This window comes from Lagopus leucura, unplaced genomic scaffold (assembly GCF_019238085.1).
Source record: "Lagopus leucura isolate 7727_CA_CO unplaced genomic scaffold, USGS_WTPT01 Super-Scaffold_760, whole genome shotgun sequence".
In the NCBI taxonomy this organism is placed as follows: domain Eukaryota; kingdom Metazoa; phylum Chordata; class Aves; order Galliformes; family Phasianidae; genus Lagopus; species Lagopus leucura.
The window spans coordinates 9,431,016-9,503,104 of NW_024962257.1; the positions used below are offsets into that span (position 1 = coordinate 9,431,016).

At 40.2% G+C, this 72,089-nt stretch overlaps 2 long non-coding RNA genes across 2 annotated transcripts; one reads left to right on the forward strand and one right to left on the reverse strand.

The window, feature by feature from the left end:
• Window positions 1–8,948: 8,948 nt before the first annotated feature.
• LOC122176157 lies at window positions 8,949–40,999 on the reverse strand. The gene is made up of 6 exons (XR_006177639.1): window positions 40,871–40,999; window positions 35,154–35,212; window positions 32,255–32,454; window positions 31,164–31,273; window positions 29,550–29,649; window positions 8,949–11,480 (listed from the first exon to the last, which is right to left on the reverse strand). It is a non-coding gene; the product is annotated as an uncharacterized LOC122176157 (long non-coding RNA).
• On the forward strand, window positions 20,778–30,701 carry LOC122176158. The gene is made up of 3 exons (XR_006177640.1): window positions 20,778–20,859; window positions 22,996–23,157; window positions 30,654–30,701. It is a non-coding gene; the product is annotated as an uncharacterized LOC122176158 (long non-coding RNA).
• Window positions 41,000–72,089: the final 31,090 nt, after the last annotated feature.

Sequence of the window (72,089 nt, forward strand, 5' to 3'; positions counted from 1 at the left end):
GTTCCTTCTGAGCTTGACTCTTGCTCTTGGATGGGCGTAAATTGGTGCATGAACTACAAGGAGTCATAGCCTTTTCTATTATTTTCTTTATGACAGACAATCTGTGGCTGTTTGCCTAACCAGACTGATGCTGAGGGCTGATTGATGAGCATATTCCTTGTACAGAGTAGCTGGAACCACTAGTAGTAGATTCAGTGTTGAAACTATCTGTTCTACAGTAGCTGCTTCAAATGATCCACATCATAGAATCATGGAATGGATGATCTTCAAGATCCCATTCTCCCTTCCATGGGCAGGGTTGCCTCCCACTGGGTCAGGTACCCAGGGCCCCATCCAACCTGCTGAAGAATTGTTCCAAACAAGGGTTAGATAATGTATTTTCCTCAGGAAAAATTCAGTTTGGATTGCGGGGATAGTCTTTCTTCAAGTGAAAATGTAAACATTTGGTGTATATTATTGTGGAAAAGAATTACAGGTCATTCACTGGAAAGAAGACTAGAAAAAATGGCAATTGGGAATGTCTGTGTGCAGCTGATTTTGGTTTGGGAAGGCCCTAGTCAAGAATGGAGGCACCTCCAAAATGTGTCATTTTGTATTCTGTATTTCACTTTTTTAGTCTATCAAAACCCAAAGTCCTATTGAAAGTTGCTAAAATATAAGTCTGACAGTTTCCTATGAGCTGCATGTCATGCAGGTCTCCAGAGAGGTGGAAAATGTCTCTGAAAACCTTCCATTGATAGATGGATTTATAGGCAACGTACTAACATAGTGTGAAAGCCTGAAAACATCAGCCATCAAGTGAGATCCAGGTGACTGGTGAGAAATTGTAACTGCAGCCTGCCTTGAACATGCAGGAGCACAATGAAGATGTGTGGAAACATTAAAGAAACTTGAAGCAGAGGAACAGTGAAGAGCAGAAAAAAGATTTCTATACTCTTTAATACCTGAGAATTTAAATCCTGAGTGCTTTCGTAAACTCAATAGCATTTATGGAATGGATCAATTGAATTTTTTCTAGTGCCTGTATTTATTTTAGATTTGGATTTTGATCATGTTATGTGTAAAGGATTATCCTGGATGAAATGACACTAGAGAGAAGAAGAGTGTGAAGGAAATTACATTTTGGTTCTATGTGTTAAATATGCTAGCATGAAATGGTTTGATAGGTCCTAGCTTTTGTTAGTTTAGATATTCAGTTCTAATAAAAAACTTACTGATATAAAAGACTATGACCAGTTCTTTAGAAAATACATAGGCTGTAAAAGGACAAAAACTGTTAGTGGGTCAAATTAGAAAACAAATAATTTATAGGGAAGAACAAAAATACTATGGATACCCTGCTGCTGTTTACTGATTACGGGTAACTCAATCTGTGATTCTATACACAATGGAACAGGTTGCCCAAGGAGGTTGTGGATGCCCTGATGCATTCAATGCCAGGTTGGATGTGGCTCTGGGCAACCTGGTCTGCTGGTTGGAGAACCTGCAGATAGCACAGGGGTTGAAACTGGATGATTTTCCACGTCCTTTTCAACCCAGGCTGTTCTATGACTCTGTGAAAAACAGACAAACGTAATGAGGCTAGGCTGAACTTAAGTGTGGAGGGTTCAAGTTATGCAGGAAAACTGTCTTCTTTGATGCTAGGTGAAATATTTGGTAGGCAAAGCCAAAACAGTGTGCATATTGGGAAGAAAGTTTTAAAATGCTTTTGCATAGGGAAACGTTCAAAATTATTGCAGACCTTAACGAAATCCATCATACTATTGTGGATCACTTGGATATGATGTTTCTTGAATAAACAACAGAAGGAAGGCAACAAAAATCTAAAACAAGAAATCAAAGGAGGAGGCTGTGCTAGACATAGAAGGGAGGAGGGATTGAAAATTGCTAGTTAAGGCTGCAAATGAGCAACTCGGTATGTTTATTCAAAACACTCATCTGTGATGTCAGCAGAAACATATAACCAAAAAAGAAAATGCATATTAATTTTCATTCAAATTCAATGTCTGTCTAAGAAACAGAAAGTCACAGCCACTAACTCATACTACTACCATGGGATTTTGAGAAGGATTGGCTTTTATTGCAAAGGCTGCAATTGTTTCATGCGTTAATTGGATGTATACATAGGAGATGGTGGGTTGGAGTCATCTTCACTTAAATCAGCCAAATCTGAGTTAAAATGTTTTTTGGTTTTTGGGTTTTTTTTTGCTATTTAAATCAATATCTGTATCAGTGGTGTTCTTTCAAATGGTTTTTGTTCCTGCTGTGGGTTTGTGTATGTTTTTGCTTTTTTTCCCTTCCATGTTATGCTCACCGTCCAGAACAGAGCTGTTTCTTTGTAGTGCTCTTTGCTGGTTATGACTCGAAATACACTTTTGGGCTGTATGAACTCCCGATTTCTTTTGGAATGGAAAGTCAGATGCTTCTGTTGATGTTTTTACTTGAAGGAAAGTGTGCTGGATAGTGATTACAGGCTATAGGCCAGTTTGGGACTGAATGAGATGCTATTCCTTTTGGCTGTTCAGTACTGTTATTGGGACCTCCAGTAAAGAGGTTTTGCATATGTGCAGATCTTTGTCTTCTACTTGATAACTTCCACATTTCTCTTTGTTTAAATATATATTTTTCTACTGTTCACTATCCTTTTGTTCTTCTGAGTTGGAACAGTAATTTAAAAAGTCTTCTGTTGCTGGGAGCTGAACCAGATGTTGTCTGCTGTATTGGCTCAGTGTGTGGTCCGAGTAGCATTCTGCTGCATTTGCCTTAAGAACAGGTAAAAGGAAGTGACATGAGTGTAAAAAGATGAAGCTTTTGTAAGGGCAGCCTTTCTTCTGCTTGACAGTCCTGTTCCCTGAGATTTTCAGGGAAATCATGCTTTTCCTGAAGCTCTACCCCAGTGTTACCTGACTGTGCTCTACTTAAGTACTTCTGTATCATGCTATGAATTTGAGCTCTAAAGATTATCAAAAGCTCAGAGAGTAGAGCTCTTTGGCTGCAGATTTTGCCAGCATTCCAAGGAGCAGTAGTTAGAGACCTAGCAAATTTGTTTAATAGCTCTTAAAACAATCTCTCCTTTGGCAGCTTCCTCTGGAAATAGGTTCTTCTTAGTTGTCTTTAAATATTTCTGGGGTCAGACTATGGTAAATACTCAGCAGCATATGTCTTATGCCAGAGCCACAGATACAATGTGATTCAACATGAACCCAGTGAACACTAGTCAATGTAATCAGCACAAGCTGCGCATTGCAATTTCATAACAGCCTGTGCGTGCTGAAGGGGCTGCAGCCCCTCCATGTGAAGCAGGTGGCACCTCCAGCCAGTCCTGCTCACTTGTCCCAAACAATCAACTTATCTATGCAAAGGCACTGGTGCTCCAGCTAAAGTTCCTGCATTAATTATGTCCGCCTGAACTTACAAGCTTTTAGAGCTATTTTGAACATAAATTTTGCAAGCTTGCAAGTCAGCCAGGGGTTGTTATTTTTCCTAAGGTACCCAACTTGCAATTAAGTTAAGCTGCCAGATCCTGATATTATCGAAACTATCATTAAATATATGGATTTGGGATGAAGGAGTGAATGGCATTTCTATGTTATTGAATAAGTACCAGTGTGATTATACTTCAAGTCACTTGCTGTGCTGGAGAGCTTCTACCCAATCCTCTTAACACTACGTCATTCAAGTGTATCCTTGCCAAGGAGTACAAGAAACATGGTTCTTCAATATCTCTCCACTGTATTCCTTGAAAAGTTTAAGGATGGACCAAGGTGCGTTGTACACATTTAAAACCAGTATTTGGTTTACTATCCTATTATCAGCCTCCCCCCCATAAGGTTTGTGTTCCAGACCCTTCTCAGCCTCATTGCTTCAGGGCATCAATGTCTTTCTTGTAACAAGGCACCAAAAACTGAACACAGTACTCAATGAGGGCCTCACCAGTGCTGAGTACAGAGGAACAATCACCTTCCTGCTGCTCATGGCCACGTTATTTTTTTTATGCCAGGCAGGATGCTGTTGGCTGTCTTGACTGCCTGGGCACACTGCTGGCTCGTGTTCAGCCAACTGATGACTAAATCTTGTCAGAACTTTTCTCCATGCAGCTTCCCAGCCACTCTGCCCCATGGCATTGCCTGGGGTTGCAGTTACAAAGTGCAGCATCCAGCACCTGATCTTGCTGAATCTCATATAGCTGGCCTCAGTTCATCAGTCCACCTCATCCACTGTTTAGATATTATGAATAGCTAATGATGGTGTATGTGGGGCTGTGACAGAGCAGTACAATATTAAACAAACAAAAAAGCAATAACATATTGCAAATCATATGTTAGAATATACTATCTCTTGCAGCAGTGTCTTAATGTGCTTAGAGAATGGTTCAGGTCTGTTTTCTTCCTCAACAAAGTAAAATATAGAATCTAGGAAATCTGAACAAAGTACTTGGGGAGAGGTGGAACAGACCTCCATGTGCTCAAATCTGTGTTTGAGAGCACTTCCCTGGTAGCTGACTGCTTTTCTGTGAGCCTCTGCACATTTCTTTCCAGTTCTCATACTTCATTCTGTTTTTGCATGTCTTTCAGCATTTAGAAATAACTGTGCCTGAGCTTTTGTATTGGTAGCCACTTGAAGGCACAGTTATCTAAGCAGCAGTCTGTAACTTAAAGCTTATGTACCTTTTTGTTAGGTATTACTGATGCAGTAGGAAGTGTAGCTTTTATTCACCAAGAATTAGTGTGAATAATTAACATGTAGTCCATCAGTACGGAAAAATGAATGAATATCTATTTGATATGAGTCTTGATGGATTATTTCATTGATGGTTTAATCTGTCTGGTTTCTGCTTAATCTCTTTTATTGGCTCAGCTAGCATCTGAGCAGAATTTAAAACATGCTCATTACTAAAACACATAAATATTTGAATATTCTGATGTTTTAATCTTATCTTTCATAGGGATTCTGTTTTAAAAAGTATCTTCTGAAATCAAGCCACAGCAGACTTCCTGATTACTCAAAACATAATTTCTTACCAAAATAAATTATAATAGATTGTTAAACTGAGCAGGAAAGAGTTGCTTTTAGTAGAAACCTCCTATCTCAAGTTTTCTTTAGAGCAGTCTTGGAAGATAAAATCTGGAAAATGAGCCAGCCTGGAACAGCATCAGGAAATGACTGCCCAGGGACCTGTAGACTAAATAATGATGATGTCTATTATAAAACACCTAACTAAAAAGAGAGCCCCAGTGAAGCCCTTGCAACATAGTACCTCTCAGTGTATGTCCCAGTGTACAGAGTGAGATCTGCATGCATTTATCTCTTTTTTTAGGAAGGTGATGTCATTATCAGGCACTTTGCTTTCAGACACCTTTGCTTTTATAAAGGCCAGCCCTTACAAATTGGGTCATGGAGTTTATGCTGCAGGGGGTTACTTCTGAGGCAAAACCCAGCAATGGCTCTTTCATCTTGAATGGCTTCTCTCCATTCTCATGCCTCGCTCCCAATATAGATCAGATTCTTAAAAGCAGAAGCTTGACTTCCGAAAATTCTCAGCCCTCCCATCTCCTACTGAGAGAGGGAAGCGGTTACTATGGATTCTCTGCACAAGAACAGATGTATTCCAGCATGCTGGGTACTAACCATGCTGCTCTCTGTGTGCCTCAGGTTTTTTCAAATCCAGAATGTATCTGGTCATGGACAGCGTGGGTAAGGCTGCCCTGGCTTTGGATTCCTCCTGTTTCTCCTTTGCCTACCAGTATAGTGGATAGGTGAAAAAGGTGTGAATTCTCTTAGTGCTTTCAGGCTCCAACAACTCCTTTCCTCCTCTCCTAGCACTTGGCCATGTGTCAGATTGATAAATGACCTCAAGGCAGAGTAATGCATTCAGACAGTGTGAAAGCTACATTTGGGGCTGGTTCTACACCCAGTGTATAAAGAGTTATTGATACGTGTTTGTGAATTAAGGGGGCTGAGAGACCAAGGCAATATGCAGCAAGAGGGAAGGCACTCTCAGTGATTATGCCATCTACAAATTAGCACTGTATTGCAGTCTGTTAGAGGGAAGTGAATGTCAGATTGTAAGCAGGAGTTTGAGAAGCAGTTTCTGCCAACTTTGGGGAAATCTGAGTGTGGATCTAAGTGTTGTAGTTTGAACTCCCTTCTATATGCAATGTTAGCCAGTGAATCATTAAAACATTTTGACGTTCTGCCCATGCAATCTTATTCACTTCAGCTCATTTCTAGCACTTGATTCTATGCTCTGGTATATTAAACCTGAAAAGAATGATGGGGGAGTGGGAATAGTTTCTGGATCATTTCCTCCATCACTAACTTCTATGAAGGCTCTAAATAGAAACGAAGCATACATTGCAGAAGCACATAAAATGTCAGTCCTATAGTGCTGTCATTCATGAGAAACTCAGTGATGGTATGGTAGTCATGTTTCTAAAACTGCAGTCATTTTGGCATTTCTCTAATTTTCATCTTTGTAGAAAACAGTGGCACTCCTAGAATCACCCTACCCAATTCAGTGAGACCTGCTATGAAATGCATTAATAGGCTTCCTCTACTGAGTCACATCTCTTGAAAGACTTTTAAAAGTAGTTTTCTATAATGTATATTGTGTAGTATATTTACCCTGTGTGTTAACATCACAAGGTCTTACAGAGTAAAAAGACAGCCCAGAACTCAGTTTCATCTATATTTATACTCTACAAAAGAAAATCTTTTGCACATCTGAGCTGCCTGGTAAGTGGGTCTCTTATTCTGTTCTCCATTATTTCTTTTGATTCGAGTTTCACTTCTGTGTTTTCTAAAGCATCACAGTTCATTTCTTTGATAGAAGTATGTGTAAAAAAAAATATATCCATTTGCAAGGACAAAGTAAGTAAGGACACTTACTTTGTAGGTGTCTTTATGAATCTATAAATGCCCTCTGTGGGGTGAAAAATATTAGAATAAAGTTCTGAATGGCTTAAGACTGGAGGTTGGGCATAGAGTGGGTTGTTGGTGTCATATCTCTAGAGGATCAATGAACTATTTTATAATAATACAAAATACTGCAATCGGAGCACACCTGTCCTGTGCTCTAAGCTGCTCAAGAAGCACAATGAAGACAACTTCTCTGCAGTCAGCATGTTCACAGGTTGGGCCCTCAGTCACTGATATTGGCAGACCGTGGTGGCAGCTGACTTGCATGTTGATCACAGAGGAGATCTGCATCTTGTTCACATTGTTGCTGCAAAGGTAGATGGAAATATTGTTTGTTCTAGCTTTTTTTTTTTTTTTTTTAGGGAAATGTTTTGTTGCCTGTTAAAGGCAGTTACTAATAAGCCTATCTGCAGATGCTATAAGAGAAAGACTAAACACAATATTTCACTGTGCCATCTCTAAGACCAAGGCTCATGGACTCAGGATACCAGCCCCCCAGGCTGCATGGGTAGCAGGCAGTGCAGGTTGCTGTGCAGTCTCCTTCTGTGACTCCCATTCTATTCCACCAGTAATGTTTGCCTGTGCTTGAGAGATACACATTGACCTTGGCTATTTACCTGCTACCAAATCTGTATGTCTACAGGAAGGCTGAGGCAGAGCATGTGTATGAATCCATATCTCCTGATTTTTAAACTACTCTTAATTAGATACTATTTAATTTATTAGCAATCACCTTTAACTTTTTAAACAGCAATCTCTTTCACATGTGATTTTTTTTCTTTTCATTTTTGCTGCAACATGAACAGGATGGGATGTGCTTAGCACAACATCTGAGTGTATAGAAACACAGTAATGTTTGAAAAATATTATAGAAGAGAACAAGATTCAGAAGATTTAGCTGCAGTGAGAGAGCACGTCACCTTCCTACCTGATTCTTGGTCTCCTAGGCTTACCCACAGACCAGGCACAAACAAAAGTAGCACCTTCTTTGCTAGTTAAGACATATTTCTGTGCTAAAATCCCTTCCACATTAATACTCTGGCACTGTGTTGGCCTCATACTTTCGGAGGCTTGGACAGAATAGCCATAATTTCAATGAAATGTCAAAGAGGAGAATAAAAGCAGTTGGAAATGAATGTTGGTTTCTTTATCCTCCTGGGATTGTGGATGTATTTAAAACAAAAGGGAGTTCAGTGTTCCTTTCTGGCCACTGACAAGATTATCCTTCCAGAATGCTCCATTCAGCAAAGCACTCAGGCTTTGAGCACACAATGTGGTGAGTTGTCAGCTTTTCATCACAGCCAGCTCAGTTAATCTTCCTAGCTGCTCTGATCAGACCTCCCTAATGCATATTCCCAGACCCTGTGGCTTCCTGTCTTGCTTCCCTGTTTCACAGACCTTGTTCTCACCCTAAAAAATGTGAGCACCCTGTGTACCCTGTGGTACTACATTCCACCAAGGACATCTTCAGTGGACAATCACCACGTTCACTTGCACTGTTGTCTGTCCTTGTTCTTGTTGATCATCTCACTGTCCTTTCTCATAATTTATTTTGAATGTATGGTACAGTTTAAAGCCTGCAAACAAGCTGGTTGTGCAGACTTTAATCCTTAAGTGATGGCTGTGTATTGTCCTTTGGGATGGGTGAACTACTTGACTTATCTAACTGGAGGCATGGAAGTTCTGTATGCAGACACAGCTGTGAATATATCGTATGGATTCACATCTCATCTGATTCGGGATAGTTCATGCCCAGGTATTGCATCAAAACCAAGAGTATGATGTTTTAGAAAAGGAAACTCCCACTGGACAGAGAACCTGTACAGATATAATTTGTCATATGCATTTTATTTGCATGTTAATCCTTGTGGATGCTTTGTATCAGAACAGATTGGAAGGACTGATTTATTCTCTATTAACAAACTGAAGTATGTTTGCAGAGCAAGGGGTATTAAAATATCTTAAAGTTTCAATACATCAAATACTTCAAAATTGCAAAATATTTTACTCTTTCAGTCTTTTTTGGTCTTCAGTTCTCTCAGCTGTAATGTGTAAGAACAGTGACAATCACAATGAAGGGCTGCTTTCAAAAACATTTTTACAGCTTTTCTAAGGGTCAAAACTTGGTTTTTCACAAAATGGTACTCACATTCACAAATTTATTTCCAGAAAATTAACTTTATCTTTTACTATGAACATCACTTTAAGTCTTACAAAGCACTGCAATACTTACAACACTTTTCCTTTCCAATAAAGTTGATTTCATGTCACCTTTATTTATTGGCTGGCCTTGTCTTTGCTTGTTGTGTATTTGTTTTACAGAAGGTGCTGCTGGCATTTACTGTATCCTCTTAATTATTACGTCCACCAGTTAGCAGGTTGAGTTGTATTATTAATTTCAGGTTGTAACTTGATTGAAGTGGTACAAGTTAAAAATAGATTCTTTTTGTCTAAGGGACAAGACCTGAAAAAGATAAAGTAAAATGCCTTGAGTACTTATTGGAATGCTGGATTAAAATTAATTCTGAGGTTCATGAATAAAGCAACTGTACCTATTAATTTGCTCTCTCTTAAGAGACAATAACTATACAAGTAAATCTCTAAAGGTTCCTTGAAATAGTTGCCCACAGTCATTTCCAGGCGCTACTTCCGTGAAGTCTCAGCAGAGTTCTGTCCTACTTAAGAGAGGTTCAAGCTCTTTGAGGCAGGGTGACTTCCAACTTCTGCCCTTAGGAATCTACATTTGATTTTGTTGGAAATATGCTGTGGGGACAAGAGCCAAAGCAGCTGTGACACATATTCATTAGTAAAGTCTTTTATAACCCTTTTCTTAAGTCATCTCTGCATTTCCAAACGTGTTGCTGCTGTGAGCAACTTTGTGAGAATGAATTCAAAGCCAGTAACCAATGCCTTGGATAAGTTCAGCTGAGGTTCAGCCTTATAAATTTCAGAATGCCCCATTTACCAACTGGTCAGTTTGACTTAAACGTTTTCTAAATGCAGCCTTAGAGAGCTTGAAAGAGCAGGAGAGGAGGAGGAGTTGTTTCAGCTTAAAGTATTTTTAATTATCATTAAGAATTTGTCAGAACAATTGAGATGTACAGATTCTTCTGTTTTCTCCTGATTTAGTTGTCTTTTTTTTTCCAAAAGAATAAATTGAAGTCACCTTCATTAATGTGTCCTCAAGTCTGTGTATGAAATGCTCCCTGCTAGGCCTCATTTGTAGCTTCCATATCTCTTCATTGCAGCAAGGTGCTATATAAGCTAGCAAAGCTGAATGCTTTAAGCCATGATTATGTGGAATTCCGTGTGTAACAAAGTTGCTTGGGAGGCAAAATAAAACCTACTTGGTATACAATTGCTGAGCTCCCTGTGCAGCTTTAGCCCGTTGTGGGTGCTAGAGCTGTTTCAAAATCAGCTTCTGATTGTCTATAATCCACTGCTGCCACATTGCAGTGCACATCAGATACTTGAAAGCTACTGCTCTTGTTCTTCACTCTGCAGAATGAAACTCCAAAGGAGTGCAAAGCTCTGTTGTGCAACTGAAGAAGTGGCTAAATGATTATGTAGTGTAGGCATAAAAATATCACTGTGCTATTTGTTATTCGATCTATCTCATGCACTGGAAACACTGAGATATTTCTATGGCTGGGATGTGACCAAGAGTTCCTTTTACCATTACAGATGCAACAGATGTACACAGCTTCACTTCTGGTACCCTTTTCTTGCTCATCTGGCTACTGCCAAAGCAGCTGTCATCCAGGAGCCCTGGACCTGCAATGCGGAGGTAAGTATCACTGCCTTCAATTTTACAGATCAGAAAACTGAAACACAAAAATGTAAAACAAATTGCTTTTCTTGTGATGCTGTCATTTATAAAGTTCAGCTCTGGTCCATACAAGTTTATCTATTTGACCCTAGTGCTTTCCTGTCCTTTTGGGGAGCATTTCTTTGATCACTGTCAGTGTTTATTCTGTGACAGAGCCTTTAGGTTTGCACAAAGGGGAGAAAAAACAACGGATGTTTAAGCACAGGCATGTAGCTCATTTCAGTGACAAGGCAGTAGTGCAGAGAGTTCAGCTCACCCTGGAAGATGGTCTAATCCCTTTTAGGTTTGTCACTGACAAATACATGATTACCAATCCCATTGCAGATGTCTTCTAAGTTATTATTTTTCTTAAAGGTGCAACATGTCCCAGTGCTTTCTGTTAGAACTGTAAATACTTTTGTTTCTTTCTTGAAGACCCAGTGGATTTTTTTTCTTAGACATTTCTGAAGCCATTTGATTCTGGGAGGCCATTCCAGCACGTATAATTTTCCCAAAACCTTTTTCTTGGTCACTTTGCAAAAAACAGTGTTTCTAAATCTCTCAGAGACACTGCTCATGCCCTATCTCTGCAAGAGGGTTGGAACTAGGTGATCTTTAAGCTCTCTTCCAGTCCAATTCCTTTCTTGATTCTACGATCTTGTACAATTGCAAATATTCCTGTAGAACGCTTAATTCTCTGCGGTCTTCCAACTTAGATTTCATCAAAGCGAGTAGAAAAATTGATGTTAAGTTCCTGTTACAGATAAAAGTGAAAAACATAAGGTTTTTAAAAAGAACATATGGATACAAATGTACATATTTAAACAAACATGTTCCAATCAGCTCAGATTTCTCTTTTCTTTCTCTTGTGATCAAAATGTGATAAGACACAGAGGATAGTGAAGTCCCTACAGCGCCAGATCTGAGTCTTGCAAAGGATGTTAGGAAAATTTCCAGTGATTTCTCTAAGTCTCAAACCAGATCATTGTTGTCAGGAAAACATCAGTGAACAATATGGACTCACTGTGTGCAAAACTCCTGTATATAGTTTCAGATGCTGAACATTTTCAATGCCATTTCAATTCTATTTTGAATATGGACTACTTCTGCTAAATGACTCATTATAACCTAGGCAAAATAACCTTAACAAAATACAAGAAACCTACAAGCAGGACAGTGAATTTGTAGAGATGAGAATATAAACAGAGATGTTGCCATGGAAATGAATGTTGATTTTTATACCATTTTTTTTCTGATCCAGTTCTCAGAGAATAAATAGGAGATTTGCTCAGTTTTAAAGGGAATGATGCTAGTCAGCTTATACACCAGTTTATGAGATCTTCCTGTCAATGTGTAGGGAAGTAATTCAGTTACTAAGTACCTTAGTGTCTCTAGAGTTACAGCAGCTATGTAAGATGAGAATCTGTTCCTGCAGTGTCTTTAATATCTAACATTCAGATAATTCAAGATTTTAGCACTGGAATATCCAAATCTCATGCAGATGAATAGTGCTCTGATTGCAAATGACTTTTGTGGTGTTCACGTGCTGCTTGTCTGTGGAGAGGGATCATTTTTGTACCTTGAGAAAGAATAGCCAGTTCTCTGAGGTATCTTCTCATGATGCCACAAGTGCATTGCAATACCTAGTTAATGGCAGCTTTGTATTGATAATGGGCTTCTACGAATCATGAGGAGCATCAAAAAGAAAACATTTTCTTATCTATATGTTCAGATGCTTTCTAATTGCTCATGTGTATTTTAAATAACTTTGCAATTCCTTGTATTGCATTATTCAGGTTTCTCAGTGTCTCATACAAAAGTGATTGAAATGCAGCCAAAAAATTTGCACACTATTATGGGGAATACTTTGTACTGCACATTTTTTAGCTTGTTAATAAAGGGTAAGAATGTGCACGGGTACATTGCATGCCCTCACTTTTATTTTCTACTTTCAAATGTAGCTATTTTTTCATCTGTAATAGGTTGTAGATGTACCAACTTCTCAATAATAGTAGAACTGAGGGGAAAAATACAGAACATTAAAACAAGAAAAAATATTGAATATTTGCTGGTGAAGCAGATTGTGTTAGAAACTATCATACAAATTCCAGTGAGAGATGAGGACTTCCTGGATCTCACATTCTCAACACAGTCTGTAGGATGCACTGTTGCCTGTACTGCACAGTCCTGGGGATGTTCTACAGCTACTGACAGTTACATTTGAAGTGCTGGAAGATGTAAAGGAAAATTACTTTATAAGAAATATGAAGTCCTAACTACAAGTTCAATATATTTGCGTAAATGTGACCTAAAACACTCCTCTCACACTTGCACTGTTCAACTTAATATTTAAGCTAAAATATTCATCATTTTCTTGTGGAAGAAGAACATGAATGGAAAGAAAAGAACATACGATAGGTGCCATCTGTTCTCTCTTTATCTCCCCTTGCTCTCCCCTCTCCCATATTTTTTCTTTTAATATATATTTTTTTTCTCTATATACATATTTTTCATATTTATTTATTTATTTTTACATATATATATATGTAAAATGTTCAATATATATATGTATATATATTGAAATTCTATATTGGAATTGCTAACTGTGGTTGCCTGCCAGGCCTCTTTCGGGGAAAAAATGAGACTGAAGGGTAGCAGGACTGTTGGGAGTCTGGTTGCCTAAGGAGCTAGGGATGAAATCTTCTGCGCTAGATGATCACAACTCTTCTTTGGCTATTCAGTCATGAGACAGCAAAGGCTTTCAAGGATCAACAACAGATTTATGGTGAAGCAAAGGCAAGAAAAGATGCAGGAGGATGTTTCCAAATGAATTTCTTCAGCCAGTGCTGCTAGAAAAGATAAATTTGCAAAATCTCAGGCTCTCAATAGGTCATCCAGCCTTCCTCCTCCTCCAAACAGAATATCTGCTGTGGTCTTGACAGTTGTTTGTCTAGCCAGTATTCAAAGATCACCATTGATGGTGATTATTTTGCCTCCAGGCAAAATAATGCCTCCTTCCATGTCCCTTTTTATGAGATATTTTTCTTTGTATGTGTCTTGAATATTTTTTGTAGCTACTATTTGGTCTATTCTCTGTGGACATCAAAAGAAGAAGATTTTTTCTTCTTTCATAAAAAGTTTGCAAGTCAGCACACCTGATGGGAGTTGTTTTTTTGTGTTTTTTTTTTTTTTTTGTTTGTTTGTTTGTATCTTGCATTTTTCAATGCGTGTTGTGTACCAATAACTGCAGTAATGGGAGTTCAGATCTGAAAACAGTGCCTGACTCTACTGATCAAAGTTCAGTTGTGGATGTTAGAAGACCTAAAAATGTGAAGTTCAGACTGGAGTTTAGATGGTGTATTCTGGCTGGGGTCCAGCGTGGCTAAAAATCCATGTTGATGTAGAGACAGCAGCCATAACAAGCTGGGCTGATGGGCTGCCAGCCAGGCTGTTGTAAAGTACTGGAAGAAACCTGTTTCATGTGTCAGATATAAACTGCGTAACAGAGCCAGGGACAAAATGCATCCCAACATTAATGTCCAGGATTACCAGCTGCTCACACAGCTTGTCTGGGGGCCAGGCATCTCCCAGAATGCCAAGAAATATCTGGTAGCTGTCATATACAGATCTATTCTGTGAGGCACAAAGAAATTGCATCGAGGCCTTCAGAACATCAGAAAATGCTACAAAACACTCTCGGAAGTCAAAAACACTCTTGGGAGGTAATCTTGTCCTCTTAGGACAGCAGCCATGATGCTGGTTCCCATTCCAGCTTTTGCCACTCAAGAGTGGATGCAAAATACAGAAGCATATTGTCTGCTGTCACAACTCATCTGTGAAGCAGATGTTTCTTTTGGGGGAATTATTCATGCTAAAGATCACACTTCAAAGTAAACAATAATTGTCATTTGTTGCCTGTTTAAAAAAAAAAAAATAAATGAAAGCTGGAAATCAAACTAATGAGTACATTTCCTCAAGGGAACAGACAGAACAGGGAATATGATGCTTTTGCAGAAGTTCTGATACATAGGTTGCTCTGAAAGAAATGCCTCTTTATTTCTGTGGAAACTATAGTGGATACAAAGAGTACAGTAACACTGATAGAGCACATTTTCAGCTACAAAACACTTTTTCAATATAGTCACCACCATTAGCTGTGTATTTTTGCCAACTATGAACAGGAGTCTGCATGCTGTGCACAAAAAGTTCTGCACAAGCAGATGTGACCCACTGTTTCACAGCTGTTACAGTGGCATCACTGCTAAGAAAATGTCTGTGTGGTCTGTCTTTCATCAGTCTGAACAGGTGGAATTCAGAAGGCACCAATTCCAGCTACGTGCTGGGACAGTCCACCCAAGATTGGCAATATGTTCCATGGTCTTCAAACTGGTAGGGGGCCTGTTGTTACTGTATTGTGAGAGAAAGGTTGTCTTCTTCTCTGGCCTGTCTTTAGAAGTTTGAGCCCCCAGTTCAGTAAGCACCGTGATGAAGCAGGTCAGGATCTGCAGTCTGGGTTAGCTTTGTAAACCCAGTTCTCAATGTAATGTGTCTCAACTTACACAGGCCAAGAAGTCTGCAGAGAGAGTAAGCTGCAGTGGGTTTTCTGATGGGCCACTGCTTTACAGCCTACTAGTTAAGACTCCATTTCAGGATGCTAATATGACTTTACATAAACCAAAAGCAGCTGTGTTTCAACTCACTATACGGTTTATCCCACAGGACAGTTCTCAGCTACCTTGATTCAAGTACAGGATGAATCGTGGCCTCTGAGTGTACACGAATAACCTGGGAAACCAGACTTGTCATATGGTTCTGGGACTCAGAGACTGTGTTTCTACTAAGTTAAATGGTGCCAAGGAATGTTCTCAGGAACTGACCCAAGCTGTCTGTGTAGCTGCACTGCCAGAATGATCCTTTTGCCATAGAGCTGCAGACCTCTATTTTGATATTTGAGATTTTGGATTTCCTTAACGATGGATAACAAAATTATTTCATCAGCTCGATTCTGACCTTTTCTAACTGACCACATGTCATATTTTAAAGCACGAGAGATGCCTATTTTGCCTTTGTACCAGCTCCACAAAGAACGCTATATAGGAATTCAGCAGAAAATTTCCACCTATTTACTGTTACTTAAACCTAAGAAGTTATTTCAAAAAATGAGGAAAAATACTGTGATTTCTACTATTTGTCTCTTCTTGGAAATTCCATGGATCATTTATCAATGAACCAAAGACTAATTTAAAAACTTCTGAGGGTATTCTGAAGATAGGCTTCTTCAAGGCTTCTCATCATCAGTTCAGAAGCATATGGCCAGGCCTAGTGCAATTACTTGTATGAACTTTGAGAGTGATTGTTTAATGCCATAACCTTCATTATGTTATGCTAAAAACGTTCCCTGCAAGTTTGCATCCCAAAGATGATGCTGTTTTGGTTGGACTAGCTTGAGAAAAAATGCTGTGGTTGAGCTCTTGGGATGAGTGTTTTACTTGGAAGGTAGGAAGAAAATGTTGATGTTCTCTGGATTTGTGTGTGCTATAGCTGACAATTCAAGACATGCTGTGGTAGTTTTATTCCTTAGCTCCTAACAGAAGCCTGTCTCCCTGTGCTGATTCCAGATTTATGAGCACGGTGTGTAAATTGTTACAGAACAGAGTGCTGGATAATTAAACAGCTGCTTAGCACAGAGCTCCTTCATTCTTTAATAAGCAGATGTTTTGTCTTGTTGCTGATTTCAAACATCCCATGGTAACATGCTATATGCATAACATTACTCATATTTTTAATATTTTGGTGTGTTCCTAACCAAAGATCAAAGCTCCGTGCCCCATTATGTGAGGTTCTGCACAGGCAGTTGGCACAGAAGAGATCCTAAATGAGTGCCAATCAGCGCGTCTCAACTGAGTGCAAGGGAACAACAGCAGTTCACGCTGGCTGACATTTCCCTTGCAGATGTCAGACGAGATGCCATGATTTCCATACCAATGGCAGTGGGTGGGAGGATGAAGTAACAGGAGGAGCAGAAATGAGCAGGGATGCAGAAGTCGGAGCTTGCCATTTGCCTTTTTCCTGCAGCTGAACAATAGCAATCTGAGTTATTCATCTCCATCCACCCCTCTTAACAGCAGGATTCCCTTCTGATGATATCGTGTGGCCTTTTGAGTGTGTTAGCAGAGGAACTAGATTCTTTTTTTGTATTTACCTTCTGTGTTATCAGACACAATAAGCAATTCCCAAAAGGCAGATGAGGTGAATAAAACAAAGCATCAGGTTAAATGATGTATCAATTTAGGAAGATGTTTGTGCACCGTGATTTTACGTTTTGTACTGTGCTGGATTTAAGAGTGACATGTGTGCAGAGCCATGGAAAGCAGGTGCAGCCCCGAGGTACGAGACCTTCTGTCCTGCCCTGCTTGTGGTCTCCCTTTCTGCTGCTGAAGTTGCTTCCTGGGACAGCGTGTTCAGCAGCTGATAAGAGCACGTGAATAGAAAGAGAAATATTATAAATATCAGGAAGTGGCAGCCAGATTGTTCCAAGGTTGTGTATTGTGTGCTAGTGAAGCAAGATAGCCTGACTCTGTTATCAGTGCTGTCCATCAAACACTGATTTCTGTATCTGTATCTTCCACATATAAACATTTCTATTTGTGAGCTTCACTGGGAGGAATTCAGACAATGTTGATAATTGTGGACTTTCTGATCTTCAGGAGGAATAAATGTGCCCTGTTAGGGAATGCACTGCTCCTATCCCTAACCTGTGTTATACACATTTATACATAATCTCAGTATAACTATAATGGGAATAAAATTTATGCTTTAATTCATGTTTGTTCACTGGTTGGGAAAAAAATGTCCATGAACTGCGAGGTAGCAGATCTGCTTATTCCATAGATAAACTGTTGTTGTATGTGGCCCACATCCTGCATTTTTATATATCATTCCAATTCCTCAGCTGTTTCAAATTCATCTACCTCTCTGAAAGTGAATGAAGCAGCTGTGCCAAATTCAGAGCCTGGCTGAGTCTGGATTAATGTCTGGAGGTGCTGAATTTCCCAAGGCTGGCGCTTCAGCCATTAACTGATGCAGAAGAAACAACTGCCTTAGAATGTCTCTCTCCCTTTCACATAAAGGCAGAATTCTGAAATTATTGTGTAACATGCCCTTCTTCCCATTACACGATCCTCATTCTGTTCACCATTATTTTTAATAGACCAATTTTCTCTCTTGCTTTTCATCCACTGAGTCTTTACTATTATTATCATCAAAGTGTCTGTGGGCTGCCAGCATTTGATATTTCATTTCACTGATTTAATTATGTCTGCAGCCTGTTCTGGGGCTGTTTATTTTTATAGATCTCCAAATCCTCTTTTTTATCAAATTGTTTACATCTGAATCCATTTGTTCACTGTTTATATGTCACTTTGCAATTGTATCCTCTTCTACTTCGCATTTGTTCCTGAGGTGTGTCTTAATTCCATCAAATTTTATGAGTTTGTGGGCAGACAACTAAGAGGAGAAGATCTTCCTAACTAGGGGTGAAAGGAAGTTCTGGACACAGCTAACACCATCTGCTTTTTCACCCCTGCTTCCTGCAGGCATATGTGAGTTTGGAACCATGTATGTTACCAGTTATTGGGAACTGACAGCTCACAGGAAGCTGGGAGAGTGTTAGATTAAAGGAAGAGACATTTTACACGTTTGCTCCTGTATGTGCAGTTTACAGAGGGTATAAATATGTAGGTATTGTAGGGTATGAATAAACAGGGTGTTTACTGAGCTTAGTTTAGTTTCCAAAGAGTGGAGATTCTTTGGCTCTGGGCATCCTGGTCTGCTGATTGGCAACCCTGCACATAGCAGGGGGATTGAAACTAGATGATCATTGTGGTCCTTTTCAACCCAGGCCATTCTATGAGTCTATGATTCTTTATTGCAGAGGGTTGCAGAAGATGATGACAACAATATGAGTGTAAGAGTGAAATTTTGGCTTAGCAGTGCGTCGTGACACAGCATGCCACCAAGAAAGCTCTTAGAACTATTGATCTTCTGGGGAATTTCAGTCTTGCTTTGAATTTTGCTGACTGACCTCCTGTCATTGCAACTACTTCAGCAGTGGTGATGCACATATGCATGCACGTGCTGCAGTTCTGTTGAGTTTCTTGCTTCTGCTATAATTAAGAGTCCATAAATAAGTGCTTCTAATGCACTTGACTAGAGAAAGTAATTGCTGTTTAAATGGATAATTTATTGTGTGCTAATTAAAAGCCCAATAGGTGAGAACATTTTAATGAAATGTAACTTAACTCAATAAGGAGGTTTTTAATAATCATTAGTAGCCTGATATATACCTGATGCAGCAGTTCTGTAATGACAAGCTCTAATTGATGTTTTTAACATATTTTTATTGTGGATAAATTGCTGTTTTGTTGTATATCTCTTTTCCTGTCTTTCACATGCACACCTTCCTAGCGGGAGGCCCAATTCTACTTTATTACAGTTGATTTTTCCATGCCGTGGGAACTCTCTCCCTTATGCTGGTCAACTCATCTCAGTTACACCAGCATGAAGCAGGATGTGAGCGAACAGACGTAAGGTGCTGCCAGCTTCTACTGAAGAAAAGGTACTAACTTTTAATTTCAGTTGACTATCGGAATGTATAATACAGATCTGCTTTTTTTCCTTGTTTGACTTACAGTATGAGGCAGGGAAACCCTCAAAGTGTCCAAGGTTCCAACCACTTATCTTAGAGCAGAATGGTTATACAAAAAGAATGGTCTCTCTTGGTAACGGATTTCACTTTCAAAAAAGGAAGCTTAAGAACAGGGGCTGGAAAGTGAATGTGCCTCACACAATGGAGCAGCGTGCCAGGAAGATATTTGAGCTGGGAAGTAGTATCTAAGGACTGAGAGAGTAGATGGCTGATTTTCTTGGCAAATATAATATGAAAAAGCTGCACTGACCTTTGCAGGATGAGAGGTAATGGCCCTAAATTGCCCCCAGGGGAGGTTCAGGTTGGATATCAGGAAAAATTTCTTCTCAGAGCAATGATGCGTTGGCTGCCCAGGCTGCCCAGGGAAGTGGTGGAGTCACTGTCCCTGGATGTGTTTAAGAAAAGTGCAGACATGGCACTGAGGGACGTGGTTTAGTGAACGTGGTGGGAATGGGTTGGTGTTTGGACTGGATGATCTTAGTAGCCTTTTCCAGCCTTTCTGATTCTGTAATTTCACTGTGCTTTTTTGGTGTATTTTTCCACCACTGGACAATAACTGTTCTTACATTTCTGAGAATTTAAAGAATGGTCTTCTGAGACTGAAAAGCACAGAACATGGAGTGGAGGCTGTTAGTAGCTCTGGTGGGATGGGGTAACCATTAAAAGGTCACTGCACTTTCCTGGGTTCCTTTTCCCCCAGTATTAAATGGAGATAACTACATGTTTCCTTCATGAAGCCATTTGGTATATATCCTGTTGAAAAATCTATATATAAGCATTCGTCTTTTTTGTCACTCAGGCACTGATACAGGAATTTCTGGAGCACTCCTACATGTTGAGAATCACACTGATACTGTGGATGAGAATATTAAATTCTGGTGCTGAACCTGGCTAATTTGAAAATGACGTATTTTTCTAGGGTGATGCCTCAGATAAATCTTATATAAGAAACTGAATTACATTTATAGCTAGAAAGGACTGCAGGATTTTATGATCATCTCAGCACTCCTGCATTTAGTAAATTATCTTGTGTTTGATTATGACAGGGTACCTCTTAACATATGTCAAAGTTCTTGTTTCCTGGAAACTAAACTCTGGTGGAAAGCATTTTGGTTTTTTTTTGTTTGGTTGGTTTTGGTTGTATTTTGTTTTGTTTTTTTTTTTTTCATCTGATTTGTTTGTTTGGGGCTTTTTTTGTCTTTTAAGTCTGAACAACCCATTGGTTTTACAGCTCTTTGGTTCCTGCCACTGGAAAGAGATACCCATAGATTAAATAGTTAAATAAGAAAATCCCCTGGGGTTTGATCTGATGAAGGTGATGCTCATTTAGAGAAGGAGCAAATACTTTAACAAGTACTATCCTGATGAACTATCCAACTTGACTTCTGAAAAGTAACTATTAAATGGAGAGAAGAAACCATAAAATGTAAGTGCAAGCTTGAATGCTGGTATCATAATCCGATCGTAGTTAATTTAATTGTGGGCTTCAGATGCCATATTTGGAATTCTCAGTTTCAACCCAGTTTTTAGTAGACAATGAAGAACCTTCTGAAGGATTCAGAATAGCAGTTCAGAAGGTCTAATCAAGTCAGCAAACAGGGATCCACTTTAAGTCAAGACAGAGAAAACAGTGGGCAAAAGCTGATACAGCCCACTGGATGCAGGCAGAATAGTCAGAGGAAAAACAATAGGGCATGATTTGGAGAAACCAAACTTTCACATAACCAACTAATAACATTTGGAGAAAATGAACAAGCTTTCAGGCATTGAAATGCTTCTGCAGGTTTGGCAAAGAAAAGAAAAAATTTGAAGCTTTGTCCAGCTTGCTAAGAAATGAGCATTTAACTTGAGATAATCACCTGGACAATTAGGAAGACAAAAAGGTGAACTGCTTAGCCTTAATGGAGCATCTGGGGATACAAACAAAAGGTCATGAGTTAATGTGCCCCTGCAAGACAGAAAGAGGGAGTGGGAGCTTAAAGAGAGCTCTTGGGAAAGGTAGGAAAGTGGCACCACCGAACCATTGCCTGTGCTGGCTTCCATGGGTTTTAGTGCCTGGGAGAACTCTGAATTTCATTTCCCAAATATTTGATTAGTGTCCTTTGGGGCAGCTGGTAGATTAGGAATTTGAATTGGCAGACTTGCACCTAATTGTAGTCAACACAGCAGCAAACCAATCCTGAAAAACCACAGTAGGGACTAATTCAGAAATGTCTTAACACAGAATATGAAGAACATTTTTCCCTCCCCTCAGCTCCAGATTCCTACTCTAAATGTTAAAAAAGAAACCTTAAACTCGTCTGAATTACAAGAAAAACTGTCAGCCTCCCTCAAAATGGGGGAAGAAAGTACTTGTAAAATGCTTATGCATTATATAACACGTACCCATATATCATTTATATGGACATTAGCAACTTGTGTTATTTCCTCATTTTGGAGGCGATGCATTAAAAGTGAAAATGCCACTGCTGCTACTTTCTTCTTACATAAAGCAGATTTGTGTCCACAGTTCCTGTGTGCAAATCCTTCTCCATGATTTTCAAAAAGCTGATTGAATGCTATTCCAATAGCTTGGGAAGTGTGGCCAAACAGATAAAGATGGCATATAAGGAGCCTGGTGGGCACCAGTGCCAATTTCATGCCCATGCTCTGCCTTGATTAAAGCAGAGATGTTTGCATATGTCTTGTATCTCAAGGCATTTTGATGCACATCCCCTCCTGCTGAGCCAGCAAAGCTCCTCTCACACCTATTGCTTTTACATAGCAGATGCACATTAATGGAAGCAGTCAGAGCATGCATCTACCTGGTTCATGATTTGTACGTCTCTAGAGTTATCCTTAAAATGCAGACAAAGTTTAAAAAGAAATAGAAGAGAGTTGCAGAAAATCCAGATTAATAGTTGACAGTTGAAATAGTTTATCCTCTTACACAGGGGTATTAATTACTAAGTGTGTCTTCAGTCTCATTTGCAGGGTTTCCCTTTCACTATCTGAAAGGGAAAGCAGTAGATTAATGAGAGAGGCTGGGAAGGTGCCACCTTGTAAGGAGCTGCATGGAAATGTGCCACTTAAAAGGCACAAACAAGTTTTATTGCAACTGCCAAACCCGGGAACCATGTAACATCCTACTATGGAATATACTGTAACGAAATCAACAATTTGCTCACATTTATCGTGTTGTTGTGTTTTGTTTTCAGATCTCCATATGTAGGAAAACATTTTGAATTTTCTGCCAAAGATTTCCAAATTAACATCTAAAAGAATTTTTTTCCCCTTTTTTGTACTGTCTCTGGGTTATATGGGTGCTGTGAGGCTGCTCAGCCCATGCTTTAGAGATTTCTGCATAAATGCCATTAATACAGTGCAGGAGAGGATGATAGATATGAAGCTTATAGAAACGAAGCTAATACTGAGACTTACTGTTTTTATTTCCTTGTGCTTTTGCATTTAAATTTCATAGCAGTGAAACTCTTGATGGGCACAGTGTGGATGGAAGTGGTAGAACTGGAAGATCTTGGTGGTCTTTTCCAACCTTTCTGATTCTTTGACTCTGTGACTCCAGGGAGGACAAAACACCATTCCTGTTCACAACGAAGGAGCCACAGCCCATGACCTCCAATGGCAAGGCTTTGCCACCACCAAGGGGCACAGAGTGCAATGAGCGGCGCTGAGCTGAGCAGTGAGGAGATGGCTGCACAACTAGCGTGGAAGCTTTGACTTTATGGTAAGTCAGATCTCTTAATATTGTTTTACTGTATTTTTTTGAGCTTCATATTTAATTCAGGTCAAATCTGATCTACTAAACAGCGCTGTTCTGTAGCGCACACACCAGATACACGAGGTGCTGTTTTAGCATAGCTCTGACCTAGTTACTTCACACAATGTTGTTTAAAAGCAAAAATTGAAATCCCTTATCTAAACAAAAATGAGCCTTTGTTCTCCTGCTTATTGTGGCATTTTGCATGCATTTGGTTTCAAAGGCTGATAACGTTTACTATTCTGAATCTTTCATGGGCACCATAAGGGCTTTTCCGTTTTGGTAACCAACCCAACAGCATGCTGGAGAAATGAATGTCTGCCATTTGAGATATATGGAGCCACCTTGACAAATCTGATGGCTGAAACTACTTTTTATTATTCTTTATTAATATTTATCAACAAGAGTTGGTAAATATTAATGAAACATTAAAAATAGCTACATGTGTTTAAAGAATTACTCTGTTTTTGTTACTGCTATCAGAAACAAAAGATGAGTTACTGGCAGGAAAGAACAGGAAAACCAAAAACTGAAATGTTCAGATGTTTAAAGGACTCTTAGAATACAGATGTGCTTCTCTAATCTTTCTAAAATGGTTCCACATTCTCACATGAGTCTCTTCATATATAAGTATCTCTCTCTCTATATATATATGCATTTAAAAGGATTGTGAATGTGAGAGGAAAAGATAAATTAGGCTGTGAAAAAAAAAGTGTAAATTTCAATTTCAATATACATTCTGATTTTTAAAAGTAGACCTAGAAATCCATAGAACAGCTACAGGGATTTTCCAAGTTTGTAATCAAACATGTTTTTCATTAATATTTTTTCATTATGTTTGATTTTAGAAATCTTAATGGGTTCTGATGATTGTTATTAAAATGGGAAAAGTGACTGTAAAATGCAAGCCATGCAAAATGAAAGAGAACATTCTGTCTTCAACCCCCCCACCTTAGCTATCAAGAAAATTAATGTTTAATTAAAAACCTGATTTTAGAGAAATAGTTGTGTTCTTTTGTTATAAAAAGATTATGACAAATTGTGAAATAGCTGTGCTACAAGGCAGTTATTAGGCAAATTTCACCAAGATGGTTAGGCAGTGCTTGTTACTGACTTGGCAGGGAAAATGCTAATATCCTAATGGATTGATTTAAGAAGTGCCAGGTAATTTGTAACACTTCAAGGAAGTCCAGTGATTGCATTTACAAGGAATAGAAATGGGAGCTGGAATGAATTGCTAAGGCCAAGGGAATAAGGATTCGGTCATTCTTGTGCAGTTAGTCACTGGGATTCTGCAGTTGTCATAGACTATTGCTTAGACTGTTGCTTAGCAGGACATCAGGGTGCACCACTTTCCAATATTTCCAGTCTGTGGTCTCTGTTTGGACAGGCTGTTTCCCATCTTGTTTTCTCATCTTGCTTCTTTCCTCCATTCATGTCTTCCCCTTTTTCCTGCTTCTTTTTGATACCACTGGAAACATAACACTTAATACTCCCACATATCAAATTCTCAAAAGTGAAACCAGACCATGCTTCCATCCCCTTTTATCTAGTGTTTAGTGTGTTGGGCTTTTGAAAGCATTGATCACTGTTAGACATAAAGACTGCCGAGGACCTCGTCAGACAGCACGGTTCAGATGTGTACAAGATCAGACGTGCCATGGTGGTGGAACAGCTGTTTCAGAAGTAAAAGTGAGAAAAATAGCTGGCATTACATGATCCAGGTCATGCAAGGTTACTTGTATGATACCAGTCAACTTTTGCATACTTATCTGCTTTCCAAAATTGCATGTAGTAGGAATAGAACATAAGAGATTGCTGCTTCTGCTGGTTGGACTGAAACCGGTGTTTACAAAGCTGTTGTCAGTGGAGAGACATCAAAACCTTGCCTTGGGTGATACACCACAATTCCCAGTCCCCTGTTGTTCCCAGGAACAGCAGCAAAATATGGCTGTGGCCTTCCCTCTTATTCCTAGCCATGAGTTCCATCAATCTGATGTCGCAGATGGTATTGGAGCTTGGAGAGTTCTCTGAAACTTCATCCCTTCCTGAGCTTTCTTCATGAACATCAACCGGAGAAGAGTGAAACGTTGCCTATGAGTGTTTCATCATTTGAAAGGCTGAACAACTGTTTCCAATTCCTTGCCTTACCAGTGTCTTCTCAGTGATGACTTTATTCCCTCTCTTTTTGAACAAGGCTGAGTGGACTCTCTGAATCTAATTTTATTTAAATTTGAGTGGAAGCCAGGTTGTCTTAACTGCTTTTCCCTGACTTTCTGCTCATTCTTCCTACTTGAAGGCACGTCTGTCTTGGATGTGGATATAAAGAGTAAGGGCAGACTTGTTAGGCTGCTGTCATTGAGATTCTCCTTTGGCTTCTAGTATTTGTGGCTAATACTTAGAAATTAGTCAAGTTGGATTTTTTCACTTCATGTATGATTATGGTAGGCATAATTCTGCTGTCACTCATGCAAGAATAAATGCTGAAACTAATGGAGATACATGAAAGTAAAACTGATCTAAATGAGAACAGAATCAGGCCCCCTATGGATATGAGATCAAAGTACTACCACACTTTATTTACACTGAAACTCCTTCATACCACTCAATCACACACAAAATGATTTGAAATTGGTGGAACAGTGATATCTACTCACTTTAAGACGCTGTTATTCTTGCAGAGCGGTGGTAAAGTCTCTAATGTATGTGTGAATAAAATTCCCTCCAAAGAAAGGAGAGAAAGGCAGCAGGTCCTGGCACCAGCACAGCCCTCCCTGCCATTGGGTACATGGCTTTGGACCCCACTGCTCCCTTTCTGCATCAGAGAGGGCACCAGTACTCTGAAGGCTGGGTACTGTTCAACACATGGGGAAGCAACAGTAATTTTGCTTCTTTGCTTCTTGGCCCCTTGGGAACTTCTGCTCAAAAGACTTTTATTTTGGTCATACTATCAGTCTTGCTGCAGCACAGATGTGCACAGTTGTCTCTGGGAAGGCTTACTCAGGGAGATCACATTTCTAATCTGTTTGCTAATAAGTGCGTAATGGGAGGCAGAATATTTCTTTCTCGTGTTGAAGAGTCTCCAGTTAAATAATTAATTGATATTGAAGTGGGTCCAATTTATACTGGATTAAGCAATAGTGAAATGTCTTCCCTCGAGTGGAGAGCAGCACATTGTGCGCATCTATAACCATCTTGTAGCATTCACTGAAGGCAGGAGGAATACTGCATGATTAGAGTGCATCTAAAATACAGAATAAAGGCACCAGAATCGATCTGCCGCCTTCATCACAGGATCAGTTGTTGCCAAATAGGATTTGCTGGGTCTGCTCAAAGCCAGCACAATTGGATGGGGCAGGGAGGAAGCTCTTAGCAGAGCACTGGGAGTCTCAGCCGGAATGAGCATCTGCTCCCCGGTTGCTCTTGTGATTCTTCTTGGCAAGGAACTACATAATCAGCTTTCTGGTAAATTCTTCCAAATCCTTCTTTGCTTTGATTCTGTGTAGAAAACTACATAACTCTCAGATAACATGTATTGCTATGATGAGTCCTGAAATTTGATGTTAAATGAAATGTCAGATAATGAAACTGTAAATCCTGTCTTCTTAAAAGTGACTGAATGAACTGCTGAAAATAACCCATCATCTTCTTGAGGAGCAGCCAGGTTAGATGATGATAATGGTATTTCCCAAATGGACAGTGACATTGATGTTTTATATGTGATATACTGAGACCCCATCTCTGACCTGTATGCAAGATGAGGAATGAAATGGTTTTCAGTAATAACAGAAAATCTGATGATATATTTAAGATGCTTATTGTTGGCCTGTCACCTTATGGAGCCTTTCTAACCCCAGGGGATCACCAGATAGATATCTATGATGCACATACATCATTGGCTGGGAAATATGATGCAGCTCCCGCTGACTTATTTACTGAGAGAGCAACTTTTTCTGTACTTCTTCCATAACGTGTCTGAAAATGCTGTCATTTTTAACACTGCAAATCAATATTGCTTAAGTATGAGAGGGACACTGAAAAAATTTAAATTGGATAACAGCATGAAAATCTGAACATTTAAAGCATAATTAGCTGGTAGTATTTTAACAAACTCTCTAAAGAATATGTAGAAAAAACAGCTTGTTTACTGAGCTCAGCATTAAGAGCTATCCTGTAATTTATTATCTGAAAATGTGGTACTGCATACCCCTAATTTTATAATCTGTTGACTCAAACCACAGACTGTCAAACACATTTCAAGATTATCCATGTTTGCATGTCATATTATATTTTTTGGGGAACGCAGCTTCTATTTATTCTTAACTCTGCTGATGATTTTCTCAGATTTCTGCCATATGCTGCACGTCACAGGTGAGTATTTTACTGTCTTAAAATTTGACAGCTGTATCCAGTTTAATAGTTCTGTCATCTCAGCATTGCCATTAGCACTGAATTACAACAGAGGATATTTAAACGTTGGATTAGAGTGTCACATATTTGTCAAATAACAAACAACAAGGGCAGACATTGTGAAAGGAGTCAATGAAACTTTAAAAACATCAGTCAGTCAACAAAGGTATAAAAACTGAGTCAGTGACTAACTAAACAAAGTTTGTTCAATGTTTATTTGTTAAACTGCAGTTTTATGCATCTATCTTGCTATAGATTTTATGCATAATACACACACACTGGCCAAATTCCTGTCAGTTGAAAAAGGCACATAGACAAATATATTTAATGAACAGTTTGAAGTTTACAGAAAGAAGAGGATTTATAGGCCTGAATTCAGAAAGGATGGGGATACGGTCTTGGGCATAAGTGCATATTATCTTGCTTTCCAGGGTGTTTTATGCAGAATAGAGGCAAGATGCAGTACTGTAAAATGTTAATAATGTTAATAATTGTTCAGCTCTTTTGAAACCTCATTCTGGTCCTGCTGAAAGTAAGCACTCACCCTCGATCAGAACCACAGAAAAAATAAGAGGTTAGCTAGATAAATACAATGAAAAACACAGCCTTTTAAACATCAAAGTCAAACAAACAGTGAAATGATAGCAGTCATTCAATTTCATCTGCTTCCTGCTATAATATCATCAGCCCAACAAAGCACTGAAACACAGGTGCAATGTAAATCCTCTTTAAAAAGGGATTATTCATGTGCTTGAAATTATATACTTTATTACATCTGAACCACAGCTCTAATGCCCATCAGGCATTAGGAGGCAGTGCTTATTCTGTTTATTTTCACACTATGATTTTTAACTGACCTTGAAAGTTTAACTCCTGTGGGTGAGCATTTTTTCTCATGGAAGCAGTTCCTCTGACACGTTCCAGTTACTCAGTTGGACTCGATGATCCCTGTGGGTCCTTTCCAGCTTGGGATATTCTATGATTCTATTATTTGCTCTGCCTTTACTAGAAACAGTTTTTTTGCTATTGCTCCCAAACCTGCTATGCAAGGATTGGCCTCTTCATTCTTGGCACTGCTGTGCTGATTGGAAAACTTGCAGCAAATGGCAAAATCTTGCACGTGGTATTTATCTAATCAGCTTCAAGGAGACTCTTCGCTAACTTTGCCAATGAAAACTAGATACTAGCTTAGTCTTCAGGTTCTGTAGTAATAATATATAGTATTTACAAATCAAGTGATGCATAAAGCAGTTCTTCACCACCTGCCAACCGATGCCCAGACCGACCTTGAGTAGTGACTGATTTCCCCAGCCAATCCCCCTATTTTTTTTTATGATGTCATATCGTATGGAATATCCCTTTGGCCAGACTGGGGCAGCTGTCCTGGTTCTGTCCCCTCCCAGCTCCCAATGCCCAGCACCCCTCACTGGCAGGATGAGAAACTGAAATGCTTTTGGCTTTGTGCAGCCACTGCTCAGCAGCAACTAAAGCATCGGTGCGTTATCAACACTGTTCTTCTCCTGCAGCCAAAACTCCAAAACACAGCATCATACCAAACACTATGAAGAAGATCGACTCTGTCCCACATGAAAGCAGGACAGAAACAGAAAGCACAAATCAGTGCTCAGTGTCACTCAGCCTCCTCTCTTCTGGGCACTTTTGGTACATATGTGATGAGGTTATCAACCTCAAAATTCAATCTGAAGCCAGTTGATGTTTTATGAGTCAGAGCTGGAGCTGGCAGCACGGTGGGACAATATATTTCCAATTAGCAAATATTTTAGTGTGTGCTGGCATATCCTTCAGTCAGTAGCTCTCCCAGCCCTTCTTGTTTACTTTGTTGAGGATTGTTCTTGTGAGGTTTCTCTGAACAGATTTCACTGCTGGCAGGCAGGTGATGGAAAAGCAGCTTCTGTCCATTTTTAAGCCTCAAGGACATAGGTACTCACCAACATTGCAGCTCCCAAGCAATGGGCTCTCCTCTCCAAGTCAGTCTCCAGTATCCGGGCTAACACAGGGAAAAATTCTGAGCAAGTGGGATGGCCAAGCCTTCACAGATAAGGAATGTGGGATATGTGTGTGAATCTCCTGAAAAAATTTTGTATTTGCTCATCATTTTTTGAAGCATTCAGTAAAGTGAAAATTTTTTGTGAAGCAAATCCAATTCCGAATAGTTCACAGAGAATAATAAATCTGTGAACTCCAACAAACCAATCCATATTTAGGAGGAAATAACCAACTTGCAATCTTGAGTTATATGATATGCCACTTCCTATAAGTTCTGTGATCAAATGAAAAGAAAAATGCTTTTGTTTTCTGAGCTCCTCTATTTACAAAGTGCAACTATTGATCAACTATTAATCAAAAGACGGATGGGACAGAGGCCTTCATCCCTGAGTTACATTTCCTGGATGTGGCTCCAATGGGAGCTCCAAAATCACAGCAGAAGCACTGGGACTTTTCCTTGGGGAGAAAAGAAAAGCTTTGGCTTCGTTAATATGAGAAAATTTTTCTTTGGCCACTTTTGCATTTGAGCATCTCTGGCATAATAGGAGACACTGTTCGGTCTTGCATTTTTATTTCATGTTTTTCCTCATATGACACTCTTTCCAGCTCATTTTTCTGTTTCACTTTTTAAGCTGCTGCTTTTGCTTTAGCAGGAGAGTCTGAACACTTTATTGATTAAGCTGCCTGTTTTTCAGTTTCATCATATTCTTCATTTGAATGTGTATCTGTTTTGCTGAATCAGCTGTGTATTGAAATGCTTGAGGATTCAACTACTTTTTGAGCTGCATCTTTGGTTTAATCCTCTTGTGCTTTTTTGCTTACTCAGCTGGCTACTAAACCAAGTAATTTTGGGGGTGGAGGGATTGCACTGCCAATTTCATTTCTGACTGGGAAAAATATACTATAAAATGAGTTCCAGTCATTCATGACTACAACTATATATTGTCTAAATGAACTGCCTTTTAAACACTGAAAAAAAGAACCCTTTTATTATTATTTATCTTTTTATTATTACTTATTATTTGCTCTTTTTCCTTTACTTGCAGTGTTTGCAACCGAATGTAAGAAATACTTGGAGAGTTCCCAACCTGGAAGACAAACATAAATGATTGGGAGCACAATCTGAAGCCAAGTGTGTGAGGTGATTCAGTTTAAAATTTAAGATCTGTTCATTTGCTCTTTAGCATCTGTGAAGGCTGGAAAGCGAAGTACACAGCCTAGCAAATGGAGCACAGGTTGAGATTCAGCTGCATCTCAAGCAGGCACTAGATTGCTATGACAGTAGCTCCTCTCAGAAGTGAGACTTGGATCACAGATAACTATTTTCACATGATGGATATCCCAAGCTCTAAGGGGTGCTGTGTTGTGCAGTCCCAGTCCTAACTCTGACTATAGAAACCATGGCTCTCTCTATCCAATTCCTGCTTTTGGTATTGAGCTCCTGATCAAGACCATAGAAATGCTGCAGAAGTTGTATCTGGCCCAAGACTAATTAGTTTACCTCTTGGAACAGACTGCACATTGTAGCACACAAACAGGCAACTGATACCACTGACCTTGGTGAGGAGAGTGAGGTCCATTGCCAGCAAAGGTATGATTCTGCAGCTCAAACATCTGCCTTAGAATCCTTCCTTCTTCCTCATCCTCTTTCATCATCAAGCAAAACCTGGGAGCACCTGAAATCAGCACTGGCTTCTGCAAGTCTTTGATGTAGGTGCCAATCCGTGTACCCTCTGGGATTTCTATATGGAACATACTGATTCACAACTGTTCACCTTGAACTGGATGCAAGATGCCATCAGAACAGAATTGGAAGCTTCACTCCTAAAGCTGCTTTGATGTTTAACTGTGTTCAGTTCACCTAGAAAGCACACTGAAGAGCTGCCAAAAGCAGACCAACTGCCAGCCAGACTGCCTGGCTGGCAAAGCCTCTCCTCCTTCTCTGCCTTTCCTGCTGCCTGCAGCCCAGGAGTGACCTGATGTGTCTTGGCCATGCAGCACACAAAACAGAGGCAGAAAATCCAGCATCCAAATAGGGATTCCAGTAACTGGCTAAATCTGCTTGGTGAGCTGGCTGCCAGCCAACACACTCATGGCTATCTGCATCTGGATTGTCCTGACAGTGCTCCTTCACAGCAGGACCAGAGACTTGCAAGAGTATTTTTAACTTACTTTGCTGCCCCTTTCTCCTCTCTGGAGAGGGAAGACCCTAAAAACTTGCAGGGGCTTTCTCACTGACATTAAAATAGCCCCCAACATATCTACTCCCTGTGGAGTCAGAAGAGGTTTGTGCAACTTGGTTGCTTTAGTTGTCATGCATTGTGGCTAGCAGAAATTCATGTCATTCCATTCTCTTTTTCTCATTTATGCCTCTTTCTCCTTTCCCTTTCCCCTTTCTCCTGGGGCCCCCCCCCCCGGTTTTTTCCCCTAAGCCAGTATCATAGTTCAGGTCTCTGAGCAACTCTGTAAGACCTTCCTTATCCTCACGAGATTTCTGATTATCACCTTTCATTACAGGATTTTTTTGCTGCTGAGTAATTTACTTGTGATATTTGGAAAATGGACGCAATAAGGAAGTTAGCGATAAATCTCCTGTTTTCTCTGTAGCAATTAGCAATACTGTTAGTAGTTAAAAAAAAAAAGATACCTGAGGGGTTCCCATACAAAGCTTTTCACGAACTCCATATACGGTGCTAAATAGGCTTCTGTGCAGGCAGAGGACTGCAGTGGCATTTCAGTGAGATTTACCTCAGTGGCTACATCTGCCTCTTCTGTTCAAGTGGTTGCAAATCTGTGAAGCAATTACGTGAAATGCTGTGACCCTCTTCATCTGGGACCTGCAAAAGGCTGTCGTTTAACAGGGAAATTAAACTCAAAACAATGCAAAAAATAAAAAATAAAAAATCAGCCTTTGGAGAACGAGGCAAAATTGCAGTGAGATTTAACTAAAAGGAAATTTAGTGAGCCAGTAAGCAGAATGTCCATAACTGACTGCTGCTTATTGTGCCCCTGCTTTAGGACCCAGCTCTTCATGCCCTTAATGTCAGCAGGAAGATCCCCAGCAGTTCTTTACCTTCATACTCCTTTTAAAAAATATGGTATCATCTTTTTGTACCAACATTTCTATTCAATAGATAGATTTATGTTACCTCAATCCTTTCACTGAAAAAACAAAAATCCCACAAACCTGGGAGAGGCATGGGACAGGAGAAAGCTCTTTGCACTAAGAATGCAAAGACTATGGAAGAAAAAATACTGTTTTTCTGTCCCAGCACTGGAAGTGTCCCCAGAAGTGGTTTTGCCTTTTATTAGCAGCGCACAGAGATTAGAGCAGCCAGAGCTGTTTGCAGTCAGCCCTCTGAGACCTTTGCTCCCTTGAGCTGAGCTGCAACCAGCATCTAGCTCTGATGTATCCTTGGTTGACTGAAATGACATTGAAGTGAAGGACTTTTTAATTTTCTCTCGCCTTTTTTTTTTTTTCCTCCTTCTCTTTTTCAGTGTATTTAATAGTGATGTGGATTAGAAAGCCTCTGATGTAAAGGAGAGGGGGGCTCAAATGTTATCAGTGCTATCAATTTGTCTGTAACCAGTTCTTAAAGTGAGGCTTTACAGTAAGCCAGCCTGGAGCTAAGCGACTGCCATCATCAGGCTCAGTTCTGCAACACAAAATATGGGAGGGATGATTGCAGCTGCTCTGTGAGCCCTGGAAATGCTGCTGAGAGCTGCAGCGGTTCCCTGCTGCAGGCACTGTGCCAGAGAGGCATCCCAAGTGTTCGTAGCTTTCACAGGAGGCTTTTCTGTGAGAAATTTCCTATGGAGTACTGGAATTTTCTAGATCAAAACTTTTTTGGGGGAATGAAATCTGAAAGGAAAGGCTATAATTGTAGCTCATGAGCTGGCACTTCATTCAAAGCCAAGAGAGATAAGAAAAACATCAATGCAAAAGCACCTGAGTAAGTTTGGAATGGCCTTGGCAAATTAAAACTATTAAGTATTTCCAGGAGACTTCTGCAGATCTCCTTCCAGCTGTATCCACAGTCCCATTGGAGGAGCAATTAAAACTCAGGTGGGTTATTGTTCAGGGTCTCTGAAAATGTTTTTTTATTCCTAGGGCTAAACCAGCTAGCTAAGAAAAAAGGAAAACCTGAATGAAAACAGTACTTAAAATTTGAGCCGAACCCAACGCAATCTGTGAGATAATAGATAGGAGCACAGTTTTGAATCAAATTAACTCTCAGTAGCCAGCAGTCTTTGCCATGTGGATAAGTATTTAAAATCTGAGTAGCAAATGGTGTTCTGCCTGCTTCACCATTTTTTATACCCGATAGCTGTATAGCACATTTTCTTTTCTCACCAGGAAGGAAAATACTGATATACCAGGTAGGGGATGCTGTCTTTATCTGAACCACTCAGATACAGGAGAATTTCATTCATTTTTGATGAAAGCATTCTTCCTGTGCTTCATCTTTGTAAACAATTGTTCACAAATGTGCATGCTGCCAAAAAGCAAGGACATTAATAAGGTGTGCTTGTGAAGTGAAGGCTGTTTCTCTCTGGTAGGAGAAGGCCTATGAATTCCTGGTAGAGAAGTGTGACTGTGCCCTGGAGAGGGGTACGCTCCCATCTGCAGCCTACAGACTGTTGGGTGGGCATGACTGGTCCAACTATTTATGTAAAGAGAAATAAACATTGGCTAACTAATGGTAGAATTCATGGTTTTCATACGTTGAACAGAACCCTTCAGTTTAACGGACAGGTTCTGTTATAGCCTGCGTTGTGGGGGAGAAACCAATGCTCCAGTGAACTGCATGTTACGGAGCTCTAAAACCTCACTGTCTTCACAGGTCTCAGCGCTATCTGTGCATGCTCCAGTCCATAGGAGCTGGAACCTTTGATGTCTGAAGGCCCACAGGGCAGCAGACCAGTGCCTAGTTTTGCTTGTGCTGCTGCGTGCCATTGTTATTCCTTCAGCCAGTATTGGCTCACACAGCGCAGTGTTTTAGTCCTGCTATTAAATAGAGTCCAAATGCCTGAACAGGAGAAGGAGGCAGGGGACAAACAGCACTGCACAGAGGCAGGCAAATCAGTCAGCCTACATGCTGCCCACACATGCTGCTGCTGGGGATTTACCATTTGAATGAGTTCCTGGGCACGACTGAGATCTGATTTCCATTCAGCACGGTGGGAAAGCACAAGAATAAAAACATGCAAGGAGAAGAAAAAGAGAGGAGAAGAAATGTCTCCCACAGCCACACATCCCTGCCTCTCGACCTGCAGCTGTTAGAGGCAGAGCTCTCTATGAGAGGTGGGCTTTGGGGTGACCTTCTGTTGCTGCTCAGCTTGAGCCTTAACAGCAGCACCAGAAGCCACCACTTGTCATGGTGAAGAGCTCACCTCTGCAGCAGGTGAGGCTTAAACTCCTGAGTTTCACTGTGCATTCCCTTCTCTTCTCCCTCCCATTGCATATGTCCCCCCTTCCTAGAAATGCCTCACTTGAGGTGTGAGTCTTTAATAATGATAGAATAAATAAGAATAAAGCTCCCTACCAACCATCAGTTGTCTCCTTCCACGACCAGGATGGATGTAGGCTAGACTTTTGGCAGCCCTTTGGGATCAAAGAGAAAGATTTATGATTAGTTTTACTACCATAAATTCAAAGACAAGAATATGGGCAAAAAAAATCATCCATCAACAGCCCCCTTTTTTGAGGTCTAACTGCTTAATGGCTGAGATGAGTGAGCTGGATCCTCCCTCTTCCATACAAGCAGCCTACAGCTACTGCTGAGGGTGTTGCTGATGCCTCATGGTGCTTCCATGCACAGTATTTTGCACATAGATGGTGGCAATGCTAGGCTTACACACAAGGAAGAGTGCAAGGCATGTGTACGTAATTCAGGGTCAGGATTTTTATTCCTAGCTGGGTATTTTTCTGCAGACACTTCACTCTTATAGAGGAGTAAATGTCACAGCATCATTACAGTTTTGCATCCTTGTTTTTCCTGTGGAACTGTTAAATTTGCCAAGTATGCAAAAAAAAAAAAAAATCCAATCCTCCCTTCTCTTTAGCGTATATCTGACATGCAATGACTCCCACATCTGTGTATTTCACTAATGGTCTCATAGTTATAATTAGCCAATATTTTTGTGTCCAAAACCTGGAAACCTTAATCAGTTCACACACTGCTTTTCATCCCCAAGGTCTGTATGGACTTCCAAGGTATATGATAGGTAATGAAGTGAAGGAAGCCTATTTTCAGAGTATCAAAACTGTTAAATAGAGGTTAACACCTGCACTTGAGGATTTTCTATCAGAAAAGGGTGGAATTGCTGTCTTTTAGAAAAATAATTCCTTACTGAGTCAGAGAGAAACAGTAAGTTCAGCTAACAAAATGAAATGGACCAAGTCTGCAACCTGACTGGTGTGCCAACTTCTTTACCAGATAAAACACACAAAACGTATAAAAGCTGGAAACAAGTTCCTACCTAACCTCTAAACCTGTCCTTCAGGTGCCGCCAGCTCAAAAAAGCCTGCTTGTGGACCCAAAGCCCAGATGAGACCCTTGCTACAACTGCCTATAAAAGGAGAATGTGGTGAGTTTCTGAGCAGACAACTCAGAGACACACAACTGGGAGACTGACAGACCTGAGAATTACGCTGCCATCCAGAGGATGCTGTCAGGGTGGAGAAATGGGCTTTGTAAAGAACCTCCTGAAGTACAGCAAAATGAGTTGTGAAGTCCTGTACCCAGGAAGGAACTACCCAAAGCATCAGCACAAGCTGAGAGGGGCACTTGAATGGAACATACTTCAGAGCCCTGATGGTCACCAGGTTGCTCCAAAGAAGCCTAACAGTATTCTGGGCTGCAATAGGCAAAGTATAGCCAGCAGATAGAGAGAGGTGGTCCTTCCCCTCTGCTCAGCACTGGTGGGGAGACACCACATGTCCGCTGCTGGGTCCTCCTGTACAGGAGTCCTTGACACACTCAAGAGAGTCCAATGGAGGGCCATAAAAGCAATGAAGGGATTGGAGCACCTCTGCCGTATGAGAGAAGCAGAGCATCTCTCAGAGATCCCCTGAGCCTGGAGAAGGCTCAGAGGAATCTCTTCCATGTCCATAAATACCCAAAGGGAGGTGCAGAGAGGACACAGCCAGGCTCCTTGCAGCTCTACCCAGTGCCAGGAGCAGAGGCACTGGGCACAACCCAGAGCACAGGGTTCCCTCTGCCCATCAGGCAGCACTGCTGTGCTGTGCAGTGCTGGAGCCCTGGCACAGGCTGCCCAGAGGCTGTGGGGTCTCCTCCTTGGAGCTCTCCCAAAGCCGCCTGCCCATGGGCTGGGCCCTGCTCTTCTGGGGCAGTTCTGGGGCAGAGGGATCCTGAGGTGCCTCCAACCTCAGCCATGCTATGATCCTGTTTTATGTAATAAAACACATCATCACAGAGATGGCAAGAATAAACTGGAAGGTGTCTTGAATGGAGATAAGCTTATTTTGTACCGACATTAATTCTTTGTGAAGTGTGCATGATAATTAATGTTAATCCACAAATAAATTCTTAGAAAATTATCTGTTACATCTGCAGGGTAAAAAGGTCTGAGTTGTAGCACTGACTACTAACAGCATTATGTATGATTTACCAGCAATTGTCAAGTTTCACACCAAAGGTCAGAAATAAATCCTGAGTTTGTAAGCTGCAAGAAAGAAATGTATGAACACTTCAATTTATTGCTCTGTCACTGTTAATTCCATCTGGTATTCACTGTGATAGCATTGCTGCTAATGAATGTATTTGGTAATAACATGGATGTCATATATATTTATGCTCTAATCTCTTTCAATGGTTCAGCAGACAAAACAAGTTAGGAACTTAGCCATGTTAAATTTTTATAAATTAAGAGGGAAAAGAAATCATATTTTATTTCAAGGAAGTACTTAACAAATATGTATCATATTTAACTTCTCTCACTAGGAGCCTGTCCTATCACTGCAGAATTCCTTGTATTTCTAAGGAATAAATGAGGATCAAACCATTCTATTGGTATGACTTTTCCTGTTGTTTGATGATAAAAACCACGATCTTAACGCTTTGAGTCCGGCTCAACAGGATCTGAGCAGCAGGAGGAAAATAAATGACTACAAGTACACTTTAGAAATCTTAATTATGACCTAAACAACCTTGCATATAAATCACAATGCTGCAATTTCAAAACCTGACAGAGTATAATATACACACGCTAATGTAAGCTTGTGTCTCCATCACTTCCCAGACTGGTTCTTGAATCCCCATGAGCTCAGGCAGAGCAGAGGCTGAGTTTCTCTGTGGTGAGGAGGACAGAGTCATTCTCTCCATGGCTCTCACAGGCCTCTTTTCCACTACTGTCTATTATTTCTGTAATCACTTCATTACAGGCTTTGTGAATTGATTAGGCTTGGAAAGTGCTGCAGTGAATAAAAGGAGAGCCTGGCAGCATTTGTATAAATCTGATGGCTATTTCTGAGAGATGTGCTGCCCTCCTCTGCCTTTAGAAGTGGGACTGACTTTAAAAAAAAAAACATTTGAGGGAGGAAGAGAACTGCTAAACTGTTGTTTTTCAGACTCTGTGTTTTCTTCTGAAAAGATTACCAGTTTAACACGTAGTAGTGTGACACATAGATTAACTTTATACTTTGATTAGGAAAAAAATTTCCTTTAGGCTTCTCACAATGTATTGACTATTAATTAAGATGGAAAAGTATCTCACTGGCTGAGCAGTGGATGGATTTTGAAATAATTTACAGGTAGATGCTTTCCCCATTTCTATTTGCAACTTTGTGTCACACCAAATTTAATGGATTCATTTAATGATGAAAGGTTTTGGAGCCTTTACAAGTGTTAGAATCTGTAATACTTACAGCATACCTACCTAAAAGCTTATGAAATGTCATGCTCATCTTTATTGCAGACTGACTCATTGTAAGGGGGTCTTCTGGCTTCCTTTGTTAATACACAAAGAATTCATTTTGGCATCTTCCCTTAGGGATGGTTTCTTTTAAGCTGTGACTGCATTAATAATATCTTTCACAGTAACTCTTTCCATCAGGCAGTTGGACTTGATGATCTCCAAAGGACCCTTCTAACTGAACCAATCTAATTCTAATCTGCTACCAACCCATAATCAGTAAAACCATGGAGTAAAGGACAAATTTTCTGTCAACTTTTATGTATGAGATATATTAATTTTTATGGTTTTTACTCCTGAGTTAGTTAAATGCCCCTAAATGTGGAAACTTTTTATGAAAATGCCTTTTTAATAACAAAGACCATTCCTGCTCTCAGAGAACTGTGTTACTTCAATAATCTGGTTTCTTTTTTTTTTTTTTTTTTTTAAAGTGATATATTTTGAGGCTAAAACTGCTGATTTATTAGTAGTACTTCCCTCAGATACAAAAATTCTTTTTCAAGCTGAAGAACAAAAGGTCATCTTGCTTTTTGCGAGTGTACACACTGTATTTTTTGCATGGTTCAGTTTGCTGGTTCTTTAGATCTATCTGCTTTAGGATTAGCGAGTTTACAAACATATCCGGGTTTTGAAAGGTTTTTTTTGGTGGCACTGTTTGAAGTGCTGAGAAAAAGAAAAAAGCAAGCTTAGCTGTAGCTTTATAAACAAGGTGTGCTTACATCTGCTAAGAAAAGCACAGACAAACCTGGGATGGAATCACCTACATAACAGTTAAAGCAGGATCATTTCTACAGTGAGCTTCTCAAAGAAACCTACTGCCACTTACAATCATCACACAGTGCCAATGGATGGCTGTGGTTCTGCATGAGCGTTTGATTTACATCAGTGCCTGGTTGATGATCTTTCTGAAATTACCAGAGCAGGCACATTTCCTGTTTGCCTCCTCCACAGCTAACCTCTTCCTAGGCTTTATTTCTTAAATGCTTCCCTAAATCCAAAACATAAAAAGATTTCTGCATTTTTTTCAATGGGAGAACTTCATTTTTTCCTTTCTAGAGACGCAAATGCCCGATTCTTTCTGAAGATTGTTAAATATCTAGGCCTAGTAGCTCCTTGTGCTAATGAGTCCTACAGCTTAATTGGGTTACAAGAAAAATATTGTTCTGTTCCATTGTGATATTCTCTCTTTTTTTTTTTTTTTCCATTTCAATGATATTTTGTTTTGCAGTAAGTCACTAAAACGCAGCTGTGCTGTGTCACCTAAAACACAATGTAGTGATATCCAGCCTAGGCAGAAGCTACCCCTATATAACTAGGAAGTACAATAGGTGCCTAACTTGCTGACTTTGAAGAATGCCTGGAGCTTCTGAGCACTCAGAAGGTAGAGGAAGAAGAAAGAAAAAGGGCTGTACCACTTAAGCTGCAAAGACACAGGGACTGGAACCTCCAGGAAGGTTCTGGAGCAGGACAGAAACTCAGAGAGCACAACTTTGCCCTGCTTGCTGAGGAACAAACTTGTCTCCCAAGTTGATAGTCACCCATAGCTAAACCCATGTGGATTCTCACAAGAGGTTCAGAGACAAGAAAAGTCACCTAAGAAAGTTAAGCCTAAAAACCAGAAACACTGATGAGTATTTTTGGCATGAAATGAAGAATCCTTTCATTCCAGCTACAACCCATGTGCTGCTTCAGCTCAGCAGCTCTCCAGTTTGTTGTTGTTGTTGTTGTTTTCCCCCTTTCCCACAGCTTTCTTGATCACCACTTCTAGGTTGCTGTTTTCTCCCAGCCTGCTTAAGTTATATTTTGTAATGATAGTTCATAAAAAATAACAGCACGTACTCTTAACTGATGGCAATAGTCTGTGGGAGCATGCTATCAGTCAGGATACGACTGTACTCTTTTTCATGCTTTCACGATCATGTTTTCGTGTTGGGTTATCATCGTTTTTCTTATTTTTAAAATTTCATTTACAATAAAGTCTTTTGATACTGCACCAGCAATAGAAAGGAATCACGGTAATCAGGTTTTTCAAAATGAAATGGTTTGACTATAGTTTATGATATTCACTGCCCAAGTTGGCTAACATTGGCAGGCAGAGTTTTTTTGGGATGGAGAGAGAGTACTGTGACCCTTACACACTAGTGTGTGACCTGCTAACCTGAGCTCCAGAGAAAAGGCCATTTTAAGTTGAAGTTGATCCTGTCTGAGCTCTGTTTTTTTTCCAGTTGTAACAATCAAAAAAATCAATGTGATAGAATAGCAATACAGGAGGTAATGAGAAAGGAACTAGCTCTCCAGAAAGGTACTACAAAGGAAAAGTGCTCACCTGTCTCTGAAGATGTAGGTTCACAAAGGAAACTCCACAAGACAGAGACCACCAACATGAGTTCACCTCCAGTGGCAGTCAGCCCTTAAATGAGGTCTAAGAGAGGTGCAGCCAGGCTCCACTCCTTCAGGTTGAACAGCTGAATTGCCTTCACCTGTGTTCCCAGGGCTGCTTGGGTCCTTTCCCCAGGTGCTCAATCAGTGGTTCAGGCCAGGACTCAACAGTTACCATACAGGTGTTTAGCACTATTAGCTAAATTGTATTTCAAATAAAGCAAGAATCACATCTTAATATATGCTAAAATATCTATTATGTTGAGAAGCTGCTTATTTAGATCTAAAAAATTAATAAAAAAAAAAATTAAAAAGGGTTTGAGAAATGTAAGGAAAAGGATGAACGTGATGGTTGGAATATGTTGTAGAAAAAAGAGAGGGGAAATACTTAAGAAAAGCTAGATTTTAACCAGAGCTTAAGTGTTCTCCAAATGCACAGAATTTCCCTGCAACAATCCCTTTTCATCCTCAGGAGAAATGTTGTTCAACAGTGCTCATGAGGAACTTGCATCTGCACTAGCTGAACTCTGTTTAAGAACTGAAGAGGGGAAAGCGTCTAATTAACAAGTGATGAAACGCTGAGGCGATGAGGAAAGCTATTCTCCCAATGGAGGTCGTTCACTGTTCTGCACAGTTGATGTTTCCCCCTAGAGATGTCCTCAGCTGCTGTATTAAATTCAAAGACAAAGTAAGGTTTCTTCATAAGATTTATCCAGGCTGTATTTTCAAGCATCATACAGCTTGCCAAAATGAATTGTTTTGACGCTGACTTACCTCACCTAGGTTAAAGATATAACAGAGGTGTTTCCTTCACAGCAGTTGGCATCAAAGGGGTTCTAAGGACATTCACTGTGTTTCAAGACCCAAGCAAGTAATAACAACATAATGTGTATATTTTCATACCTCAGAAAGATAATCAGCTTGTATATATCTTCAGGCCAATCACTTTGTACCTTTTATTTTCCCACTTTTTTGGGGCCTAAGACTGGCATATGATTTATAAGTTACTCAAAATGAAATTTTTCATCCTCTGTCTTCAGGTTACTTTTTGGGCACTAGGTAACAAAAAGTGTATGCCACCACGAAAAACACAGCTGTATTTCTTTCATTCTTATTTCTCATGCAGAATGGTTTATACAACAAATAATAAGCTTTTTGTTAACTAACATGACTCATGTCTGGATGATCTTAGCCCCAACCATAATGGCAGAGCTTTTTCTCTGAATCCTCCCCTCATCCTTATATCTTTATTGGATATAAGGGAAAAGTCTCTTAGAGTGAGGGTGGTTAGGTACTGGAACAGGTTGCCTAGACATGTTGTAGAAGCCCCATCCCTGGAGACGCTCAAGGTCAGGCTGGACCAGGCCCTGAGCAACCTGGTAGGGCTGTGGATGTCCCTATTCACTGCAGGAGAGTTGGACTAGATGACTTGTAAAGGTCCCTTCCAACTCTAAGGAATCTATGATTCTATGGTGATCCTTTCACTCAAAAATCTCTGCAAAGCAGCTGACAGTAATTCATACTTACATTTTGTTATCAGTAGCCATGCAAGTTCACCTTGTATCTTCTCAATGAGATAAGTGCTGGTATTTTTGTGATCATCACCTCTTGAAGTAGATCTGCCATGGTGAATTTCCACCAAAATGGGTAGTATTCACGTAGCCCAACTTTGGGCACATGCTTTACCTGGCTCGGTTGAAGGGTTAGTCTCCATTGGCTTATTGGAGGTAAGCAACCAAAAATAGTGATCCAGATATTGCAGAAGCACTTTGACAAGGGACTTGACTTTTATAATTAAATAGTACAGATGTTTGAGGCCATTTCCCCATAAATTAGACAAATCCCTATAAAGTCAAGGCTGACTATATTTGGTAGCCTGGAATTAATAGTCTGATATTTCTTTAATATTATTTTCTGAAGACAATTTTTCCATTTGAAAAATACCACAAAGAATTGAGAAGATTTCAACCAACGTTAAGTCTTATCTGATGTCCTTCCACGGGACAACTGTGACATTATCAGAAATGCATAAAAACACCTTGAGAATAAAATGTTTTTCCTGATTGAGTTAAATCTGTACAAAATATTAGAATTTACCTTAGCAAAGTGATTATTTTTTTCCCTTTAAAACCTGGAAAACGTCAACATTGCACTGACTGTTTTTCCTTCTATTGTTTAAAATAGTGACTGACCTTTCTTTGGAATGAAAGATCTAAAAATGGCATTCATTGCTAGTGACAGGATGGTGTTTGAGATGCAGGCTCTCACCCAATCAGTTACTCAAATGTAGGAGTAAGCTATTTCTATTGAGCAGTAAGACGGATTAAATACAGAGCGGCATTAAAAAAAGACAGTGAGAGTAATGCACAAGCATCACCATTGCTTCTAGAATGTAATTTTAAGTAAATGACCTTATGTTGCTCACATGCTTGAAAATAAATCTCTGTTCTGCTTCGGTAGTGCTTCTTTTATTTGCAAGCAAATATAAATGAGTTGGATCCTGAATTTTCTTTTTTTTTTTTTTTTTCTTTTTTTTTTTTTTGTGACGCTATCAATTCTTTAAAGAACGAAGTCAACCATTAAAGATCTTTTCAAGAAGTATAAAAAAAAAGAATGGTAAATAATCTGCCATGAAGAAGTGGTGAGTAGACTGATGCCACCAGGCCAGGAGCAGGCCGTGATGTGGGGATACCAGGATGCCTGAGGCAATCATTAGCCAGGCGGTACTCTTCCTCTTCCCCAGTTTGTCACCACAGAGGCAGACTGAACACCCACCATGGCCATTACATTAACCTCTGTTTGCTGTCCTTATTTAGGCAGTGCTTACCATGTTTGTCAGGAAGCCAAAAACTTCATCAAAATTATGATTTGCGCTCCTTATTTCCGCTTTTTTCTTTTTTTGGCAGCAGTTGAAAGACACTCGAGTGTACACTCCCTGTTCTGCATACCAACAAACATACTTCTCCCCAGAAAAGCTCATCCAGAAAAGCCTTTCCAGGGCTAAAGTTAAAACAACTATAAGATGACAGTTGACTCAGATAGGATCTGCAGGACATCCTCTGAATATTCTGAGGATGTTCTTCAAAATCTTCATCAATGCTTCTCACTGATGTCCAGAGATGAGACTGGATTTTTGCGAAACTGCAGTTCTGTGACTATTCACATTTTCTTGCATTTTCAGACTTTACAAAACCTAAACTCCATCTTGTCGTGATTCCCACATGTGAGTGAGTGAGTGAAGATTCAAGCCAAAGGAGACATCAACTCCTGTAGGATGCAGAAACTGCTATAAACTAGAAGCAAAAAAAAAAAAAAACCTTCATTTTTGTTATCAGGCCATTACTGACTTTGTTCTTCTGGTCAAGGAACAGAAATTGCCATAACCCAGTTTCTCACATTTTTACAAAGAAACACAGAAGTGCTCAGTTTTCAGCAGGTGCAAGGAAGAGGGTGGATTAAAGGTATTGTAAGTATCATCTGAAGTACAGTGCAAGTTCATCTAACATGAAGCAGCAGCTTTTATTAGGTTTTGCAGCGAAGACGCTTCATAGGAGACAGGAAAAATAAGTGGGAAAATTATGAAGTCTGACAGTGATTAAAAGCATTATCTAACCCCTTCTTCTGGTTCTTAAGAGCCATTAATCACATTGTGTATTTACGTAGTGCTTGGATGTGACCATGAAAAAAATAATGCTCTCTTGAAAAGAACTAGTAAAATTCACAAGCTTAAGGATCATCTCTGAAGGGATCAGTACAGGATGGATGTGGAGCTGTTAGAGAGGGTCCAGAAGAGGCCACTAAGATGATCAGAGGGCTGGAGCAGTTCTCCTATGAAGAAGGGTTGAGGGAGTTCAGCCAGAAGAGAAGGGTCCAAGGAGACCTCATTGTGGCCTTCCAGACTTTAAAGCTTACAAGCAGGAGGAGGACCAATTTTTTACGTGGTCTGATATTGATAGGACAAGGGGGAATGGCTTTAAATAAAAGAAGAAAGATTTTAGTTAGATGGTAAGAAAATATTTTTTACTCAGGAGTGGTAAACTGGCTGGGTTTCAGCTTCTGCCCAGCCATAGTGGTGGGCAAACGCCATTATTGTTTCAACTGCAGGCTGCTTCCTTCTCAGAGGAGGAGAGCAGCTTGCCTTTGGCCTTTGCACTGAAGAAAAGTTTTCATAAGAGAAATTAGTTGTTCTGCAACAGTAATTACTGTACCTTTGCATTTTTGAATGTTTCTATGGCAGAACTTAAGAATGTGAACTGACACTTAAGCCTTGAATTGCCTCGTTTAGCTAACTTGAATTCTGAAATCATATTTTGCTGCTCTTGTCCTCTTTTCAGTTTTTAATTCAGCTGAGACTGCTCAGACATTATGAATTCACATCAAGATGCTTCACAGACTGTCTCTGGGGAAACAGCCTTTTAAAATGGCAGTCTTTTAACAGCATGTTTATGATTCCTTTTTTCAGATTGAATTCATAAAACTTGGAGGGAGATACTACTCCCTTTATGGAGAGGATGAAAGCTTTCATTTCTGCTATCCACCCAATCCGCATAAAATACACTTCCAGACTCTTACACAGCTGGACAGAGTCTAAAACATTTATGCCTGGAGTAATATCAACATGATTTTTAATAACGGAGATTAATGGGTCTAAACTTAAAATTTTTAAATTTTACCAGTAGACTTAGACATATGCTTAAAATTAAGTACCTATGTCCGTTCTGCATGGAGGTGCTGATAGGCAAAAGCATATGGAGCAATGAAATATGAAAAGTTGGGTTTGAAAATGAGAGGTAAATCTACATTCTTGCAGGCACAGACATTAGGTGAAGCGTTAAACAGAAACAAGCTCTGATTCTGAAATTCTGAATTGAATTTCAAATATAGGTGCAACGTGGGTTTATCTGAATTCAGGCCTTGACGTTTCTGGTGGAAATAGGCTCATTGGTCAATTGCAGTGCATTGGTGGCCAGTTTTGAACATCAGCTTAAACAGTCATGCTTCTAGAAATGAGGAGGAATGTTTACGTGAGCAAATATAAAAAAATATAAAAAAAAAAGAAAAGTGTGAAATAAAGCCAAATGAAAAATGTACCTCCTCAGCAGTATGGAATACCTGTAGTCTTTTAAGAGTAAAATAAAGTTAAATAATCTGAAATGGACCAACAATGCCTACCTTCCCATCAGGCCATCCAGTAGTAAGAAGCAGATCTGCACTACGTGTGACCAAACCCCTCCCCATGCCCTAGGGAGACCCACAAGCCCCCCAGATCACAAATTGCTCAGATCCCCTCTATTCTCCTTGCTGGTGCTTGGTGCACTTGTTGCAAGAAAGGCCTCAATATGAGTATGTGGCTCATGTCAGAGTTGTAGTAGGAACCTTAGGAGGTCAAGAAATACCTAAATTCCTTCCATCCTTCACATGCTTCTTCAGATAAATAACTAGACTTTTCAATTTATAATTTACCTTTTAGATTTATTTTGGCTTTGTCATACTGCTATTAAAAGACCTCCTGCTCACTACATGCACTGAGTTTTAAAAAAATTGCAAAAGCCTCAGCTGTTAAATAGCAGTGTGTCAATAAAATGATTGCAATGGAGCAGATGGGCTCTCACCACTGTGTGTGTTGGCCCAGGGCTCCTCATAAATATAGAAGAGAGTTTTCAGTCATTCCATTGAGTGTATTTATATACTGCCAGTCACTATCTTATCAAGGGCAGCATCATATTACAATCCTTTCCCAGCATGGTTTTTTGGACCATTGAAAATCTTTGCTGTGGCACACCAAAAAAGTCACATAAAATATTAAATGGGAAGTAGATGAAATAAATGTAGGTCAGTGAACCATCCAGATATGAAACACAGTGAACTCTTCCATATTCCTCCTTCCAAGAGACACAGTAGAAACCTGAGCTTTAGAGGGAATACTTCCAAGTATGACACACTATAAACAGAAGGGGAACAACAGAAGAGAATAATGTAGAGAAGATAAACTGAAAGTTCCTACTCTTTTATATATGTATGTCTATTAAAGAATCCACAGAAATGAACACATGCCAACCGATTCCTTCCCAGTTGTTTTGCCATTATCTCGCAGGATTAGGGTATTCAGCCAAAAGTGAGGCCACCAGTGCCATAAGAGCTTTGTTCCAGGCACAAACTGCTCTGGCACCCACACTCTTGTCACAGCCCTTTGGGAGGAGCAAAACCTTGAACCTTTCCCCATGACTTATGTCCTTGACAAGCATTCAAACTCAGCCACATGCAGTGCACAGGAAAACCTCCAATATTTTCTTAGAATAAAAGTGAATACAGCGTTACTGATGTACCTGTAACTTGGTGGTCATCTGTTGACATTTCAGGATTGATGCAAATTCCACTGACATGGATGGGATTCTTTCTTTGTGATTCAATTAACTTTGCATCAGTTCTGGAGAGGGAAAATGAACAGTTCTTAAGAAAATATACTCTTACTACTGTTACATAAAAATACCTACCACATAAAAATTCAGGTGAAATCATTTTAAAAGTGCTCTTGTCTCAAGCCTTAATTGTATTTTTTGCAAGGTTCAAAAAAATTCAAAGACCCTTGGGAAAAAGAAATGTCTTGGACTTTTCTGGAAAAAGAAATTTAAACAAAAGAAAAGATGCCAGTTACTTCTTTGATTCTTTTAGATATAAGGTACAAAGACGTGTATTTATCTAAGCTTACAGTATTTTAAAGATTAATCTGCACTCCTCACTGGCCTGCACATAAGACGCTTCATGTGTGCATGTATGCTTCTTCCAAAATCTGCCCAGCAGCAGAGCAGTGACATGGTGCTGGAGCTCTGTGCTGTTACAGGGCTTTTTCTGATCAGCGGTAATATTGGCAGGCCGTGCCATCCTGGAAAGTGTTAGTAATGCAATGGATGGAACAAAATTCCTGTTTGCTTAGAGAGACTCTGTGATTTAGACCATGCCAAATACCAGCCTAGAACAGCACAGCTAGAATTGGAGAATAAAAACCTAAAATGTGGATGAAAGCACTGCCGTTGAAACAACAGATAAGGGTGATTTTGCACTGGAATTATCAGTTCACAGCTTTGGATCAGAGTTACTGTTTTCAATAACAATTGTCATGAAGATTTTCCCAGTTCTTCTCTCACAGCAGAATTACCATCTTCATGGTCAGGACTGAGGGATGACCAACACAAAGGTGTGGTGGCAAGAGCAGGGCATCCTGTGGGAGTTCAGTTCCCTTGGCCCAGGATGCCTGGCCCCTGTGCAGCTGAGAGGCAGGAGATGGGGATGCCTTGATAAATAATGTTAGGTTTTTGTCTGTTTTGCTTCTGACAGCAAAACAGCTGCTTCTGACACCCAGCTGCAGAGGTTCACCTTCCTACCACGCCTCCAAAAGTACCTCTGTCCAGCTCATAGCAAAGTCTAGAAAGGCTCTTCTTATTTACTTGCCCACAAAGTAATTTCTCAAGACTATTACTCCTGTGCTATCTTTGTGTCTGTGTTATGAGTAGGAAAATAAATCCCCTCCTGGGTACAGAAGGATTTTTCAAAAAATCCTGATAACCCTCGTATTTATGAGCATCAAATTCTTTTTGGAACAACAAGACCCAAAAACTACTTTCAATTTTGATGACTGGCATGCATAAAATCTTTGGTCCCTTATCATCCCAGGACTTTACTCCACTGCACCTTCTTCCTAGGGCAAATGTTTATGAAATAAGCTTATCCTTATCTTCTGGAACAGGCAGGCCAGTTATAAGAATCCAGTCCCTTTGCTTCTGATGACATCTTTCTATTGGTCTTAACAGCGAAATTGAACTTCTGAAACTTTATGACCCACTCAGTCATAACATCTCTGAGAATACATTTAACTCTCCCACTGGTTCCCCACCTAGCATGACTTTACTCTCATTCAGACTGATATTATATACACTTTCCTAAATGGACAATTGACTGCGTAAACTCTCTTTAACTTCAGGCCACTTATATTCTAATGGTTGTACTATAAGGATGTGTTCTGGTTTGAGTTTGCTACAGTCCCTTCCTTCTTGTTTCTTGGATAGAAGCACAGATGAATTAGTGCACCTACATCTCCCCTCACCACAATTACCTACCACTGAGCAAAAAAAAGATGAAATAAAACCAACACAAATCAAGCAAGGAAACAGAATGGTGTTGTATAGGCAGTAGAAAACTAGTCTCTGTTTCTCTCCCTTTTTTTTTTTTTAACCCCAGAGATAAGTAATAAACAAGTTTCTAAAGAAAATACTTGCACTGCAATGGAGAAAGCCATACTACTTTTAACTTCTGTGATGAAAACATCATTTCATAAAAATGTTTGCCACAGGAACACACACAACATGAATGCAACTGATGTGCAGTTCACAACACAAGAGTCACAGTGACTTTGAGCTAGCACAGTGTTTCCATGTGTCCACAGATTTCCAACCATGAGAAGGCAGTCCCTCAAAGACTATCTGATCCTAGCAGCAAGAGCTGCTTGGCTGTAAGCAGCCTTCATGGGAGAGAATTGGGAACAGGAGTTTAGAAGTCACAGCTGACCTCTCCCAGGGAATTGCTATCAATCTTCACTGCAGCTAAAATACCTTTTTCACTTCCCAGAGGGGAATATATATAATCCCATGTGGCAAAGAACTGTTCATAAACATCTGCCCATTTGTATATCCATCCAGAAGAGAAAAGGATATACCCATTGCTTATGAAAGCATTAGAATCCCATTTCCTTCACTGCAAAAAAAAAAAAAAAAAAAAAAAAAGCATAAATATTCATTCAAATAGGAAAGAGAATCTAAGTAGACTTCATTTTGATTGTAGCATATTTTTCTTACTTTCTAACAGCTCTACCTGTTAGAAAGAGAGCAATGTGCACAGATTAGGAATTGAATAATGAACACAGGACTGAGGTAAATACCAGCCATCCTCTTTTTCACCTTTGTTTTTCCTCTATTTCCTCCTGAAAAGAGAAAATTATCACATTCTTGCAGATGTCCCAATTTCTAAGGTAGCTGCAATCATCAGTGCAGCGTGTTCCCCCAGGAATGGTGAGCAGCCACACTCACTTGCAGCTTCAAGGACAATCAGCCCCTTCACTGTTGGCTTACTGGAAGCTAATAGAACAGCATGATACCCAAACCAAATTTTGTGTGTCTGAGTTCTTTCAGGTATAAAACCATCATGCCATTTCCAGCGGGGGGGGGGGGGGCCCCCTTTGCTTCATTTTAGTCTTTTTCTTTCAAACCAGATCCTTGCTAGCTGTAACATGACCTCTGTTTTGTGTCTGTACAGAGGACATGCTGTCATCCAGCACAAGTCTCACCTATCAAAAAGGAAAAACCTACTAAACTGAGGGATCCAGCATGGAACAAGATGATAGGTGAGGTACAGCAACACAAATGGGCAGCAATAAGGTGAATTGTACAAATCTGCCACCTGCTAGCAGAGAGCTTGGGCTCAGCTAGCACAAGAACCTGGTGGCTCTGTGCTGCCCTGCTGAAAAGTCTCCTGATGCCTCCGGACTCCTGCTTCCCTGTAACCATTCCAATCTCATCCTGTCACAATGAAATCATTCCAGCTGCAGCAAAGGGATTCATTAGGTCTACCACTACTTCACTACCCACAATCCTAACTGCAAATCAGACAGCTTTTCCTGCTTCACATGTCTGTGCTTTCTAGCTCAGAGATGTGACTGACCAAACAATTGGCACCTTAGAAAAACCATGCCCTAGTCTGGATCAGGACTCAGGAAACAAATCCTGTCCATAACTGCACAGAGAAGGGCATAAGCTAATGCCAGAATGATGTGATGCGTGATACTTTGACCTTGCTTTCTGTGTGAGACTCTCCAAGCTTCATACCACTGGGAGTGCATCATTTGTGATGAGCAAAAAAGTCAGAGCAACTGGTTCTTAAAAGATGTGTCATAGTTTTGCTTTAAAAATAATTTATCTCAAAGCTGAATTCAGTATTTTGGGTCAATTATAATTGAATCTGCTCAGACAGAGAAGTTATATGAGACTAATTACTGTCTCTACTTGAAGTAAATATTAAAGGCAAGAAAGATAAACAAGGGCTGAAGTGTGATATGCAAATCACATTGATAATTATCAGATTAAGACCATGAATTTATATTCTTTTAATCATTATGAGGTTTAGATGATATCTCCAGCAAAAAAAAGTCAGTATGATGGTATATGACTGTCTATGTTTTTGTCCCTAGATACAAACAACAAAAATACATTAACCTGCTTGTATCCTGTGTCTCATTATTGTCATAATAATGATAAGAAAATTCCTTCTTTGTGAAATCCAAGCTGCTTTACTCTTTTCAAGGACTGCTTTTGCAAGAAAGGAGAGTAAGGCTTGGGTCATTTATACCGTATATAAGGCAGAGGGAGATTTTTCAGAAGCAGAGCACTTTAAGCATCTTTATTCCCACCGAAGTTAATAAAGTGAAGCCAATTCTGAGCACTTCTTCAAACCAATGGATTTGCTATTAGTTTTCCTGCATGAAAATATGATGAAGAACATAATTGGAGAAAAGATAGTTCAAGAAATAACTTCACAATGGCATTACTCTCAAAGAAAAGACAAAATCAAAATATCCTGGGTCTGGTTAAGGCAGCCAAGGACTTAAAATGAGACTGGGTATGAAAGGGCTGGAGAAAAGGGGGATAAAAGTTATGACATTTTCACTTTTTTATATGCAAATTCTTGATGAAAATTACTTAGAGAAAGAAGTTGGAATAACTTTTGAAGATTCTTCTTTCTTCTTTTCCTTTTCTCCTTTTTCCTTTTCCTTCCTTTTTTTTTTTTTTTTTTAATTATTATTATTTTTATTTTAACTTCTTCTTTTTTCCTGCAGGGAAGTGTTTATAAGGACATATGAGATCCTGACAGATGTTTCCACTGACCCTCTTACAGGAGATTGAGCTCAGCTGCTCTCCTCTAAGACGCTCTGTGATTTTGGCAGTCTGACGCCCAGGGTCCCTTCCAGGGCTGCTGGGCCTGCAGCCACCACACTGACATTGGCCCCTTGTAACTGGGAGCAGTTGGTGGGAGCTCCTAAAAATATACAGAAGGAAACAAGGAGCTAATGCTGCTAGTCTGTGCTCAGAGAAGATGCATAATTCATACAGTACATAGACAAAATAGAGAGAAGATGCCTGGCAAAGCCCCCAGAATGGCTTAGTTACCCTCAAGTAAAAACTTCTATTTATTGAGTAGACTCCATAAATATAGCAGGGAAATGTCCAGATGTTTGTGAGCAGATGAATAATGTTCTCTTTCTGAAAGCTTACTGAATTTTTTATTATCTTATGCACTATTTGCGTGGGCAGGTCTTCTGAACGAGTCAGAGCAAACAGCAATTGCTGCTGCAGGTATCCAGTGGGAGAGGAGAACTCCTGGACTTGGGAGCTCCTAAGGAGGTCCTAAAGTAGAGACTGCTGATACACACACAGAAAATAATCACTGAAACAATGAGCTACACTTCTCTGAGGGATCTTAACGTAGCCATGCTATAAAGAGAGGATCATTTAGCATTGATAGCCATGCCCTCAGATACAGCCATGGTGTTGTGCTCTCAGGCATGCAGACCTCACTCTCTTCTGTGGGAGACACAGTGCCGTAAGAAGATTTTGGAGTTAAGGCAGATATTGAGTTAGCCCTCTCTATTCAATTGCAGTTTTTGCAGATTGGAAATAGTTTCTTCTCCATGGTAATTCTTTAGTTACGCCATTCCACTTAGACCAATTTAAACTGGAAGAAAAAGATTTGCCTGTGACAGCTTTGCCTCAGTAGGACAGCATGACCAGATTTATATCTTTATCTTGTATTTTTGTCCGGAGGGCTTACACCTTCATCTGATTATGCTCTCTCTTGTGAGTTTCTCTCTATGCTTAAAATAGAAAATGCCACTAAACCTAGGACTACAGATAGGGCTGGAGTACCTCCAAAGAGCAGTCTTCTGCGTTCACTCTCCTTTACACTGAACCTGCATCTTCTCTATTTCTGCTACTACTACCAACTTAGTGCCAGCCATATGTATTTAAGGCTGGCTTCCTTGACTTGATAATCAGTGTGTGATTATTTTGTGGTTTTCCATGTGGATTTTAGTTTCTCCAGTTCCTGCTTCTATTGCACACTAAAGATTTCATTTACTTGAATACTGCTTTTATATGCTTTCTTTATTGAACATAAAAGAACCTAGAAGTATGAGTATGTTTATATGCTTGTTGTGTATGTTCATGCTTTTCTGAAACTATACCCACCTGCAAATATATATGTATATACATTCCTATAACTGTGTGCAACCAAAATGAGCTGATAAAGACCACCAGCAAATAATATAAAATAATATAGCAGTGCAACCTTGATATAGTGTTCAGAGTTGCAGCCTGATTCCAGCCAGGACTGATCGGACTCTGCTTAGTTCTGAAACCTCAGTTGCTGTGTATGACAGTCTCTCTCACCCCTTCTCTCCCTTTGCTCTTGTGCTGTATCCTTGCATATAAGCCAGCTTGAGCAGCTGGAAGCTTGACTGCAACCTAACCCCATTTTGAATCATGCCCAAGATGCAACAGCCAGATTTGTTAGTGCTCTATTTTAAAGCATAGATGCAAGAGGCATCAGCATCTATCTTTTGTGGCCCAGCAAATGTAATGGAAGGCAAGTGGAAGGGAGGGTTCCTCCCTGGGTGGAGGGTTGCAAACCCCTTCCCTACCTCCTAAGCCATGCGGCAGGCTGTCTGCAAGTAAAGCATTGTTCATCACATTAATGTTCAGCTGCCATTGACGTGAAGAGGAGGTCAATGGCTCACAGGACAGAAGAGATGGACAGAGCAGACCTTTGAGGAGGCACAGCTTTGCAGCTTAGCAGTCAGCACACGACCTAGGGAAAAGCCAACACGGAGCTGGGAGCACTTCTTAGACACAGAACATTAAAAAGCTGTTACATAAAACCCAGAAACCATCCTGGGGCAAAAGGCAGGACCTGAAGTTTCTCTTGCCAGCCCTGTGCAGCTTCATCTTCCCTGGATCACTGATAGCTCTCCTGTCTCTGTGCAGTAAGGTGCCCTTGCCAGGATATCTGTCATTTTCATCAGTTCCCATCGCTCCGCTCCTCAAAACTTCCTACTAGTGTCATTTAGGCTTTCTCCTTCTCATTGGCTCCTTCTAGCTGCTAACATATACCAGCAATTTTCACAGTCGCCTGCTTTCCATCTGTTACAGTTTCACTGATGTTTTTTTGTCTGACTTCCTCTATGATCTCAGCTTGCATTTGTTGAAGTTATACACTTTTCCATCCTTGCTGTGAATTTTTGGGTTTTTAGACATCAAATAAATCTCTAAACAGTTCTTAACCACATTTCACCCTATTTCAGTTGCTTCTCACAGATGATTCAATTCATAACAGCTTTCAGTTGAGTGACTTCAGAGGTATAGAGATGATTGATTGGGATTTTTTCCTCATGGTATGTAATGAATGTAATCCAGTCATGCTCTCCTGCACCTTAAGTATTACTTAACTTGCAGGCACGTGGTCAGTCCTTAAGCTGTCAGTCCTTAAGCACTCAGCTCTGCCAGCAACACTGAATTACAAAACGTCCTTTATAATTTCAAAAAGTTCTGATGCTGGAGTATCCCAGCACAAGTTCCTCTGCACCTGCCAGTTCGTCACCAGCCTGCCTGAGAGCTCCCCTCACAGAGCAGCAGGAGAGGAGCTCCATTTCCAGCTGGTTGTGTGATTTCTCTGTCCTCAGCTAGGGGATCCTTCACCACGTGCACTAACACTATGGGCTGTGAGCCACCTGCTTCAGTGTTGTCTTCCTGTAAGTGGGCAATGGAACTTTTGTTTTAGCATTAGTTACCCTCCTGTTTTTATGCTTTCCAAATCACTGGTACTGCTTTGCACGTTACATGAAGCTTTTGGGTTTCAGTGGCAGAAAGGTCGAGTATATGTTCATAACTGACCAGTTCCAGTTCTTTGTGATTTGGGCAATTAAGAACACCTCTTTCAGTCCTTCAGTGTCTTGACCTCACATGGAGTTGATTCAAATTTTTAATTCATCCTGTGGCTAAAAGCTTCTTCTCCTCACTGGCAGAACGGTTAGAAGGCATTTCAAGATTGCCTGAAGACAATTGCATTCAGGATTACTCCTTGGTAGGGAACGTCTCAAGTTCAAGCGTCCCTCATGGCCCTGTCTCCAGAGTCCATGCTTGATATTGCCTACACTTGAGAGAGGAGCTGCAGGCCCTAAGGATTTTCTTTCATCACTAAGGACAAAGGCAAGAGATGCCAAGCAGCACCAGAAGAGCCAATTACAGCGTTACGAACAACAGCAGGTCCCCTAATGCCTTGGATGAGACCAGCAATTTGACAATTTGCAGAAGAGAAAGACTGAGGAAACTCTGTAGCATCTAGTAGAAATCCTGAACATTTTTAATTATGATAATAAAAGAAATGAAGCGTGAAGTGGGAAGGAAAGGTGCTGAAAGCTGCAAGAAAAGCATTGCCTGCTTTACCAGTGGTTCTGCGCAGTAGGCCTAGGTGTGTAGAGAAAAAGGAGAATGCGGTTCACTGAGAAGTCTACAATGGCACTGAGGAGCCTTCGGAGATAAATGGCAGCTGATTTCCCACAGATCAACGATTTCCAGAGACAGATTTCATTCTGAAGCAGTGAACACAAAATTTACATAGAGTATTTTTTACTGAAGTGAAAATTGAAACAGCTAAACTGTGTTTATGCATGTGTATGCATATGTATCAACTTTCTTTCCTCACTTGACGTGATTGCAAAAGAAATTTCCATCCTGACTTTTCACACCCACATGGGTACAGGAAGAAGAAATTTAAAGGTTGCTGAATTTATGTATCCACTGTGAAATTCCTGAGTACTGAAAAGTACATGTTGGTGAAGATATGAGTGCTGTGTAATTTACTGTGTGAGTGCTTCCAAGTGAAATGTTACTGTACATCATATCACACTTTTTACTGAGTGGGAGTTCACCTTGCTTATCTTTGGACAAAGTTTTGCAGTGACATTCGCTGTGCAAAATCTACCCTTTACCTTAGCTAAGTGGTGCTACAGAAGCAAGAATTAGCAGCTGGAAACACCTAAACAGCACGGAGCAGCTACCTGTGTTTAACAGACAAGAATGCAATTTTACTTGTATAGTTATTTGTTTCAATTTTAAGTTATTCACTGGAATCAAATCATGACAACAGAGAACTTCCAGTAATGACCTAAATTTCCTCAATTAGGAAATGAAATGTGAAATTCTTAAAATCAGTTTTACAATAAGTAGTGGAGGATATGCTCAAAAACCTCTGACTGAGACTTATTCAATGCCAGAGATACTCAAAATGGGTTTTAAACCATACAATTCACACATGTTAAGTTGAATTTCATTTTCTTACTGGTTGGCATGACTGGCTTACCACAATGTCTGTGTGTTTGCATGTCTAAATGTAAATAAGTGCATTTTCCTTGCCTTATAACTACAATGTCATAGATTTGACTTTTTTGCCTTGGGCAGCAAGCCCCACAGATGATCATATGGGGGTAAAACATATGTCAAAGAAAATGTTTCTTAGCTCTTTTGCATGCAGTGCCAATTATGTCAGGCCAGCTCTTACTGCTTTAAATTAAAATCTTACTTCATCTCAGAATTAATTTAATTTTCTGGAATAAATGCACTTCAAAAAATCCAGCCTGAATTTTCCAAAGGATAAGGGTCAACTATTCATAGCATCTGAAGAATAACATAAGAGTCATATTCAGGCAGCCTAAATTCCACCCAAATCACTGTGCTCAGGATTTCTTATCAACCTGCTGTAAGTCTGTAGAGCACAGGGACTATTGCACTTTGAGACCTTGATGGAATTTAACTCCTGGACATTCAGCAAGCCATTTCCTAATTCTTTATGTTATCGAAAGAAGTGATCCTCACAAGACTTGATAGGCATTAAGGGGTGGACTGTTTAAACAAAGAGCAGTCCTCAGTTGTCAGTGATTTCCATTAGTGTTAAAAGAGGAAAACAATCCTTATATCTATTGAAAATCTACTCCTGGATCTGCCCCCCCCCAAAACAGTATTATCAGAAATATGTATTTCCCTTGCTTTTGTAATACAAAGGAATCACAGACATCTTTGCTTCGAGAGACAAGGAAGGTAACTAATTCTGTACTGTCAAAACTTTTGTCTTTTGAAAAGTAGAGTGATGAATCATAGCCAAAAAAACGCCCTGTGGCCCCGACTCCAAAAACCAAACAATACAGCAAAAATAAACAACAAACCAAATCCTATTGGTTTGTGGTCCATCTGTGTTTCAAACAATCAGAAATAACAGCATCACCTAACTTCTGGTCTATACCTCCCTGGCCATTCTAATTAATACTGGCTCAAGGCAGTATTTATTTCTTAGCTCATGAGATAATAGGTTATTGACCGACCTGTGAGGTAATAGCCAATGCTATGTCTCACATAAGAAGTGATTGTGTGGATTGAAGTTTGCCATTGATTTTGTTTCCATACACTCAGGGGGACCATCTATATAACTGTCACACAAATAAGAAGAAAAGGCCCTTAGTGACATTTATTGACTTCTGAAGATTCCTCACCTGCATCCACTTGACATCACTGTGGTCAGACCAAAAACCCACTGAATTCACCACTAATTTCAGTGCAGTTCACCAGATCTTCCTTATATTAAGCAGAGAAATAGGAAGAGCTGACAATCTGAAGTCATGGCCTTGTGCAACAATATTCTAGATTCTACTGCTTCTTCATCCTGTGCCATTCACCATCTCCCAGCTGCACAGATTCTGGGAACCCATGAGAAGCATGAAATATCTGTAGTGATATCATAAAGGACTAAAAAAAAGCAGAGAGAGTTTAAAATCAGAAAGAAATGGAGCTTTAAGCGCAACGTGGAATTGAAATAATGAATAAAGGTGAGCATATGATCACAAAGGCAGAACTTCGTGCAATTTAGGAGCTCATTCTACTGAAAGCTTTGGGAGTCGAAAAACTGGTGTCACCGCAGGATATTTGGCAAAAAAAAGTACTTGTTTCATTTGTATCATTTTGGTTATTCAGAGTCATAAACAGTGCCTTGGAGAACAGAACAAAGTTAAATAGAAATGTTTCAGCTTTTCTGAAACACGTATTTCTGTAATGTGCTTCAGAAACAAGGAGGTTTCAGTGAGTCAGAATGCTGCTGAAAGAGTTTGAGTTCCCCTGCTAAATTTTTTTAACTGTTGTAATTGCAGAAATAAGCAGTTCCTCTACCACTCACCCATTTATACCTCTCTCAATATTAAATGAAATAATTCCCTTCTGGGAGTCATTTGGAGAATGATCAGCAAAAACCAAACGCAGAAAATTATTGAAATTTCTGTTGCATTCTACAGTTGGTGTTACTGAGAAATATCATTCAGTTCTTCTGGCCAACGATTTTCCCAAATGCACAGGTCATTTTTTGGCTGCCCCATTTAGACCCATGTCCTATCTAATGCTTACAAAGGCTGTTTGAAAAGTCTTTTTGAGACGGTGTGCTCACTAATTAAATGTTTATTAAACATCATAGCAGCTTGAGAATTAATTTCACCTTGCTGTTTCTCAAACCTCAGCTCTTTTCTAAGCTTTGACTGTACCTCTGACTTCCAGGTGCTTGCCCAGCTTGGTTAGGATTTCCCAGTTTGCTTGTACACCTGTGTGTCATTTGCAGGGAAGATGCTGCTCATTAAGATACATGATGGGGATGTTAGAAGATATTCATCTATTTGACAAAAAGGCATATTGGAACAGTATTACTAGGTGGCATGTGCACCTCGTTTTTATTAAGTCACGTAGTGGGGAAAAAATTAATATAAAATCCAAGGAGAACATTAAATGCTAATTTGCCTTAAGGTACAGAAGCTCCTGAAAAGCTGCTATTTTTTTATTCAAATATTATAGGGACACAGCATTTTTATTCTCTCATTTATGTCATTTAGGATAGCTAATGATATACTATTACATGACCCAAAGCCAGCATTGCATTCTCTTCCTTGTATCTGGTACTGCTTTTCCAACTATTTTGTTCCAGCCCAGCCATTTCAGATACAGTCTCAATTACAGAAAATAATAGGATTCCTGAGGAGTTGTAAATGCATACTGTGGCATGGCTGTCCTGCTCTGAAATAGCTTAAGAGCCTTTCTGCGTTCACAGCATGAGCTGAGGGTGCTCGTGTGCCTTCCATAGAACAATATTCTAGGATTCTGTGCAATGTTAACGTGCCAAATGCTATCTGCATGAACTGGGGAGAATGTCTCACAGTTTAACTGAGCACATTCTTTACAATTGCCAAGGAAGGACCAATATCTGCTTTCTTTTCCTGTGAATTCAATACAGACCCAAGGCCAGGTATGGGGCATTCGTTATACGATACTGAATTTTTCAGCCAAGGCTTAAGCAGGTCATGCTAATAAATAAAGAACTTTCAAATGGATGCCCACGACTTCAATGAAGCCAAAGCCTTTGGGAAAAAATAGTCTGCATTGTCAGAAGAAATTGGATCTATTTTGTCAGAATAAATAATTTAAATGAAATACATTGAGTATTTGTAACTTGATGTGTATCCTGTCTATTGATTCTCTCTGCAGAAATCTAAAATTACATCTTTTTAACAGAGAAGATCTTCCTATGAGGCTCTTCTTAGGTTTCTATCAACAATTGGAAAAAAAATATATCTTCTTGTTTTCTGATCTGGATTTAAACAAATTAAAGTCATAGAAGGAACCTCCTCCACACTTAGAAGTCTGGACAGAAGCTCATATTTAAATCCTTGGAAAAGAAAGGACCTAAAGAATTGTTAACTCTGACTTGTACCTCCTCATTTAGCACCACTGCAGCTTTAGCAACTCCACACAATCACTGTGATTTTATAACCAGCTCCTCTTTGCTTCACCCTCGGTTTATTTGGGGTTGATAAGCACCCAAAATGCAGCAGGTGTGTGATGTGCCCATCCCTCCTCAAACCCAACCTTATACTCTGTGTCTGAATGCATGTAGCAGGTTACTCACTCCAGAAAGCAGCAAAATTTGCAAGAAGGGTATGGCTTCTTCTAAAGGTCCAAAGAAAATGCCCAAACATTAAAGCATCTGAGCCTTCACAGAGCATGAGAGCAGCCAGGCTGAGCGATGAGATACCACCCAGCTGCACCAGCAAACATTACTCTCATTTCACTTTTGTGTTCTTCTAAATGAAAGGCACATTTCTGATATCTTGCACTCCAGAAGAAGCAATGTTTACAGAGCTAAAACATAACATGTAAAGGTAAAGTTTATCAGATGATAAACAGGAAAAGAGCAGGTTGCAATAAACAGAAACAAACTTGTCATTCTCATCAGCAAACAACATATTTCTCTGTATAATATGCTGTCTGCTTTTCATTTTTCAAATAAGAAGCTATTATTTTCAACTGAATATCAGACACTACAGCCTGGATATTTTTAAATGCTCATAATTGCAAACCTGAAAGACATTGGCACAGTAAGAAGCTTAACAACGATAAGAGGAACCTAAGAGGAAAGGTAGAAGAGATGAGAGCGAGCAGTAATGCTTTGTGTGATACTAATCTCACTTTCCCACAGCTTCTTGTTTCTGTGCAGAAAGGTGGCTGGGATTGTGCTGCACACACAGCTGTGCCTATGGAGCACAGTCAGTGCACTCCTTGCCTTTGGCCTGGAGACCAAGAAATGCTGACAGACCTTTCCTCGTAAAGCAGTATTTTCATACTAAGTGAGGTGGTATGTAATGCTGCCCCAATTCAGAAGTAAAATAATGGATTCAACAAATGAGCTGTTGCAAAAACCAAAATTTTTCCTAGTACACATGTTGATTAGATCACTTTTTATGTGATTAATGATGACGTATTTGTTTACCTAACGTCAACATGTAATTGTTGGCTGTTTCAGCTAACTTTTGTTAGCTGAAAAGGATCCAATGATCCTCTTCTCACAGTAAACAAGCAGAATTTTCAATTCCTTTATTATAATGTTGTTGCAGCCATTGCAGAATGAGTGCATGGCAACACAGCAGAGTACAACAATTGCCAGGTGTCCTGGCTTAAATCCTAACACTGAGAATTTTCAGATAAAGAGAAAAAAGCCTTTAATAGTTTGAAATCAACTTGGCAAATCTAAATAAATCATGCTTAAGATATAATTTGAGAAAAGAAATCAAATTTAAATACATCATTTACTTTACCCAGGAATTTGAAATTTTGTAGCTTAAAAAGCCTTCAGATAACAGTGATTACAAGCAGACTGCCATTAATCTTTTTTCTAAGATGGTACACAGGTGAGCTGTGTGAGACTGAGGGCAGTTTCCCATTTTAGGTCTTTTCTCCCCTCCACAAAGGCTGAAGTTCTCCAGAGCAGTGCTGCACCTTGCTGTGCAGAATGGGTTCATTTTGACCACAAACATCCTTTGATAAATGAAAGTACTTCATTCACCAAGGACAGTTTATGTGTCATCCTGCCACTTAATTCTGAAGGCAGCGCTGGAGCAAATACCTTTCCCATTGCACTTCACACACAGTAGGTGAAATACTCTGCTTTATTTAATACACAATTCACCAATTTTAACAAAGATATTTCACAAATGTAGATGTAAGCATTCAAACGTTGTTAAACTCGATGTGCAATGGTATATAAATTTCAAAGCTCCTTCTGAGCTCTAAGGCATAGTCCACCTTTTGTGTCTACGGATTGACTTTAATGTCATCAATGGGCTTCGCTGATTTGCATCAACAATTAATTTTTCCTAGAAAATAGCATTCTGCATGAGAACGAGGACGATGGCAGAAATGCTGGCAGGAGGCATGCAGTCTGCTATCTACTAAATCCTCCCTTTTTCCCAGTTTCACCTGGTTCAGCACTCCTCCTGCAGTACACTGGGCTCATTCATAATGGGACCACACCACATCCCTCCAGTGCCACCCAGGGCTCATTCTGGGAGTAGGATTTATCAGACAGGACCTGGCAGGGCATCCTTCAGATACAGCTCAGCTCTTGTGGTGGAAAGGGCAACAAAATTCTGCTTTTCTTTTACTCCTTGCTTTGTCTAGTATGGGAGTAAGCAGGAGACCTTATTTTGACAGTTTTATCCATCAGTGCAATTTGGTGCCAGCTGAGCAGCACCACTGCCCATGTGCATCTCCCACCTGGGCCCAGGAATGCTGCAGCCTCCCAAATGATGTACTCCATGGACTGTGGCAAGAGCAAAACTGGAATCTCCATTTCCATTCAAGTGCTGTATTCACTTGGAGGGACAACACAGTTAATTCATTACTGCACGTGATTAGTAATCACTGTGCATATGTGTTGGCACACAGTGTAAAACACATCTTTAGTGAATGTGCAGCTCATTGGGCTGTGGCTCTGCAGAGCTGTACAGCTGCAAGGGGCTGGTGCTTCCTGCCCCACCGAGGGTCAGCAGGGCTCTGAAGGCTTCCAGGCACCTTCAGTAGGAACCTGGGGGACAATGCATCTCAAAGTCCTGAGATAAGGATGGGTCTTGTGATGAAGACTGCAAAAAACATGTGGATTCAATGTCCTGAGACTTTCTTAGGGACTTCAAATGATTTAGTTCTGCTTCACAATGAAGTCCCTCCTTCCTCTTGGCCTTGCTGGACTGACAGAAAAGTGCACAGATTCCATACTGCATTTGACTCAATAGAAATGAAGGCTTCTGTCCTATGTGTCTACTTAAGCACATGCAGTCACAATGTTCCTTAAACTGTTGATAATGGTCGTCACGTGTGAGTGCTCCTGAACATCTCTCATGACTGCTCAGCTGTAAAATCCCAAATACATTCCCTCACAGTACCACTTAGATGAATAAACTGCTTACCTATCCAGTAAGCTAATGCAGACTTCATTTTACCTCACCATTTTAAGGTAATATTATGATGATATTACCCTAACTTTATGATCACGTTGTGATTACTACATAAAAGCAATTATTACCAATCCAGTGTAACCATGTAGCCACTCATTATAACAACTGCAAAGCATTAATTCCTCTGCTGAGAGGGTTTCACATGAGCACAAAGTGGATACACACAAACATATTCCTGTGTACTAGGAAAAGAAATCCTGAATTCAGCTGGGGGTACTGAGGAAATAGCATCACCAAGTACTGCTGCAGGACTGGAGAGGTCGGGCATACGCCATAGATCAGTGCGTCGGTTGAGAGCAGTGCAGGGCTGTGCTCAGTGAGGTGCTCAAAGCAGGGGGAGCTTTAGAAATGAAGAAACAGGACGGCTGCCTGGCTGTGGGTGAGGTCTCTGCTAAGTGCTCATTACTGAGGGTCAGCTGCAAATCTCAACTAAAGCATGGTGCATGAGAAATGAACTGTGGTGAATGGAGGAAGCCAAACAAGGAGAAAATAGCCAGCACCTGCTCACAAAAAGGCAGAGATCTTGCAGAGGCAGCTGTTATCCTAGTACCTTTGAAATACTTGCACAAAGTATGTACACTGCCCTGAGTGTTTGCACTGCATAGATGCAAATGTCCTTTTTGAGTCTCCACTGCACCATCCCAGTTCAAGGATCAGTCAGCCCAGCTGGGCACACAGACAGTGCAGACTGATGCTGATGCTATACAAAGTTAAGCCTTAGGCCATGTGGATTTGGGAGTACATTACATAAACTTCCTCTATACAATTCAGAATCAGAGCATAAACTGCTACTGCCTGTAACTACTAGAATTGCAAGCAGTTTGCTTTGTCCTTAACTAATAAAATATTGCTACTAAAATATGTCTGCGCTTTATATATGAACAAAAAGAAAGCATTCCAATTATGTAGTATATCAGTGGCTTTCCAGGTGGGCGCTGAAATGCAGCACAAACAGCGTAAGTAGCTTTGTTCCCTCAGGAAAACTGCCACGTGAAGTCTTTTTAGCAGCAACAAAACATTAACAGCAACAAAAAATTGCAATACATGACATTACTGCAACCAGGCCTAAGGAGCACAGCTTGCTTTTGGAATCTCAACACAGGTTAGCAGAAGTGTTAGTTGCTGTGAATCTCCCTGAGCTCCCTGTGCCTCTTCAGCAGACCCAGTGGGCTCACAGTGCTGCCACAGTGGGTGTTATGGAAGGAAGGAACACACTCTGGGACCTTCAAAGTCAGGCTGGACCAGGCTCTGAGCAGCTGGATGGAGCTGCAGAAGCTCTGTTCATTGCAGGGAGCTGGACTAGATAATCTTTACGGATCCCTTCCAGCTTACATGTTTCTGTGATTCTCTGACATACACTGAATGGAGCTATCAGCAGGTTACATTTGTGGATCCAAATTCACTTCTGGGGCTTGCAGACACAAACACTGGTTTAAGCATAACTCTGTAACTGGGTCACTTTACTAGGTGTACTGGCACGTCAACACAGGGGATGACACTGCTGTATTGTGCCTCGCTCACTCTGAACAGCTCAGCACAGAAAGCCTGCTGAAAGAAATACCCTCAGCAGTCATTTGCTTTGCATTAGAAAAAAAAATAAAATAAAAATTAAAAAAAATTGGACTGTTTTTGTTCTTTTCTGAAACGTACCTGCCCTGTTTCCTGACAGACTCTAACCCAGGTTATTTGTCTTCTGCACCACAGGTAATAAAATGATTTGCCAGGATTTAATGGAAAAAATGTGTTTCTGTTTCCCATTATTTTTCACACTGCTGTACAATGCCCACGGCAAGTGGCCACTTAAACCTCTCCTGGAAACTGCTTCTGAACATTGGCACCGGTGCAGCGTGCATGTGGGTGCTATAGGCAGAGCCCATCGTGTTTCAGCTGCTGGCAAGGAGTCAATGCAACGTGACAGTGGGGAGAGAACGTGGATTAGAAAAGGTATTGCTGGCTAAAAGCCTTTTCTAGGGTGAACAATGCTTTTTCCACTCGCAGAGTGCTCTGAATACTGGTGAGATTGCAGATGTCACAGCATCCCTCCTCTGAAATGTCCCAAGTCTGTCTTTTGTCTCTCAACACTTCATTGTAAGTGGGGATTGACTGTGCCTTGCTGATACCAGGATTCATCGTGCTGCATAAACAACACTGAGTCTTCCTATGGAATCCCAGGTTGTGGAATGTGACCTAAATAGACATAAGTGTTCCCTGAAAAATGTTTTCTGGCAGAGGACTGTGTGCATTCTGAAGGTTACAAATTGCACCCAATTTTCTGTTTTCACTGCCTGAGTTCTTGTCCTGAAGCTGTTGATTGCTTCAACTTTCACAGTTCAGATAAACTTCTTCTATGCAGAAGGAACAGCAGCAGTTGTAAGCATTCAAAGACTGCTGAAACAATATTTGTTATGGCTGTTTTTTATGCCGCACTCTATACTTGCTTCCTACTGTTGATTGATATTAGTGGTATGAGCCACAACTTATGAACTTATGAACCACAACCTTAACTTATATGCCAAGATTGCTTGTACTCTGGTGCAGCTTCTTTTCTGAGCTGGGTGACTACGTCACAAATTTGCCTCTTTGCCCACGATACTGAATGTGACCATGATCCATTCAAATCTCCCTTCTTCCTGCCCCCAGCCACCACCAGCATCACTTGAAATCTCAGCGAGGTGTCAGGAATGGTAGTTTCTGCTGCATTTCTTTCAGGACCTGATGTTCCATAAGTGGCAAGAGTTTCTGGTTTGGAACATAGGCCCATTCTGTAGAATGTTCTGGTAGCCCAGACCTGCTTCCTTCACTTCCAGGATACTGAACTTAAAAAAGCTTAAACATCTGAAATAGTAGGAATGAAAGAATGGAACTGTACGAACTCTTCAGTTTCCTCATGAACTGGGCAATAATAAACAATATTCTTCCTTTACCTTTGGTATTTTCTGACATAGAAGCTCCCACACCTATGTAATGCATGATGATCATAACCCACTGTGTCATGCAGTAGTTTTCTGTATTGCTGATTAAACCACACATTGCTTTAAAAACACGAGTGATGTGCCTCATCTCAAGCATGAACAGAATGAAGTGCGTGGCCTCAAGATGCCACAGAAAATGTCCTAGCCATGGACTTATGGTTTAATTGCTGATAGGCTCTTAACTAAAGCAACTTCAATACAGCAGTGTTCATAAAAACGTTGTCTTGTGGCTGCTCAGTTAAAATCATAGGGCACTCAAAATGGTAAATTGGAAGGTACAAGCAATTACTGTCTTTAGAAAAATGCATCATTTTGAATGACAATACATCAAAATAAAGGAGGAATCTGAAGCCAAATTCAGTTTCCATTGAAGACAGAGCTCTCATCAAGCCCAAGTGGAGGCTCAGCTATTCAAGCATCTGTAACACCATGCCACTGAATGCTGTGGAAGAGTTAATGGAGGGAAAAGCAAATACTTTACAATTTACCCAGTGTATGTAGCCTTTCAAATGTTAATATACCCCATAAAAATTACAAGGTATAATCATAATGATATATTTTAAACAGATTACAGGACCAGTTTCAAACCAGGAGAAATTAATCATCAGGGATAAAAGGAACTTGTCCTGGTTTCCGTTTAAAGAATAAAAAGCACCACAAGAAAACAAAAGAGAGGAAAAAAGAGTACCATATCAAAGCAGCACGATGTCTTTTATTCACAGAAACTAGAAATGCTTTTGACTGAAAGGAATGTGAGCTCCAAAGGCTGGAGTCCATTTCTCTCTTTGAATCCAAAGCATGTCTGAGATACAAGCATGACACATCTGAACTGTCCTGATGCCCATGAGAAGTCTCTAACTGATTTCAGAAAGGCTTTTTTTTTGGTTAGATCTCTCACTGTGCTTCAAGCTCTTGTCAAGATGCCTGGTATTCAGGTAAGGGGCCTGAGGGCTGCAGCCATCTCAGACTTATGTGACAGCCTGAGACTATTCCATCAATAACAAAACCAGCACACGAAGCTGGCTGGATCAGAAGGCTTTTTGGAGGGCTGTCTGAAAGGCAACATGCCAAACCGAAGTGCTGATGATAAATGCTAACGTAAAGTTGTGGCCGATAAATTCTAGCAATGGGTCCCCTGTTCAGCAGCATAAACAGACTACAGGGGGAGGAAAAGATGCAAGCACTGTCATTTCCCATGGCAGAATCTGCAGGGTGCACTTTAATTTTCTTTCACGTTTTGTACAGACAGTTCCAGCCCTGTACGAACAAGCCAAATGCTCAAGCATAAAATGATCCTCTGAAGTTTCTCACAGAAACTCTACCCTACCCTACAAGCAGGAGGTCAGTCAAGACCAAGAGCTCATAGGCAGCTCCCAGCACCACAAAGCCCCTCAACTTAGATGAAAATAACAAACTCCTCTGTCACTATGGGATGTTACCAACAGTACAGCTCAAGCAACTGCATCCTAAAGTCATAGGATGACATAGGATGACAAAGAGAGCCCCAGAGCAGCCTGCAGAGGAGAAGGAACAGAATTTCCATTTTGGTTAGCACAGTCTGACCTTTCTATTTGTCTGTTTGCATAAAGCAGTCCACCCATTTATGAAAAAAAAAAAAATGTTTAATGAACTTCTGGCTGTGAGGTTTCAGATCTAAATATGTCTGTTCAGGTTTCTCCTTATTTAAAACATCTCTCAAGAGCACAAATCTCTCCTGAGTACACTGTGTTAATGAGGAGAAAGGCTGTTCACACTGACTCTCATGGACAGTTTGAAGGAGGAGAATCCAGCCTGATGGTGAGATGTCTGTCAAAACAGTGGTAACCAGATGGTCTTTGTCCTGACTTCTTGTGGCTAACGACCCGTTTGGCTCAGGAAAATTGAATATATTTCCCCAAAACCCAAGTCTCATCAAAGAGGTTGCGTAAGTTAAAAAATAAGCCCTGCTTTTGCCACGTTTTTCTCCCTGCCTTAGGACCATCAAGTTGATTGCAAACACGTTGAATTTTGGCTGCTCAGCATAAGCCAGAACATCTCCATATTTTTAAAATGTCTGACATCTGACTTCAATTAAGCTTATCAACATTAATAAAATAAATTTTGCACTCACTGAGTAAAGGGTTTTTTTAATCTTTCATACCATCATCCAATAACGCTAAAAACTGATTTTTAAAAAGCCCATTCATGTGTAAATCAGTCCTTCTTCATTTCCCTTAACTTTTTATGTAATCTTACTTCAATATTTTAAAAGTCTAATCTCTTTCTGAGTCGTAAATAATTCCTATTGGCACTGCTGACAACAAATGGACACAAGCAAGCTGTCAGCCACTGCCAAGGCAGGACATGCATCCCCACACCGTGCTGAGGTTCAGAGGGCTAATAATGAAACATGGAACCTTCCACACTTTGATCACCAGTTTGGATCTGCAACATTCAGAGTGACCTACAGTTACAGGTGGCAATCATGTGGCAATTACCTGCTTATCTGTCTGCCTGTCTCAGTGACTGCTGCTCTCCTTGGACTCACCAGTGGACAGGTGCTCTGCTGGCTGGCAGTAACCACTTTCTCCCTTGATAGCACTCTCAACCATTCAGTCAGAACTAAAGAAATAATTATGCCCTCTCTTTTCCTCAAAGGCTCATGTCATTCTTGTAGGATAACACTCGACAGTGATAGTTATCCATCTTCTAGCATGCTTTTATGGCCTTTCTCATCTACCCTAACAGTGAATAAGGAATTCTTTTAGTGGGAACCAGAGGAAAGAAACACCTTTATGATTAGAGATTATTTATGCTTTCTGGCTCTCACAGTAGAGCAGTAACAAAAACACAAGCAAGGGGAGATGAGAGCTCTCCAACTTCCTTATGCACATTAATTCTCAATATCCCCCAGCAACCCTGTGAAGTCCTCATGGACTCCGGACAAAGCAAAAGCTGTGCTCTCGTTTGAGATAGCCAAGCCTAAGGACTGTGTCAGCCCCAGAGGAACACCAGACCCTGAAGGCATTGACAACACACCCCTGTCTCCCACCCAGGGAACAGCTGTGCCTGATGCTGCTCTGCCCACGTGTGCAGGATCTGTGCAGCCCAGCCAGGCTGTGGCTCAGTAAGATCTGCTCAGTGCTGACAGCTCCAACAGGGGAAGTCACAGAGGATATTCAGACCCTTTCACTCCCACTCCCTTTGACCTTTGCCGGGGGAAAAACATGTTTGAAGAACATGCAAGTTGTTCATTTGCTGCTGGTGCTGAATATGTTTGTTTTCACTGTTTTATATCCCTCGTCTTTGTTCAGTGAAACCCATGAATGCAGCAGCATGTTGCTTGTCACTCCGGTCATCAGCTGAGAGAATGTCTAGCAATAAAGAAACATAAGATGAAGCAGCTGCAGTGTAATTTTCTGATCAGCCTATTAGACATTTAGTCATTTTGAGCAGCTCATACCTCTGTTCCACTATGTCAGCTGGCAACTTCAGACAGCTGGTAATTATATTCTTTCAACAGATATAAAGTCTATAGCTCTCATTAAAATATTCATGGCAAGAAAGATTTCAATCAATTGGTGAACTGCTATTACAGTTAAAACATAAATCACACCAGTACTGTGGTGTGGGAGAACTTGATGGACCTGCAGTAATTTATGAATAAATACAAAGAACACAAACACTGCGATGAGCTCGAAGTGGCCACGGAATTCTATGTAAGTGAGAACCTGCATACAGATCAGTCTGATACAGATCAGTCTGCAAAGCACAGGAAATATTAAAAAAAAAAAAAAGTTATGAACTAGCTAGCTCAGTTCCCCCTGAGCTCTTACATGGACATCTTATTTTCCCTACAGGAATGGCAATCGCTGCTGTGCACACCCTTCAGATCAGTCACAGCTGGGAACTACCTACTGAGAGTGTTAATTAGAGCAGCCACTGTGGATTTAATTTAAAAGAACCATCTTACTAAAACACTTTCTAGAATAACATCAGCGTGTTCTGGAAAAGCAGCCTTTTACATTTATTTGAAAGGGATAAAGGGAACACCACGTAAGAAAGGTAACTTTTCCATGACAAAGCCCAACATCTCAACTGGGACCTGCCTTATTGGGAACTGATGTCCTGCACATCCTTCTCCCCATATTATTTGCATTATTTGCTACAAGAGTGGCCTGAATTAAAGACACAAATACATGTACAAAGCCACTTCCTGGGGGTGACCAAAACTTCAGTGAATTCTGTACAATCACCTCATTGGCTCCTGTTGTGCAGCTCAGACTTCTGGAAAAGCTGCTGCTGGGATACGTATACAAACTGCCTGATTCAGCAATCTTAAAAAAAAAATAAAAAGAGCCAGAAACACCATCCCACATCTCCCTGCTCCTGTCTCCCTCCCCAGAAAAGAAATTACTTTCATTACTGTTTTCCATTGGAGTTACAGATGTCTTTATAAACAAGGGTTTCCACAGTCTTACCCAGCATGTAGCCTTTGGTATCTTAAATAGTAGTTTAAAAATCCCACTATCTTTATCTAATTTAGCCATCCACCAGATCATAATGATTATAGATCATTTCTATTCTCAAATTAACCTTGGGGAGCATTTAGATACTCTTGGGTAAATGTTCACAGGACTATGGAAATCTCTAATTTCTACATCAGCAGAGGGCTTTGCATGCTTGGTTAAGCCTGGAACTGCCTGTTCCTAATTTGTTTCTCCAGATGAATATTTATTTGATTCACAGCCTGTTTCACAGATGCTTTTAAATGTTTTGTCAGCAAGAAGCCTGCATGCAGATAAAATCCTATTTTGCTTTCCCTTGTGTTATGAGCAACCCTCTCAGTTATTTGACCTTCCAGATCTGATTTAAACAACAGATAGAGCCTAACCTTAAATGTATAAAAAGACCATTCATTCTGAGAGTGTTATTTTGTTGGTAAAGAGCAAACATCTGCTAAAATATTGCTATAAAAAACATTTCTTGCTTCTCTTTTCATGTTGAGTGGCCAGTTCCTGACTCCAAATACAGCTGGGTTATTATAGCAAAAACACTGGCAGTTTAAGAAGGAAAGCTGAGCAGTAAAACTAAAAAGATCAATAGGAGAAGTGAGAAGTGATAACCGCAGAATCATTGAGGTTGGAAAGACCACTAAGATCATCCAGTTCTGTGACTGCAGATCTTCCAGTACAGCTGAATTACCAATGCTGAGCAATTGTCACTGAGCTGAGGCCAATGCAGTGCATGAGTGTGGAAGTCCAGGGCTCGTGTAACTTCTGCTGCTACAGATAACTGTATTAAAGGACACCCATCACCCAGAAAATGCCACAAATGACCGTCACTGTCGTTTAAATGGATGAAAATTGTAGGTTCCAGCTTTAATGCATTTCTGGATTTATGACAAGAAACCGAGCGTTACTCATGTCCTATACATAACCCCACACAGAGCTGTGTGGAAATCTGTTAGGAGAATGACTATAAATAAGGCTGTCAGAAGGCAGTCCCCACAGGGCCACTTCTTGTCAGCACAGTGACAGCGGTAATGCTCGATTTTCAGCAGCTTTTTGCCCATAAAATCCAACCTAACTTTGGGCTCATATGAAGTGTGGATGGGCAGCATTTGTAGCCAGGTCCTGTGGTGCCATTTATCCTTGTCACTACATCCTTGGTGGTTAAGCAGCAAAGACCCAGCTGCCTGCCGCACAAGGGTAACCCTTAGGAGAGATTAAAAGTGTGCGTGAAGTTACAGCTGCTCACTGGCCTAATCCTGCTCCCAGCGAGTCCTGTGGAAGCTGCTTCGCTTTGCTCAAGGCAGAGCAGCTGTATTCACATTGCTGAGGTTCCCATATGCCGCTGTTGTAAAGCAGACAGCAAAAGACTCATCAACGATTGGGGAGAAATGCCTCAGTGCCATACGTCACATACTGCAGGGGATGCCCAGGAATGGCAAATATTTGGTGCTGTTTTAGTAGGTGTAAGTATAAGTTCATATTTATATTTACAGCCACACGTAATGAAAGTGGAAACATGGAAAGCAATGACCTTTTAAAATGTGAATAGTTGTTGTTCATTCTGACACTCTGGATTTGTAATCAACTTTATCTATTTAATTTCTCCTACGGTACATTTTGTAACAGTGCCTGTCTCAGGTTTGGGGACAGCTAAACTCAGTTTATTAAACTGTTCCAGTGAATAATGCCAATACGTTAGGTGAAATATGCAAAAGCAGGAATTAGAGATTG